This window comes from Python bivittatus, unplaced genomic scaffold (assembly GCF_059951505.1).
Source record: "Python bivittatus isolate LINGU-HERP-01145 unplaced genomic scaffold, Pbiv_v1 ctg000680_np1212, whole genome shotgun sequence".
In the NCBI taxonomy this organism is placed as follows: domain Eukaryota; kingdom Metazoa; phylum Chordata; class Lepidosauria; order Squamata; family Pythonidae; genus Python; species Python bivittatus.
In genome coordinates this window covers 6,526,331-6,598,033 of record NW_028277095.1, presented here as the reverse complement: position 1 = coordinate 6,598,033, position 71,703 = coordinate 6,526,331, and the positions used below count along the sequence as shown (strand labels likewise).

The 71,703-nt window shown below is 46.1% G+C and overlaps 2 protein-coding genes and 1 long non-coding RNA gene across 4 annotated transcripts in view; 1 reads left to right on the top strand and 2 right to left on the bottom strand.

Annotated features, from left to right (window-relative positions):
* The window catches only part of LOC148214410 (small serum protein 2-like), a 2,887-nt gene extending 991 nt beyond the window's left edge, over positions 1–1,896 (top strand). The window contains exons 3-4 of the mRNA XM_088151947.1: positions 160–289; positions 1,047–1,896. Coding sequence (XP_088008073.1) covers positions 160–289; positions 1,047–1,152 — 236 coding nt within the window. The 3' untranslated portion in view covers positions 1,153–1,896. The remainder of the gene's footprint in view (positions 1–159; positions 290–1,046) is intronic.
* A 38,450-nt stretch (positions 1,897–40,346) lies between these two features.
* On the bottom strand, positions 40,347–42,635 carry LOC148214409 (small serum protein 2-like). Its single transcript, XM_088151940.1, has 4 exons — positions 42,558–42,635; positions 41,904–41,988; positions 41,416–41,545; positions 40,347–40,671 (listed from the first exon to the last, which is right to left on the bottom strand). Exons 1-4 carry the CDS (start codon positions 42,576–42,578, stop codon positions 40,575–40,577), a joined length of 333 nt encoding a protein of 110 aa, XP_088008066.1. The 5' UTR covers positions 42,579–42,635; the 3' UTR covers positions 40,347–40,574.
* A 13,731-nt stretch (positions 42,636–56,366) lies between these two features.
* LOC148214408 (uncharacterized) lies at positions 56,367–65,847 on the bottom strand. 2 transcript variants are annotated; one of them, XR_015798117.1, is made up of 5 exons: positions 65,742–65,847; positions 61,370–61,504; positions 60,337–60,630; positions 59,410–59,591; positions 56,367–57,589 (listed from the first exon to the last, which is right to left on the bottom strand). It is a non-coding gene; the product is annotated as an uncharacterized LOC148214408 (long non-coding RNA). The 2 variants fall into 2 exon arrangements; XR_015798118.1 differs by lacking the exon at positions 56,367–57,589 and adding an exon at positions 58,400–58,414.
* Positions 65,848–71,703: the final 5,856 nt, after the last annotated feature.

Below are 71,703 nucleotides of genomic sequence, written 5' to 3'. Positions count from 1 at the left end.
AAATTAAATGGTATGCAGCCAGTGCAGATAATTTATATCCTTGTCACATTTGTCCAACAGTAGATTTCACCTAGCAGACTCCAACTGTAGGAGCTGGTTTCTCAGTATGGCTTGGTGATTTGGGTGCAGCAGCAGGTTCAGTGTAGACTTCTCTCTTAGGTAAACCGGTGAAGCCAAACACATGCGTTGATCCAAATGATGGGAGCAAACATGTCCTTGGGTCCACCTGGAATACAGCTCATTGCTTGAGATGTGATTGCACAGCAGTCGGGATGCATTGCTGCCACAGGTAGGAAACGGTTCCAGGCTGGCACTGGATATGTTAACTTGCACATAATTTCTCTTAAGTCAGGCCAGAAGTGTTTATTGAGAAAGCACATATTCATGGACCCAGACACATAAATAAACTTTCTAGGAAAGTATTTCAGTGAATGGTAATTATATTTCATGATAATCATCCATGGCTAATGTATGTCAGTATGTGATCCGTTCCTCCCTTGCTTATAATATTAACTTTTGAGACCATTGAGAAGTTCAGCCATATGTTTATCTTTCCAACACTGTGGAAGAAGTATTATGTGGAGACCCAGGATTGTTGGGTGAAATAGGGAATAGAGGATCTAAGGTTGGGAGGGAGCAGGATTTGTCCCCTGCTTTCCTTCCTTTCTCCTGCCTGCTCAGACCTGGGGAACACCCATGTTGTGGTTTTGTCCCTCCTGCTGGGCATATTTGCGTGTCTCCAACAAGCTTATTATGCTTATTCAAGGAAACACAGGGGCATCCATAATCAATTATCTGGGTGTGTCAATCTTGAGATTTCTCCATGCATAGGAGGATTTCCTAGAGCTGGTTTTTGGAATCAAGCAAAGCCTTGGGTGAATCAACCTTTGTCCCTGGATGTTTCAATAGTTCTGTTCAAGTTCCAAAGTGGCAGATGATGTTAGGGGTCTTTAGAAGATCTTTGCCAATTTAGGTGAACTTTGACTGACCACACCTTTTCTTCTTCCTCCTCCTCCTTCTCTCCCCCCCCTTTTTTTCCTTTCAAGATATGGTGGTATTGCAGTAAAAGAAGGATGCAATGGAGTGGTAAATCCAAAAACATGTAAATATGAATTCTATCGGCTTGATGACCCATCAAAGCCTTGTCCCTAAGCTTGGATCCTCATCTCTTCATGTAGAGGAACCTGGATAAATCTCTTACATGCAAAGGAACCTAAATAAATCTCACATACAAGCATCTTAGTCTTTTTCTGGTCTTTTCTTTTTATGTAATAACAACTTGATATTGGTTTCTAATGGCACCATCTGCAGAAGCTCGAAAGACATGCTCTGAACATGGCAATATTGGAGATCACACAACAAGGTTCTTCAGTCGATATGTATTCATGTTTTTATCTAGAAGGAGGGTTACTAGACAAGGATGATTGCATTTGCTAAAGAGACATCTCATGAAGAACAGCAGAGTGCAGTGGTATAAATGTTGGGCTAAGACTAGGGAAACCTTGGTTCAAAGAGAGCCATCGCTGGGGTGCTAGGTCCTTGATGTCTCTATAATATGTTCAAATGGTTTGGAATTTGTAAAGGTTTGATCTCATGGGTTCTTTTCTATATGTGGGTCATGGATGGAAGGACAAGCCTGAGGCGGGGTCTCTGGAAGGGCCATAAGAGAATCTGGTTGGGTCAGACCAAAGTCCAGCCTGTCCAGCCTTTTGGGCTCATGACAGTTAGCAAGGTTGTTCTGGGAAGGCAAACAGTGGACACGAAAGTGTTTTCTCTGTTTTGTGAATCCAGCCCTCTGTGTTCGTCTAGTGGAAGAAATGCGAGGCTCTGTATATGTGTACTTGAACATGTATGTGTATGTGTATGAGAGGGAGGGAGGGAAGGAAGGAGGGGTAACTCAACTCCTATGTCATAGAGAAAGAATGTACAACTGAAAATGTTAAATGTCAACTTTAATACATGTAACTGCTCTTTACTAAAATGGAACAATATATGTAAATAAATGTTAATTTCACTGTATCTCCAACAACATAAATGCCATGAGGTCATGTCTAAACTATTCTTTCTTGTTGACAAGAATATAATCTAGGATTTCCAGTGGGTTAGGGTTAGGGTTAGGGTAATCTTAACATATTTAAAATCGTTAAAGGCACATATTGCTTATCTACAAGAGACTCATCTAATGGAACAGGATAAATCTCTATTAATGAAAGATTGCTGGGACAGGTTTACTTCGACGAAAGCTAAAGGTGTGGCTATTCTGGTTCAAAAAGGGTTCCCAGTTGATGTACAACAAACTATCAGTGATGTAAAGGGGCATTATTTAATTTTGTGTGCGAAAATAGCAGAGACTGCAAGAGCTATGGTGAATGATTATGGAGCAAATGTAGATTCTTCAATTCATTTTATGAATCTTTTCAACACTTGAATGAGTGCATTTGTGATAACTAAGAATAGGAGGAGATTTTAATGAAATCTTGGATCCTGACCTTGAGAGAAATACACTGGCATTGAAACAAAAACAGGATTACTGAGGGAAACAATTAAGACTTATATGGAAGAATTGAATTTAGTAGACCCCGGGCGTTTGATGTATCCAACTGAAAGAGAATTTTATTCAAATGTGCATCATCCATTTTCCTGGAGGGTGTCTTTCTTCATTTTGAGTCACATATCAATGATGGTTTTTAAACTTTACTTCACACCCTTTCTGCATCATTATGATTTACCATTCCTTTTTCCAATGGTGGAATGCCTCATTGTCTCTGAAATGTTCGAGCTGGTGTTTCAGGTTTATTCTCTCTGAAATGTTGTCAGGCCAGTGTTCCTGGTTTCATTTCCTTAGGAGAATGGGCTTGCAAGTGATCCAGGCCTTTAACATGGGACTACAGCTTCTCCCTCTATCTGGCTTTGCAAACTGAGTCTAAAGCGATCTTCGATTTTTCCTTTTCAGAGTTAAGCAAATTAGAATCTTATATATGATTTATGAAAAAATTAAGATCTGCCGTGTCTCTTATTTCTAGTGCACGAACAATCATTGAATAGCTTTTTGGCAGAGAGTGTAGGAGCAAAGCATAATCCTGCCTTTCGAATTTGCTGCCAAAGAGATGTGAATGTGGCATCTGCCTTGCACTGACTTGGTTTTTTAATATCCTGGATCAATCCGCCTTTCAAAAGGTAGCACTGTTTAAATCTATTTCGTACGGCAAACACGTACTATTTATATATTTCGTCAAAGGCTTTTTCAGCATCTGATGATAAAATTACAGATAGGTCTTTGTTTTTATTCATTAAAGATTCATTAAATCTGCAACTAACCGAACGTTGTCTGCTGCTTGCCTAGTTTTTATAAAAGTTGCTTGATCATTCTTAATAACGAACAATATCGCTTGCCGTAATCTATTTGCTAACACTGCTGTTAAAATCTTTGTGTCAACATTAATCAATGAGATTAGATGATAATTAGCACACTGAGTGTCATCCTTACCTGCTTTTGGTATAACTGTAATATGCGCCTGATCAAATGCCAGTGATAAAATTCCCTTATGAAGCTTCTCGTTACAGACTTGACAAAGTTTTGGCATCAAAAGATCTATAAATGTTTTGTACTACTTGATAGGGAATCCATCTAATCGTGGTATTTTACCACTTGCTGTATTTAAAATGATTTGTTTAATCTCTAGATCAAATAGTGGAGGAAGAAGAGTTGTTTTTGTTTTTCATCTAAATGTGGTAGCTAAATTTTATTTTAGAAGTCTCTGCATCTTCATTCGATACATCATCTGGTTTACTACATAATCCTGAATAAAATTTAAAAAATGGACAATTAATATCCATTGAAGTTTGATACATTTCGTCTCTTTCACCTCTAACGATTGGAATCATTGCCCTATCTTTCTTTTGCTTTAAACGATTACCCAAGATTTTACCAGGTCTTCCTCCGTTCTCCCAGTATCTCTTTCGTAAACATGTTAGCATAAATTGTCTCTGTGGTGATATTATAGTAGTTAATTCATATTTCTTTTTCTGTATTCCCCTGTAAAAACTGTAGGTGAGCATCTAACCATCTATGCCCATAAATATTTCAATTCATCTTTCAAATTATTTTCCCTTTTATTTTTAAACTTATTTTTGTGTGATGCATAGGCAATAATTTGGCCTCGAATGTATGCTTTATATGGTCCCCATTCAAAAATTTGGGCACTTAATGTTTCTGAACTCAAGTCAAAATATAGTAAGCTCTCTACCAGCCTTTGTTGTCCTAATTCTTTATCATTCAACAGGGAAACATTGAGATACCAATTTCTCAATACGGTAATCGGTTTCTGAAACACATTTCCAGATGGTTGCGCTATGATCAGATACATAATAAACATCAGTGTTATATTCGTGAATTTGGTGATATAAAGTCGATGGTATTAAAAAATCATCAAGCCTAAAAAAATTCTGATGCACATTTGAATAAAATTCTCTTTCAGTTGGATACATCAAACACCCGGGGGCTACTAAATTCAATTCTTCCATATAAGTCTTAATTGTTTCCCTCAGTAATCCTGTTTTTGTTTCAATGCCAGTGTATTTCTCTCAAGGTCAGGATCCAAGATTTCATTAAAATCTCCTCCTATTCTTAGTTATCACAAATGCACTCATTCAAGTGTTGAAAAGATTCATAAAATGAATTGAAGAATCTACATTTGCTCCATAATCATTCACCATAGCTCTTGCAGTCTCTGCTATTTTCGCACACAAAATTAAATAATGCCCCTTTACATCACTGATAGTTTGTTGTACATCAACTGGGAACCCTTTTTGAACCAGAATAGCCACACCTTTAGCTTTCGTCGAAGTAAACCTGTCCCAGCAATCTTTCATTAATAGAGATTTATCCTGTTCCATTAGATGAGTCTCTTGTAGATAAGCAATATGTGCCTTTAACGATTTTAAATATGCTAAGATTACGTTTTGTTTCTTGGATTCTCATAACCCTTTTACAGTTAAACTAACGAACTTCATCCATACATTTTGTTTTGGCCCACTTATCAATATTCTCCCAATACCAATCCACTTTGCAACCTGTACCATTTAACAAGTATCTGATGATAAACTTTTCTATATTTAAATATTTAATATATTTTCTAGTATTGCTTACAGATATACAACCACCATAAAGACTCAATTTAACATTCAAATGCCATTCTTTTTACGTGTATATAGAAAATATACTTAAAGGAAAAAGAAAAAAGAAAAACATGATTATATGGATAAAAAACAAACAAGCAAGCAAATGACATTATAAAAACTTTAAAAAGAATGCTAAAGAAAACAATATGTAAAGAAGAAAAATAAAATCACAGAAGTTGATGACTTCCCACAGGGGATGGTATGGTGATTTCATCTCTCTTCTTACACTGAATGTTACAAAACGGTTTCAAACATTACTAACGGGGGGGGGGGGGACTATGTGTTAAAAATAAGTGATAGAGTTGGCGATATGCCCAGGCTCTCTATCCTGAAATAAGCAAAACATAAACCAATAGGAGTACAGAAAAAAATATATACTGGCATGTAGACTTTTAAACTCAGGCTTTTAATGTAGGCAAACTCCCACGGCAGATTCCATAGAATGAAACACAATCAAGCTTGTCCATCTGCTGGTATTAAACATAGGATAAAGGCCTCTGCGTTCAAGGGATTTTATAAATAGATATAAATTTGTTACCATCCATCTCATTGAAATGATTCTGGGTGGTTTACAAAACAGTTAAAATCAACTAAAATTTTAATATCCAATAATCTTAAATTTGTGAATCTCATCTTGATGATTAATGCAGAATGTAGCGGGAAAACGCATGAAATATTGAAGTTGTATTAATCTGGCAAAACTTCAAGCTTGTATAGACATCTTTCTCTTTTCTAAGACCTCTTTAGTAAAATCAGGATAAATTGATCTCTTGCTTTTGAAGAGCCCCAATTCAAAGGAGACTTTACTGATTCCTGGCGAAATATGTAAAATCTCATCTCTTGTGATAACATGGAGAAATTGCATAATAATAACCTTGGAACTAGTTCCAGTCTTCCTTCTCATTAAAGGAATTTTAATCAAGTGGTCAATCTTGACTGGAAAGTCCTTTCCTAAAGAAATGACCTTTTTGAAAAAAAAATTCCATAAATTCAGCCAGGTCTTGAATCAGTGAATCCTTGGAGGGTTTTCAATACCAATCACACATTCCTACGCCATTGTGACTCCAGATAAGTCATTCGGTTATCCAAAATATTACGACTGCCTTGAGTGATAGTCTTGTGGGCATTTAAACAATCCTCATAGAGAGCCCTCCTTTCTTGCATAAATTTTAAATCACGTTTAAGCTCTCCAGATCTTGTTGGATTGACTTCAAGAGTTGTGCCTGAACCAGGGCTCAGCAGATATTGGAGTAGTTGAAATGAAGACAGCTGTTGAACTCTTAGATCTAGTTGCCATTCCAAAATATTGTTAAAAACCAAATAGTATGTAATGAGAGGGAGTCAAGAGACATGCACTTACCACAGCTTCCCTGACAGGAAGTTTAACCCTAACATCACCCTACTATTCCAGTGTTGATGCAAAAGATAGATGCCTTTAGTAAAATAGCTGGATACTCTATTTGTCAGGTTCAGCCTGCACCGCATGCCTAGGAACTTGCCCAGCCACGCTTTAGTCAATTTCACCACTCGAGCGCTAGCGCAGAAAGAGGAAATGCGAAACCGCAAGCTAATGAATGGGCCACCTGGCGCCACTTCATTGTGCATTGTGCATTGTGTTAACGCCAGAGAGCCGAGGAGAGAGCCCTGGAATTGAGGAAGAGATCAGCGCGAGAGGGGATGCCCGGGCTGTGCGCGCAACAGAAGCCCCAATGAAGGCAACGACCATGCCACAGGCAACAACAATCAAAGAAACAAGAGAACTGGGCTGAACCTGCCATTCCAGTAGAAGGGGGGGATTACAGGGGGCAATCTGCAATCTAATTTGTAATATGTAACCTAGCAACGGGGCCCGCGGGGGGATTGAGACAACTATAAAGGAGTAATGTAAATGTACCAAGCCAGTCCTGGCTTTGCTTGTGACTGCTACGTTACGCATGAGTAAACCTCTTTTGTGAACCACACGTGTGGTTTCTCTGTCAAACGCGGCAAACCTTACACTATTAACTGGTTGAAATCAGAACTGATGCCAATAGGTGAAAATTTGGTTACCCATTCATTTAAGGAACAGTAATTCCATATTTTTGCCAAATCTATGAAATATTTAGGGATGTGTATATCAAAGGATATAACTCAGTAATATTTAACATAAATAAAATATATAAAGAGGTTTCTTCAGATCTCAATAGATGGGAATCATGAAACCTCACCCTTTGGGGAAAGGTGAATGCTCTCAAAAGGAATGTTATTCCCAGATTAATTTATATTCTGAGAAGAATCCCAGTTTTTATACCTGGAAAATATTTTCAGGAAATAAATTCTTTGTTTAAAGAGTTTCTATTGAGTTCTTCAATTCTGAGAGTATCTTTACAGAAAATGCAGTGACCAATTAATGAGGGAGGATTTAGTCTTCTGAATCTGGAGCTACATGATCATGTTTACCTGCTGTCAAGTATTAAATACTGGAAGCCAACAGTTGGTGTTAATTTTCCAATTTGGACAACTTTGGAATATACATATATAGGACTCACCTTTGAACACTACTCGGTGCGCACTGAGGAGCGCTAACCATCTTTCCTGTAGCCAGAACCGGAGGAGAACCAATTGACACCAGGAGATGGCCAGCGATGTGGAACCGCTAGCCAGCGGGGCAATGAGGAGCCCGGACCCAAAGGCGCGATGGCAGGACCGGCCCAGAGGGAGGGGCACACAGACGCAGCCGAGAGGGCACCAGAGGACAGGTGGTTGTCTAGAGTGAACCTGGGGCTCGACGAATCGACCGGATGAGGAGTCACGACAAGCCATGGCTCAGGGACCAAGACCCACGAACTGGAGGAACGACTCAGACGATCGGGGATTACCAAGAGGAGCTGAGGTCCGTGGTGGTCCCGATTGCTGATTATGTGGTGGTGCTCGGCTTGGCGTGGCTGAGGTGGCAGAACCCACTTGTCAACTGGGCGTTGCAGGCACTGAGGTTCGGAGAAACGGAGGAGCTGGAGCAAGAGTGCCAGAAGCACCAGCAGCTGATGACGAGGGGAGGTGTAGCTGCAGAGGAGGAATCGGTTGAGCCAGAGCGTCCAGTGCGGGGAAGCGAGCGAACCAGGATGGGAGCCGCAGCAGTGGCAGCGGCGGGTCCCCGACCCCGTGAGGCAGTGGTGGTGGCAGTGGAACCAAGGGGCCCTAAAACAGTGGTGGCCTACAAGACGAGTATGGCAGGAGAGCCCGTGATGGGAAAAGCAGCAGAGGCGGAGAGTGTCGGAAGCATCCCGCGGCAGTACCGGGACTTGACGGCAGCGTTTGGTGAGGAGGAGTCAGATCAACTCCCGCCCCCCACAGCCAGTGACTGCGCCATCGAGCTCAAGCCAGGATCCAAGCTACCCAAGCCGAAAATGTACTCCCTGTCGGGGAAGGAGATAGGCGCCCTCCAGGAGTTTGTAGATAAGAACCTCGTGCGGGGCTTTATTCAGCCCGCGAAGTCCCCGCTAGCGGCCCTGGTGTTGTTCCGGGAGAAGAAAGATGGCTCGCTCTGGATGTGCGTGGACTATCGGGGCCTGAACGCAATAAGTACGGAATACAATTACCCTATCCCCTTCATGAAGGACTCTTTATCCCACCTATTCAAGGGGAGGGTATTCCCAAAACTGGACTTGCACGAGGCGTATTTCAGGGTCAGGATCCACGCAGGGGATGAGTGGAAGACAACTTTCAACTCCCCGCTTGGAAGTTTCCAATTCCATGTGATGCCATTCGGGTTAAAAGGGACCCCGGGGGTATTCATGCAATTAATAAACGAAGTGCTGCATGACCTACTCCACCAGGGCGTCCTGGTATACCTGGACGACATCCTGATATATTCCGAGACCCTGACTGAACATGTGAAATTAGTACACACGGTGCTTCAGAGACTACTAAAATCACAACTATATGCCAAGCTCTCGAAGTGTGAGTTCCATCAGGAGCGGCTGGACTATCTCGACTATTGAATATCCAGCCGAGGCATCGAGATGGACCCGGCGAAGGTGAAGGATATGCTGGGCTGGGAAGCGCCATGGACCTGGAGGCAACTCCAAAGCTTCTTAGGCTTCGCGAACTTCTACAGGCAGTTCATCCCAAACTTCGCCCAAGTCGCCCTCCCGTTAACGGACTTGCTCAAGACCCGAGGCAGTGGGAAGACTCCCAAACCCAGCATGCCTCTCACGTGGACCCTGGAATGCCAAGGGCATTTGGGGATCTGAAGTGCAGGTTCACGGTGGAGCCCATCCTACGCCACCCCAACCCAGGCTGGTGGTTCGTGATACAGGTGGACGCTTCCGACGTGGTGGCGGGAGCAGTCCTGCTGCAACCCGGACCTGAGGGGCCCCTCCACCCATGTGCCTACGCCTCCCACAAGTTCACCGAGATGGAGAGGAGGTGCATGGTGTGGGAGAAGGAGGCGTTTGTAGTCAAGTGGGCCCTATCCACCTGGAGGCATCTGTTGGAGGGGGCAGCCCAGCTGTTCGAGGTGTGGACTGACCACAAGAACCTTGAAGCACTGAAAGCCCTGCGGAAGCTGTCACCCAAGCAGGCACGCTAGTCCCATTACTTCGGGAGGTTTGATTTCACCCTCAAGCACATCCCGGGGAAAAGGAATTGGATCACCCATGTCTCCGTGTTGGAGACGCAACTGGCAAAAGTCAAGCCGCATGGGACGGAGGTGAGATGGCAGCCCCCTAGCGCCTCACGGCAAACAGGGAGGAGACCAGCAAGGAAGGAGTTAACCACCTCGGCAAGGTCGCAGGCCGCGGGGAAAGCCTGCTTCATTTGTGGTGAGAAGGGGCACTTTGTGGTAGCCTGCCCCCAGAACCCAAGGCTACAAACCACGGCGGAAGAGAAAAAAGTTGACAAACCTGCAAAGCCGATAAAAGCAACACGGAAAAGTACAGCGGCGAGAGGCGAAGAAGAGAGGCTGAAAATTGCCTACCTCTCCGACAGCGAGGATGAAGGGGAGAGCGCCGGCGAGAGGGAGGAGAGCCCGAGGCGCGACCAGGCAATCCCAAGCAAATCGATCGAGGACAACCAGGTGAGTCCGATGACGTATGAGGTAGTGATCCGGTGCTGCGATCGACTCGTCGAGCCCAGCTCACAGCATTGCTGGATTCATGTTGGTCCCAGAGTTTGATCAGACCCGTGCTTGTCCCAATTTAAAAGTATACCGGCTGAAAACTCCCATAATTTTCAGGCAAGTGGATGGAACAGTGGTGGGGGGCGGTGCAGTCCGCTACTATACAGAGGCTTTTGAGATAAAAGTCAGAACGCACAGGGAGACTTTAAAATGTCTGGTTGCGCCGCTGGTTAGTTCTCCGCTCATTTTGGGAATGTCCTGGCTGGAATTGTGGAACCCTTGCATCAGCTGGCGGCAAAAGACTCTGACCTTCCCGGATGGCAAGCATGGGATTGAGAAGGTGGAGCCCAACCAACAAGGGGAGCTGGGGTTAGCAGCCCTGAATGAATAGCACCAAGGGAGGAAGCCCCACGTGGGAGGAGAGGAGGAAATCCCCTGGTAATATAGGGACTTGGCGAAGGTCTTTAGTGAAGAGGAATCTGACCAACTACCGGCACACTGCCCCACCGACTGAGAGATTGATGGTGCCAGGGGCGAAGTACCCAACCCCAAAAATGTTCTCAATGACCCAAAAGGAAATGGGGCATTGAGGGAATTCATTGACAAAAACTCGAGCCGGGGTTTCATAGTGCCCGCCAAATCCCCCCTGGCGGCGCCAGTATTGTTCAGAGAAAAAAAAGATGGGACTTTACGCTTATGCACGGACTATAGGGGGTTAAATGCAATATGCACAGAGAACAAGTACCCTCTGCCATTAAGGAAATACTTGTTCGCTCATTTGGCGAAGGGAAAGATTTTTACCAAACTAGATTTGAGAGAGGCATATTTTCGCATGCGCATAAAAGCTGGGCGTGAATGGCGCACTGCCTTTAGATGGCCTCTGGGACACTACATGTATTGAGTTCTCCCATTTGGATTAAAAGGCGCACCCGGGGTATTCATGCAACCGATTAATGAGGTGTTCCATGAGTTTCTCTACCAAGGAGTGTTGGTCTACAGCGAAACAATGGAGGAACATGTGGAATTAGTCAGGAAAGTGTTGGAGAAACTGCTAAATGTGCAGCTGTATGCAAAACTATCCAAATGTGAATTCCATAAAGATTGCATTGACAATCTGGGCTACAGAATATCTAATAAAGGAGTGGAAATGGACCCAAATAAGGTGTGGGATGTCCTAGCCTGGGAGGCCCCAAAAACCAGGAGACAACTGCAAAGTTTCCTTGGCTTTGCCAACTTTTACAGACAGTTTATTCCTAATTTTGCACAAGTAGCCCTCCCTTTGACTGATCTTTTAAAAACGAAGGACAAACCCAGGGTAGCAGCAAAAGCCCCAGGGGCCTCTTTAAAATGGACAATAGAATGTCAGGAGGCTTTTGAAAGCCTCAAGCAATTATTCACTGCTGAACCCATCCTGAAGCACCCGGACCCAGCAAGGCCTTTTGTTATTCAGGCAGATGCCTCAGATGTAGCAACTGGTGCAGTCCTCTTACAAAAGGATGGGGAAGGAGTGTTTAAACCATGTGCTTACTTATCTAGAAAGTTCTCTGAAACTGAGAGGAGGTGGCTAGTGTGGGAAAAGGAGGCTTTCATGGTGAAATGGGCTTTAATGGATTGGAAACATTTTCTGGAAGGAGCGGAAGGGATTTTTGAGGTTTGGACAGGCCATAAAAACCTGGAGGCTTTGACATCACCCAGAAAGTTGTCTCCTAAACAAATAAGATGGGCGCAATTCTTCAGCCCATTTAATTTCACTTTAAAATACATCCCAGGGGGGCGGAATTTCTTGCCAGATGCTCTTTCCAGGCTGCCTCAGCACAATAGCCAGTGGGAGAAGGTGGTATCAGCTGTAATCCCCAACCGGAGGGAGCCAGAATTGCCAGCTGCGGTCACCAGATCACAAAGTAAAGCCACCAAACCTCTCCTTAAGTCAGAGTTATTAACAGACTTAAATTGATTGCTGGAACAGGATGAATGGTTCCAGGAGAATAACAAAGAACTAACCCAGAAGGAGGGGGCATGGTGGAAAGCAGATAGACTGTACATGCCCCAGGAGGCTCACAAGCAGGTACTGCAAAGAGGCCATGATGATAAAACAGCAGGACACTTTGGCTTTGACAAAACTTTACATCTTCTATGCAGGCAATTTTGGTGGCCTTCTCTCAGAAGAGATGTAGCGGAGTATGTAAATATCTGTCCTGTATGTGGTATGGCCAAAGGCAAGGGGGAAACCACGTGGATTATTACAAATTGTGGCAAGTCCTGCAAGACCCTGGAAAGAGATCGCAATGGATTTTATTGTAGGTCTGCCAGAGAGCAGGAAAAAGACTGTAATTTGGACTGTTACTGATCTCTTCTCTAAACAAACTCACTTCATTCCTTGTAAAGCCATCTCCTCAGCGCCTGAACTAGCTGCATTGCTTATCCAACACATATACAAATTACATGGTTGTCCTGAAAGAGTGATCAGCGACAGGGGGGTCCAGTTTTCATCTAAATTCTGGAGGGCATTTTTAACCCTTTTGGGGTCCAAGCAAGCAATGAATTCTTCCTTTCATCCTCAGACGGACAGAGCGACAGAGAGGAGGCATGCGGGGTTGGAACAATATTTGAGATGTTTCATTAACTATCAACAGGATGTCAGGTTCAGTCAGCACGGGGCTTCAGGGAAGCACGGGGCTTCAGGGAAGCTCGCAGCCAGACCACGCGGAATCCACCGGCGGTAGCTAGCGGGGAAAAGAGGAACCAAAAGCGCCGCTAATTAACGGGCCACCTGCGCCCAGCCAAACAGGAAAACCGCAGCGGAAGCTTTTAACTATAAACTGATAACGGCGCGAGCCAGCAATGAACGGGGCCGCAGGCAGCGAAAAAAGATTGCAACGCAGCACAGAACCCGCGGGCTTGCACGTAACGGGGAGGAACCAACCCAGCCGGAGGGGGACTGGCAATCAAGGACAATAGACCCTGACCGATCCTGCCATCATGAACAATCAAGGGGGATAATTGGGGCCCCATAATCCGCAGCTGCAACGTGATCGCGGGGCGGGAAAAAAGCGCGGGAAGGGGGGAATATAACAAGTGATGCAATTGTACGAAGCCAGTCCTGGCTTTGCTTGTGACTACTACGTTACGCATGAGTAAACCTTCTTTGTGAACCACACGTGTCACGAGAGTTTCTCTGTCGAACGGGGCAAACCTTACATAAAGCCAGGACTCACCGTTAGCGCTACCCGGTACCACCGAGGAGCGTTTCCTTTTCCAATACAGGCATGACCAGCGACGAGGAATCCGTGGGTCAGCTGGAGCACGAGGAACCCAGGCTCGAGGAGGGACGGTCGGAGCCACCCGGGAGCGACGGGACAGCGGCCAGGACCGGGCGCCCTCCAGCCGAGCGGTGGTCGATGGGCATGAACCAAGGGCCAGACGGTTCAGGCGTCACGATGACCCGAGGTTCAGGATCCCGGAACCGCGAGTGGGACGAGAAGTTCGCCCGACTAGAGGAGAGAGTCGAGCGGCGCCTAGACGCCATGGAGGCGATGCTCCAGACCCTGCTACAGAGAGTGGGACCACCGGCGGTGAGCGAGGGGGCGAGCAACAGGGGTGGCGGTCCGGCACCTCAGCCGGCACCGCCCACGACGCCCCGGTCAGTGGACCGACGGGCGGCAGATGCCCTGAGACTTCGAGGTATCACTGGGAAGTTCTCAGGGGACCCTGAACAGCTGCCGCACTTTTTGACGCACGTTAGGGGGTTCATGCAGAGGGGTGGTCACCTATTCGCTAGGGACGAGGATAGAGTATCCTACGTGGCCGAGCTGCTAGATGGTCAAGCAGCTAGCTGGGTGATCGGACTATACGATGCCAACGCGGCGGAACTACGGAGTTTCCCGGACTTCATGCAGGCGCTCCGGGACAGATTCGAGGACACATTGAGCGCCAAGCGGGCGGAGGACGACATCCTGCAGTTCAGACAGTGGGGCAAGTCGGTATCAGAGTATGCCCTGGAGTTCCGGAGATTGGCAGAGAAGCTCACGGACTGGCTGGAGTCCCTGAGGGTGAAGTATTTTAAGAGGGGGCTCAATCCAGAGATCCTGGAGCGGGCACTGGGGCGGGACGACCCGTCCACAGTGAAAGATTGGATCTGGCTGGCCGGAACGGCGGAATCGGCGTGGCGGCAGATCCAACAGAGCGCGAGGCGACAGGACCAGACGAGGGACCAGCCGAGGGAGAGAACCCCCGAGGAAAGGCGGAGCAGTCGGTGGCAGTCCACCGGGGTGCGAGAGGCGACCAGAGCCCCGAACCTGTGCTTCCAGTGCGGAGGCAGAGGCCACCGAGCGGCGCAGTGCCCAACGGAGCGGGAAGGAGCCCCACCACGGCCTGAAGTCAAGCCCCCACGTGCGACCGGGAAAAGGTCCGGCGACCGACCGCGGAAGAGTGCAGTGGCGGCGGTGACCGAAAGAGGACAGGGAGGATAGTCGACCCCGGAGACGGCGTCCTCCGGAGAGGACAAGGAGCCAGCAGGAAACGAGGCGTGCTCGCACTGAACGGCGTCCCAGTGCGAGCAGGGGAATAGAGGCGTGCGGACCCAATCGGGGATGAGGACTGCCCCCCGTTCCGGGTGAGGATACACATCCAGGGGGTGAGATCCGGAGGGGAGGCACAGCTGCGGGCGCTACTGGACTCAGGCTGCACCCACTGCTTGATGCACCCAGGTGTGGTCTCGGGGCTCGGACTACAGCTGAGGCGCCTCCGGGAGCCCATTGCATTCAGCCAGCTAGACGGCACGCTGGCAGGGGGGGGGCCAGCTCAGTATTACACCGAGCCGGTCCAGATGACGATCGGGAGTCACCGGGAAGAACTGAGATTTGTGGTGGTCCCGGTGGCCGACTACGCGGTGGTACTCGGCTTGGCGTGGCTACGACGACGGAACCCATGGGTCGACTGGACGGCGGAGGCAGTGCGGTTCAGGGTCGACAGGCCGGCGAAGTGCGAGAGCCGAGGGGACCGGGCCGTGGTGACAGACGCGACCGCAACCACAGACGGGCAAGTGGAGGATCCGGGACACCGGGAGACGGGGCGAGAGCAGACGGGGCGAGACCCGGCCGGCAGCAGCAGCAGCAGCAGCGCTGGGACCCCGGAGACCCGCAACGATCCCGAGGCGTGGGGAGGCAGCGGCGACTGGCGAGACAACCGCAAAGAGAGAGGCCGGGCCCGGGGAACCCACGACGGGCGGCGGAATCCCGAGGCAGTATCGAGACCTGGCGGCAGCGTTTGGGGAGAAGGAGTCCGACCAGCTCCCACCACACCGGCCCAGTGATTGCGCCATCGAGTTAGAGCCAGGGGCGACCCTGCCTAAGCCGAAAATGTACTCCCTGTCAAGGAGAGAAATGGGGGCTCTGCGGGAGTTCATAGACAAGAACCTGGCGCGGGGGTTCATCCAACCCGCGAAGTCGCCATTAGCGGCCCCGGTACTATTCCGGAAGAAGAAGGATGGCTCGCTTCGAATGTGCGTGGACTACTGGGGGCTGAACGCAATCAGCACGGAGTACAAATACCCCCTCCCCCTGATGAAGGACTTGATGTCGCATCTGTCTAAGGGGAGGGTGTTCACAAAACTGGACTTGCGCGAAGCTTACTTCAGAGTCAGGATCCGCGCAAAAGATGAGTGGAAAACGGCGTTCAACACGCCGCTCGGAAGCTACCAGTTTTCCGTGATGCCGTTCGGATTAAAAGGGGCCCCGGGGGTATTTATGCAGCTAATAAATGAGGTGCTGCACGACCTACTCTATCGGGGCGTCCTGGTCTACCTGGACGACATCCTCATCTACACCGAAACCCTGGCGGAGCACGTGAGCCTGGTACGCACGGTGCTCCAGAGACTGCTGAAGGCACAGCTGTACGCGAAGCTATCGAAATGCGAGTTCCATCGAGAGCAACTAGACTACCTCGGCTACCGAATATCCAGTCGGGGAATTGAGATGGACCCGGCGAAAGTGAAGGATGTCCTGGGCTGGGAAGCGCCGCGAAACCGGAGGCAACTCCAAAGCTTCCTAGGGTTTGCGAACTTCTATAGACAGTTTATCCCGAACGTCGCCCAAATCGCCCTTCCCCTAACCGACCTGCTGAAGACCAAGGGCACTGGGAAAACCCCCAAGCCCAGCATGGCACTTGCATGGACTGCAGAATGCCAGGGGGCGTTTGAGGAGCTAAAACGGCGGTTCACAGCGGAGCCGATCCTGCGCCATCCTGACCCAGATCGGCGGTTTATAATCCAAGTAGATGCGTCAGACGTGGCAACGGGGGCAGTCCTGCTCCAGCCCAGCCCGGAGGGGGCCATCCACCCATGCGCCTACGCCTCCCGCAAATTCACCGAGACGGAGAGAAGGTGGATGGTGTGGGAGAAAGAGGCATACGCAGTCAAGTGGGCACTGGCCACGTGGAGGCATCTACTGGAGGGGGCAGCTGAACTGTTCGAGGTGTGGACGGACCATAAGGACCTCGAGGCCCTGAAGACCCCGCGTAAGCTATCCCCCAAACAGGCGCGGTGGTCCCAGTACTTCGGGAGGTTCAGGTTCACACTAAAACACATCCCCGGGAAGCGCAACTTCCTAGCAGATGGACTGTCTCGCATGCCCCAGCACGCCAGCCTACGGGAGGAGATCGTGGACTCCATCATCCCTGCCAGCAGACTGGCTGCAAAGGCGGTGACTCGAAGCCAGACCAAGGGGGAGCGACGGGACGCGGCACCTGAAGTAAGGCAAGGGTTCGCGGAGGCGGCGGAGCGGGACGCTTGGCTCAAGCAGAACCGAGAGGCGCTAACCTGCCAAGAGGGGTTGTGGTGGCACGAAGGAAAGCTGTACGTGCCCGAGGGTTGCCGACGGGAGGTCATGGAAAGAGCCCACGACAGCCGGAGCGCGGGGCATTACGGCTTCGTAAAGACGCTCCACTTAATCCGGCAGCAATTTTGGTGGTCCACGCTCCGTAAGGACGTGGAGGCGTACTCGGGGGGTTGCCCGGTGTGCGCGACGGCGAAAGGGGCCAAAGGCAAACCTAGAGGGCTACTCCAGTCGGTAGCGGAACCCGACGGCCCATGGCAAGAGGTCGCCATGGACTTCATAGTAGAGCTCCCGGAGAGTAAGGAGAAGACCGCCATTTGGGTGGTTACGGACTTATTCTCTAAACAAGCGCACTTTGTAGCATGCCGGCGAGTCCCCACGGCAGAGGGGTTGGCAAGACTGTTCGTGCAACATGTTTACCGGCTCCACGGCGCGCCCCGACGGGTCGTCAGCGATCGGGGCGGCAACTTCATCGCGGTTCTGGAGGGAGTTCCTGAAGCGGGTGGGGACGAAACAAGCCCTTTCTTCCGCGGCGCATCCGCAGACGGACGGAGCCACGGAACGCCTGAACGGGGGGCTCGAACAGTACCTGCGCTGCTACGTGGGGCACCAACAGGACGATTGGGCAGAGCTACTACCATTCGCGGAAGTGGCATACAACAACGCCGTCCACAAGAGTACCGGGTTCTCTCCGTTCAAAGTAGCCACCGGGAGAGACTTCATCCCCATGCCGGAGTTGCCTCAGCCGGAATCCCAGATCAACTCCCTGGACGCCTGGTTCGCCCAAATCGACGCGACCCGGCGAGCGGCGCACGCGGCATTGCAAAGAGCCAAAGCCGACTACAAGAAACACGCGGACCACAAGAGGCTCCCCGAGGAGCCGTGGAAAGTGGGGGACCAGGTATATCTGTCAACCAAAAACCTAAAGACGCACCAGGCATCGAAAAAACTCAGCCCGAGGTTTGTGGGGCCGTTCCCCATCGCAGAGGTCATCAATCCAGTAACCGTCAGGCTGACGCTCCCGAAAAGCCTCGGAAGGATCCACCCGGTGTTTCATTGCAGCCTGCTAAAGCTGCACCAGCCGGGGAACGCCTGGCACAAGACAGAGGGAGTGCCACCACCCATCATGGTCGGGGGGGAGCAGCATTTCGAGATCAACCAGATACTGGACGCCAGGAGGCACAAGGGGCAGACCCAGCTCCTAGTGCAATGGAAACATTTTCCCAAGTCCCACAGCGAATGGGTGAGTAAAACCCACATAAGGGCACCGGACCTAGTGCGGGACTTTTACAAGAAATACCCCGGGAAGCCGAAATAGAGCCGGGGGGGGGAATTGTCTTCAGGGGGGCGGTATGTCAGGTTCGGTCAGCACGGGGCTTCAGGGAAGCTCGCAGCCAGACCACGCGGAATCCACCGGCGGTAGCTAGCGGGGAAAAGAGGAACCGAAAGTGCCGCTAATTAACGGGCCACCTGCGCCCAGCCAAACAGGAAAACCGCAGCAGAAGCTTTTAACTATAAACTGATAACGGCGCGAGCCAGCAATGAACGGGGCCGCAGGCAGCGAAAAAAGATTGCAACGCAGCACAGAACCCGCGGGCTTGCACGTAACGGGGAGGAACCAACCCAGCCGGAGGGGGACTGGCAATCAAGGACAATAGACCCTGACCGATCCTGCCATCATGAACAATCAAGGGGGATTATTGGGGGCCCATAATCCGCAGCTGCAACGTGATCGCGGGGCGGGAAAAAAGCGCGGGAAGGGGGGAATATAACAAGTGATGCAATTGTACGAAGCCAGTCCTGGCTTTGCTTGTGACTACTACGTTACGCATGAGTAAACCTTCTTTGTGAACCACACGTGTCACGAGAGTTTCTCTGTCGAACGGGGCAAACCTTACACAGGACAATTGGGTGGAATTATTACCTTATGCTGAAGTGGCTTACAACAATGCTGTCCACGATAGTACGGGGCTGTCACCTTTCCAAATTGTATCAGGGCAAGACTTTGTACCTATACCTGAACTTCCTCATGCTCAGACAGGGGTTAAAACAGTGGATGAATGGGGTAACAGGATAAGGCAATTGTGGCCAATCACTGAACAAGCTGTTGCAAAAGCCAGAGAAAGTTACAAAGCCCAGGCAGATAAAAAGAGAGCCCCTCATGAACCGTGGAAAGTGGGGGACAAAGTGTGGTTATCTACCAAGAATCTGAAATCTTCCAGAGCATGTAGAAAACTTGATAATAAATTCATAGGACCTCTCATGGTGGATAGAGTAATTAACCCTGTTTCTGTATGATTGAAACTCCCCAAAACCCTCAGGAAGATTAATCCTGTTTTCCACAGTGAACTATTGAAACCATACAAGGAATTTGATAAGTGGAGTCCAGTAGTGGCCCCTCCTGACCCCATTATGATTGAGGGGGAGCGACACTTTGAGATCAGAGAAATATTGGACTCTAGAAAATTTAAAGGAGACATTCAGTATTTGGTGCACTGGAAACATTTCCCTAAATCATCGGCTGAATGGGTCTCCAAAAGACATGTTAAGGCTCCTGACTTAATTTTGGACTTCTATAAAAAAATATCCAAACAAACCCAGGTAAACCTGTGGGACTCTATGGAATGTATGTCTTCATAATTCCAATTCTTCTATTTGTTATTTTCTAGGTTTCCAGACCATCATGGTTAAGAATTTTATTTTATTTTTTTGCGTGGGCAGCATGTCAGAACCTGCATCATTGTTGTTTTACATTGTATTGCATTGGATGGGAGTTGGATTGATTTGTTTCTGCCAGTTGTAACTAGGGAAGGGGGGTTGCAGTTAAAGGTTGTAATAGGAGTAGTGACGGGAGGGGGGAAGGAGCTTAACCTTATATGGGTGATTTAGACTGGCCTGATTGCAAGCAAGGCAGCTGGGGGCCAAAGAGCCAGGAAGGAGCTCGGGGAGGAGCGGGAGGAAGGAAAGAGGTCACCACCAGGTGAAGAGGAGTCGAGACGCCAGGCAATAAAGGGAGGGGGATAAATAGAGGGAAGTTTACCCAAAGCTTTAGTTTTAGCAATGTTCTGTTTGCAAACTACATGTACAACATAATAAAGAAGTGTTTTTCTGAACCAAGCTGGTTGCGTGAGAATGCTTCTGAATTGGGGGTTGGACATTGTGGACTTGACACTTTCTATTACCTCTTCGATATGCGGTAATGGATATTGATCCATTTTACTTATTTTATTCCGTTTCCTGTAGTCTACACATAGTCGATATTGGACTGGGTCATCTTCATTTAACTTTTTTTTAGTAACGACAACCAGATTACTGGACCACTCCAAGGTACATGGCTCTATCATTCCCATTTGTAACATTTCCTCAATTTCAGTTCTAATTATTTCCCTCATCAGTCCTCACACCACATGAGGGCTAGACCTAACTGGTGGATGATCTTCTGTATCTATGTCATGAACAACTAGCGTAGTTCTTCCTGGGCAATTGGTAAAGAACTGCTTAAATTCCTGAAGCATCCCTCTTAACTGAATTTGCTGTTGATGTGTCAGAGCCTCATTAGTAGAAATTTCAGATATTTCACTATATCTCTAGTTTCCCTGCATTCTCAGGGTTCAGTAATAAAGCCCATTCTCCCTCTTGCAAGGTTCTAGCCGCCTGGGACCATTTAACAAGAAACGCAATGTGGATGTTTCGCATAGACACTGATTAGCCGAGAGAAAGGGCCGAGCCGTGGCTGGGGGAAGGCGATCAGCGCGCGATTGGAAAAACCCAGGTCCTGCGCGAAGTTGAAAGAAACTCGAGGAGCCATGACCACGTCGGCGGGTCAGAGAAATCAAAGAACAAAGAGAAATGGGCTGAACCTGCCATTCGAGTAAAGGGGGGGGGGGATTACTAGGACAAACTATAGTCTAGCACTGCAATTTGTAACATAGCAATGGGGCAAAAAGCGGGAAGGGGGAATTATAATCTGTATCACAAGATGTGCTAGGCATTCCTGGCTTTCTTTGTAACCATGCACGTTACACTTGAGTAAACTTCTTTATTGCACAGCCGTGTCAAGAGGGTTTCTCTAGATGAACAAGGTAAGCCTTACAGTATCAAGAAGATGCCATGCACCTTTATCTTCACATATTAATCCACTTTTGTTCATCAAGGAAGGTTAAAACATAACAGGGCAATCCAAACATGTTATTCTTCTACACCCACTCAAGCAAGGCAAATTCCCTACTTTACATCAGGTCACGTTGGCCTAGCCTCCTCAAGCAATCTCTGAGTCCAAATTGTCCCTTTCCAGAGCTGCTGAAAAAACAATTACTAAGGGGAAGAATGATAAACCTCCAAAAGGCAGAGGAATAGTCAATCAAACGCCAAACATCAACTCAGCTTCCCCCGACGATGAGCAGCTTCCAGGCGCTGCCCACTGAAGAGTTCCTTTACTGCCAGTGAGACGAAGGATTTATGGCCAGTTCTTAAAGGAGACCTGTTGGATGGAAGCTACCCTTGTTATTCCATATATGGAGCCACCGGAAATGCAGAGGGACATGTAAAACCCCGTTTTAGATTTTTCGTGATAAAGTCTTGCAAAGCCACTCATTCAGGTTCGGACAACGCATATAACCATCCTACAGGAAGTTTAGCATTTGGTATTAAGTCAATGAAACAGTCGTAAGACCTATGTGGAGGAAGTTGATCCACCTCCTTCTCACTGAATACATTACAGGAGTTAATGACTCCTTTGGACCACAGAATCTGAGGATCATGAGCCTGTCACCAATCCAAACCTAACACAATAGGGAAATGAGGAGTGGTAGCCACATAAAATTCCACCCATTCAAGGTGATTGTCTATTTGCATTAGTATCAGATCAATTGCTGAAGTCACTGGACCTGAACGCAATAGTCGCCCATCAATTGTCTCTACAATCACAGGAGGTGTCACCACATGTTGTGGAACCTCCTGCTGTACTGCAACAGGTTTGTCCATAAAGTTTGCCGTGGCTCCAGAGTCAATCATAGCGCAAACCGAAATAGCAGGTCTATCCACCCATTGTATCATTACGGTTATAACAAAGTGTCTAAGGGGGGGAGCACAAGGGTATGGAACATCGTTAGCTGCCAGCTTAGCCCAATCTAACCCCTCTTTTAGACTGAGCCCAGTTCGTTTCCTGCCTACTGAAACAGACTTTTTGGAGGGACAAGTGGTAGCCATGTGACCTGGTCCCCCACAGTACAGAGTCCTTCCTTCCTTCTCCTGTCTTTTTCAACTTGTGATAATCAAGTCCGAGCCCCTCCCACCTGCATAGGTTCCTCCCCACGTATCTCCCGGGGTTGCGGCATGAACATCGATACCAGAGTAATAAAGGAATGTTTTCGAGTTTTCCTCTGCTGGAGACGTCCCTCAATCCATAGGCAATATTGCATGAGTGATTGTAGGGACTGGGGAGTCTCCGTTTGAGCCAGTTCATCTAATATTTCGGAAGACAACCCCCCCTGAAATCGATCCATTAGCGCGGCATCGTTCCAATTTAAATCCTGAGCCAGCAACCGGAAATCACTAATGTATTCGGCTACTGCATGCCCCTTTTGTTTAACTCCCAAATACATCTATTAGCGGTTTGTGCTTTCGCTGGATCTGAATACATCAGTTGCAACTGTTGACTAAATTCATTGAAATTGTCTAATAAGGGGCTCTGCTGAATGAGGAGTGGAGCAGCCCACCTGGCTGCTGCACTGGTGAGTAGACTAATAATAAACCCAACCTTAAATCGATCGGTAGGGAAATCTTCTGGACGAAGACTCATATATAACTGGCATTGAGCAAAAAATGCCAGAAACTGAGACAAAGTTCCACTGAATCTGTCAGGTACCTGGACTGGGCATTTTCGATGAGTAGGCACTGCAACTGGAGCAGTTGCTTGTCCTGCCTGTACTTGGTTCAACTGAGCAGTAAGGAGAGCAACTTGTTGCATCAGCTGAGCGTTTTCTGCCACAAGCTGCTCCCTCCTTACAACTTTCTGGAGCGTCCAACCAGGTGATGTGGGTTTGTATTGGGGGACAACAAACTCTCGTGATCCTGTTGCAGTCACACACACACACACAGAGGAGTCTATACTCTGGTACAGCAGTATCTTGCCTGACAACAGCTTTCTTGGGTCTGGTCCAGCAGTGCACAAGCGCAACGTAGCATGAGACAGGATACCCGGCAGCGGATATGCGAGCGAGACACCAGTGAGACACAACGAGACACGAGTAATTACAAAGGAGGCATGAGGGGGTATTAGACGGTTGTCGCCCCCAAACCTCCCCTTCCATTGCCCTATTTTATAACGACATCTGGAGTTCCTCCTTTTGGAGGGCGAGGCTCCCTTCTCACGAGTAGCCTCGCTGAATGCCTCTGCAACATTCTTTTCTCCGCATGCCTCATTCTCACATCAGGTGGTTCAATATCTCCCACCTCATTATTGGATATTAACTCTGGCTGCATGCTGTCCAAACCCACCTCTGACTGCTCAGCCTGCTGTTCATCCGGTGCAGCCTTCGACTCTCTCTGAATTGGACTCAGAGCCGCCCATGACACCTGGCTTCTTTCAAGAACTCCTTTCCAGGCTCTGATAGAACATACAGTCTATCCCCCCTCCACCATGCTCCTTCCCGTTCCTCTAAGTTCGCTTTATTTTGTAAGAACCATTCATCTTTGTCTATATGGTAGTTAATTTCCTTTAGCAGTCCCCGGGGTAGTTCTTTCATTTTGCTCTGTGCTCTGGTTATAGCAGCTAATGCTTCTTGATAGTCCAGAATAATTGTTGACACCACCTTTTCCCTCTGACTATTGTGTCATGGTAGGCGCGAGAGAGCATCCGCTAAGAAATTCTTCCCCCCTGGAATGTATTTCAAATTGAATCGGAATTGGCTGAAAAACTGTGCCAGCGAACTTGTTTAGGAGACAACTTCCTAGGGGATCTTAAAGCCTCTAGGATTTTATGGACAGTCCACAGCTCAAACAGCAGATCAGCCCCCTCCAGCAAGTGTCTCCAGTTCATCGAATCCCACTTTACTGCAAACGCCTCCTTTTCCCACACTAGCCAATGCCTCTCCACTTCAGTGAATTTCCAGGACAGACAAGCACATGTTTGCAACAGCCCCCTTCCATCTCTTTGCAATAGGACTGCTCCTATTGCCACATCAGAGGCATCTGCCTGAATTACAAAAAGTTTCTTTGGATCCGGGTGGCTCAGAATAGGTTCTGTCAGAGTCTGCACACTCATTCCCAAAGTTCAGTAAATCCTCTGGAGTCTAAATAGTTCCATTAAAGATTTCTTTATTAGGAGAAATGTACAACATCTATAGTTTGTTGAGTCTAAGCTTACAAAGCAAAACCTTCCCTTTTTAAGCCCATCCCCCCCCTTCTCTTTTTTTATCCCGCTTGAAATTCCTCGTGCCTTTCTCCTGGTCTCACGGTTGCTTGACCTTGTTGGCGCCTCTGTAGAGATAACAGCAGCACCTGGCTTGGCATCTTCCTCCAAGACTCCCCCCTTCTCCTAACTTCAATGGCAGGAACAAGCAAGTGGGCCTGCAATTAACACTTTAACCATTTAATTGTTTAGTATGCATTACTAGTCTAAATTAAATGAAACTATGGTTTGTAGCTTGCGTAGATCCTGACAAGTTCTGCTGTGAACAATCTCTTTAATTGCTCAAATGCTTCCTGGCATTCCTCAGACCAGTTTAATGGGGAGCTTAGTTTCTGTCCTTTTTCCTTGTCCTTACCCTTGGTTTTTAACAAGTCTATCAAGGGCAAGGCAACCTGCACAAAGTTGGGGATGAATTGGTGGTAAAAATATGCAAAGCCTGAGAAGCTCTGCAGCTGACACCTGGTTTTTGGCGCCTCCCATGCGACTACATCACGGACTTAGCTCGGATCCATTTCTACCCCCCGACTGGAGATTTGGTAACCCAGGTAGTCTATTTGCTCTTGGTGAAATTCACATTTTGAGAGCTTAGCATACAATTGCGCTTCCAGTAGCTTCTGCAACACCTACCTCACGAGTTGTACATGTTTCTCCCATGTTTTAGTGTAAATTACTATATCATCCAGATACAACAGCACCCCCTTGTATAAATGTTCATGTAACACCTCATTAATTAACTGCTTAAAGACCCTGGGTGCCCCCGGAGGCCCGAACGGCATCACACGGTATTGGAAACAACCTGGGGGACAGTAGAACGCTGTTTTCCATTTGTCTCCCTCCTTGATTCACACCCTGAAATAAGTCTCCCGTAAATCCAACTTTAAATATTTTCCCCTTGGCTAGATGAGCTAACAAGTCTTTCATCAAAGGTAGAGGGTATTTGTTTTCTTTGCAGATAGCGTTCAGCCCTCTATAATCAGGACATCATCCTAACGATCCATCTTTCTTCTCTCTGAACAGTACCGGGGCCGCTGGGGGGATTTGACGGGTTCTATGAATCCCCGGTTGAGGTTTTTGTCAATGAACTCTCGGAGCACCCCCATTTCTTTCTGAGTCATTGAGGACATTTTCAGGGTCAGATATTTCACACCCGGCTCTAATTCAATTGTGCAATCCGTCGGGCGGTATGGTGGTAATCGATCAGACTCGGTTTTGCTAAATACTTTCACCAAGTCCTTATATTGTTCAGGGATTGAGATGTCCCCTTCTCAGGATCCTGGGTCCTGGAGCCGAGTTCCAATGGCTGCCGGTCCCAGTTCTACCGAGGATGGGGTGTTCACTCATTCCACTTTGTGCACACCATCCGGGAACGTTAAAGTTCTGGTGCACCAGTCCACTGTGGGGTTCCACAACTCTAGCCAGGACATCCCAACAATTAAGGGGTAACTTGCCAGTGGTGCCACTAGGCATTTTAAAGTTTCCCGGTGCAAACCAACTCTTGTCAGGCCTAGCTCAAAGAACTCCTGGAGACCATGCAGGTTCAATCAGCGAGGTTTATTAGCCAGCGCCTGTTTACAGGAATCTTCTCAGACTGACCACCAGTTCCCAGGCACAGCTATCCACTATCTTCTAGAATGTTTAGGGATGCGCCAGCTTTCTCCGCTTATCTCCAGAGCGTTGCTCTGGAGACGAGAACACCATTTTCACCCCCTTTCCTCCATTCCATTCCAGTCCATCACAACTCTCAACTCAAAAGCTTCCGTGTAATAGTGCACGGCACCTATCCCCGCCAGGGTCCCATCCACTTGCCTAAATGCAATGGGGTCCTTCAGCCTGCACACTTTTAGTCCCAGTCTGTTTACCAGCACTGGACTGATTAAACACCGGGTACACCTCAAGTCTATTAAGGCTGAGAATTTTGCCTTCTGGGTTGTCTTCAGTGCCCTGATTTTCACCTCAGTTGACACAGGACTCACCCAGATATCGTCAATTGACTCGCTCAGCTTTCACTGGTCACACCTCGGGTCTCCCACCTGCTCTTGGGCATGATCTAGAGCAGGCAGCTTGAGTTTTCCGCAGGCTGCTTCTCCTCCTCTTCATCATTCTCCATCAGCATTTGGATCAGGAACTGCTCCTCCTCACCTGCGGCCGCCATCCCTTTCCACTCAGGCTTCTCCATCTTCACAGACTTGCCCATGGGTTTGAGCTTCATAGTCGGCTTCTGGGTTGGCTTCTTTGGGAGACAGATGTGAAGTGCCCTTCCTCCCCACAGTGGAAACACGACTTCCCCACTGCGCATGCACTCGCCCCCGCTCGTATGACTTGGGTGGTCTGCTTCGCCGCCGGAGGACGGGGAGAGCTTGCCGCCTTCAGTGCTGCTGTAGCGGCCATTCCTCGGAGAATAGACAGTTGCAACTCCAGCACTGAAACATGAGCGATCCATCCCGCTAGCATGTTCGGGCAGCCTTGCACTACAGCCATTTCACACAGCTTCAGGTTCAGCCCTTTTTGGAATTGCTTAACTAGAAATACCTTGGGCCAGTCATGAAGTTTAGCTACTAGCCTCTTGAATTCCAGAGCATATTCAGTCACCAAGCAGGTGCCTTGCTTTGGATCAGTGATAGCATCCTCTGCCTGGGCATGGGCACATGGTGTCAAAACCTGCATCAACCAACAATTGTTAATTTACAAAGCATAGCAGTCGATGGGAGTTTGATTGATTTGCTTCTGCCAATTGTGACTAGGGAGGGGGCCTAGTAGTTAATGGTTGTAATTGGAGTAGTACTGGGAGATGGTGAGGAGCTTAACCTGATATGGGCAATGAGGCTGGACCTGATTACAGGCAAGGCCAGTGGGGGCCTGATGGCCAGGAAGGAGATATGTATCCATGGGAGGAAGGAAAGAGGTCACCAGCAGGTGAAAAGGAATTGAAGCGCCAGGGCAACAAGGGGAGGGGGGATAAATAGAGGGAAGTTTACCCAGGCTTTAGTTTTAGCAATGTTTTGTTTCAAGCTGCATGTACCACATAATAAAGGAGCATTTATCTGAACCAGGCCTGGGTTCATGAGAATTCTTCTGAATTGGGGTTTGGACTTTGCGGACTTGACACACGGGTCCTCAAACTGATTTCTCAGAGCTGTGATGAATCCTTGGAAATCCTCTAACTCTGGTGCTTCCTCCTCTTGCAGGTCGACCACCCACTCAGCCGCATGACCCACTAGGTACTGGGATACATACAGGACCCGCCACTCGTCATTTCGGAACAGTCAGCCACAAGTTCCCATACAGATCCAGTCTTGATTCAGGAAACTGGCCAACTCTGCTGGGTCCCCATTGTATCCTTTCCATAGCCCCATCTCTTCAATGGGTCACCCTCTTCCAGGTTGAAGTACAGCACCCATCCTCTGAAGCCCAAGTTCCCTGGGTGCCCTTCTCTGGTGGTCTCTCCATTCCCCTTCTCTCTCCAAGAGCCGCTCCATGCCCCGTGCTTGGTCGGGCCCCTGTCAGCATGTTGAACCAGGGCCCGGGCAGCATCACTTCTCCCCCCCACCAGTTTGTTGATCGCTCCCCGCTGTGGGGACCCCAGCTCGCCCACCTTCGGTCTGGCATGTGCCCCCTCCCAGGATAGGAGGTGCATCTCATCCTTAAGGGCTCGCACCTCAACTTCTAGCACCTGTACCCTGAGGTCTTGGTCCTGTGGCTCAGTGAATCCCTTTACCCCTCCAATGGTTCTTGACTATCTGGGGCGATCCAGCTTCGGGGGTGGTGGTTCTTCGGATACCTCCCAAAACTCCCACTCATCCTGTGGCTCCCATTTCTGAACATCGTTCAGAATGTTCGTTCTGCTCTTTTGCTTGACCACCAACTGTGCTTCTATCGGTTGGAATGGGATGTAGGTTTCCTTGACCTCTGTGGGAGGGGATGGCTCCTTCCTGATTCTGCCGACTTTCCCGGGCTCAAGCTCTCCGCTGTCGGCTTCAAGCTGTAGCAATCTATTCTCCTCTGCAGTCATGTTGCCTTGGGTGATTTTCCTTGGTAAGATGCCTTCTAGGGAAAAATCCGAGAATTCAGCAAAATGTCAGGTTTCAAATGTTCAAATCCCAACGAAGAAAAATCTCGTGCAACCCAGGTTAGGTTAAAAAAAGATTTCATTTATTGGAACAGTACGTGCAACACTAAGCAAAGCATTGCTGAAACTAAAGCCCACTTTTTTCCCTCTTTGCTTTTTACCCCAAATTCTCACCCCCCTCCTCCTAGGCGCCAGTTCTCTTTCCCACCGAGGTGCGACCTTGCACATTCCTATCTCCCGATAACAGTCCATCCTCCTGGCCTTTGAAATCACACCAATTCCTTCTACTTTCCTTTTCCCCCCTCCCTGCTTCTAACAAATGGCAGAAATGAAGCAAGGAACTACTAAGCTAATATTGTGATTTCTGAAGGTTCTGACACGTTGCCACTGGGGTCCTCTTCCTTTCTTTCTTCCACATTTCCAAGTGTTAGAGTCTTCTCTAAAGAACTGGATCTTCACATGATGCATGGTAAACTAGTAGAGGTTAGGTTGAAAGGTTTTTCAAATCTATCATCTAGCTATTTTCTTTCTTTCTTTCTTTCTTTCTTTCTTTCTTTCTTTCTTTCTTTCTTTCTTTCTTTCTTTCTTTCTTTCTTTTGCTTGTATGCTTTACTTAACAATAAAAAAGAAGTTTTAATAGAGTTTTAGATTATGTTCTTGTCAACAAGAAACAATAGTTTAGAAATGACCTCATGGCAATTTTGTTGTTGGAGATGCAGGGAAATTAACACTTTATTTAAATATATTGTTCCATTTTGGTAAAAAGCAGTTATATGTATTAATGTTGACATTTAATATTTTCAGATGTACATTCGTTCTCTATGACATAGGAGTTGAGTTAGCCCTCCTTCCCTCCCTCCCTTCCCCCTCCCTCTCATACACATACACACACACACAGACATACATATACACAGAGCCTCCCATTTCTTCTACATTTTGTGGCTTTTGTGCCCTAAACGAACAAAGAGGGCTGGATTCACAAAACAGAGAAAACACTTTCGTGTCCACTGTTTGCCTTCCCAGAACAACCTTGCTAACTGTCATGAGCACAAACGGTTGGACAGGCTGGACTTTGGTCTGACTCAACCAGGTTGTCTTATGGCCCTTCCAGAGAACCCGCCTCAGGCTTTTGCTTCCATCCAGGACCCACATATAGAAAAGAACCCATGAGACCAAACCTTTACAAATTCCAAACCATTTGAACATCTTATAGAGACACCAAGGACCTAGCAAACCAGCAATGGCTCCCTCTGAACCTGGGCCTCCCTAGTCTTAGCCGAACATTTATACCACTGCACTCTGCTGTTCTTCATGAGATGTCTCTAGCAAATGCAATCATCCTTTTCTAGTAACCCTCCTTCTAGATAAAAACATGAATAAATATGAATTGAATTGGTTGTTGTGTGATCACCAGTATTACCATGTTCAGAGCATCTCTTTTGAGTTTCTGAAGATGGTGCCATAAAAAACCAATATCAAGATGTTATTTCATAAAAAGAAAAGACCAGAAAAAGACTAACATGCTTATGTGAGAGATTTATTCAGGTTCCTCTATGTGAAGAGATGAGAATCCAAGCTTAGGGACAACACTTTGATGGGTCAGCAGAATTCATATTGACATGTTTTTCGATTTACCAGTCTTTGGCATCCTTCTTTTATTTCAATACCACCATAACTTTAAAGGGAAAAAAAGGAGGGGGAGAGGAGGAGGAGGAGGAAGAAGAGGAGGTTGTGGTGAGTCAAAATCAAGATGCTAATCTTGGTTGCTCTCCTCTTCATGATCTCCTGGTTACCCTTGTGGACTCTAATGCTTCTGGTGGATTACGTGGATTTGGCTGACAATCATCTGAACTTGCTAACTAGTTACTTCTTCCCTTTTGCTCACTGGCTGGCTTTTTCTAACAGTAGCATCAACCCTGTCATTTATGGCTACTATAATGAAAACTTCAGAAGGGGCTTTCAGGCTGCTTTTAAGTTCCAGTTCTGCTCCCAGGAGATGAGCCATCAGGAACCTTATTCTGAGCACCCCCTGGGTCCCATCAGCTTTGGTACGTCCAACAAAGTCTTCACACGAGCAAACTCACCATCCACCCGCCTGTCCTCAAGAAAAACTCAACCCAAGTGCCCAAGTCTTATCATAGAAGACATTGATGAAATTATGACTTACCATGTGCTTAACCAGGCTTGGGAGAAACCCAAACCTAAGAACTGCTAAAGCAATGAAGAACAGGGATGGTGTCAATGAAAAAAAACACCTTTTCCCATCCTTCCCATTCCCCCAAATCTCAGCCAGTCATTGTTGTATTATGCAGAAGAGGGTTTCTCAACTGTGTTGACTTTAAGGTGTGTGTGGACTCAACTCCCAGAATTCCCCAGCCAGCATGCTGGAAGTTGAAGTCCACACCTCTTAGAGTTGCCAAGTTTGAGAAACACTGCCTGAAATGTTGCCATGAAGTGGGACCTAGGCAGTGTGCCTGTTCAGTAATGGCCCCTGCCCTTTGGCACCCCTTCCCCGAAAGATCCACCAAGTGTTGTTGCAACGGTTTTTATGTTTTTGCTGTTTTGATTGCTGCTTGCCAGCCACTCAGGATTAGGAGGCTTAAGATGGGCAGTTATGTAAGTCTTATGAATGAATAAATAAGCAGGGGACAAAAGGAGTTATGGGGGAAAAAAATCAGGGAGGAAAAAAAGGACCTGATCTGTGCATTTTGAACGACAGAGTAGAGGAAGCATTAAATTGGCATATTATTAAAATTAAGACCAGTCTGCCCGCAACACAAAAGTCCAATTGTGCCAAAGGCAATTGGAAGAAAGATGACGTGGTTAAAATTTCAGTTTTGATTGTCTCTGTTAGGATCCATAAAAGGACAAATGCAAACTCTACTGGCCTATTTTCCAACAAAGTCTTGCATGTTCTTTCAGAATGATGTCCTCACTTAAACACTGCCCCCTTTCAGTCGACTGGACTTTGAATTTCATTTCACATTGCTTAGCCATGGAGTATATGTAGCAATTCCTCACCTACCTTTAGCCCAACGTCTTTTTAAAAAATATAATTAAAAAGGTTAAAAATAGAACAAACCCAGAAATGTCGGAATGCAAAATGCAACTGGCGCGCGTCTCTTGTCTGGGAAGCTTAAACTGATAAGAAGAAGCAGAGCGTGCACGAACTGGATGCCCTGTCCTGAAAGAGGAATTCAGTGGCTATGCCGCAAAAGTAGCATGAGTACAACTATTTGAGAAACGTATTTCCTTGTTGGTAAAAGCAGTTTTCTAGTCCACATGAGTACAGAAAGGCCAAAATGCTGCAAGGGAAACCGTAGAACGGATAGCTTCTTTCACAGGAGATTCACTAAGGATTATTCAGGTAGACAGAAAAAGAGAAGAACGCCACCAATGATTGTGTAAGATTGTATAACACAATGCTTGGTTTTACGGCTTCCCATTGTCATGATTTCACTGGGTGGAATGGATTATTTGAACGAATAAAGCCTACAAGCAAAATGAGCAGACTGCAAAGAATAGAAACAACTAACTCAAGCCGCCAACCAGCCTCAACAAATGGTCACGACCACATACAGAGGAAGCAGAATAAGAATGCTTACTCTGGGCACCAAAATGGGTACCAAAAAGCAGCTAAAATTGCCAGGAATATGTGGAAAGATCTCCCACTGATGCTGTAAAGACAGCCAACTGGGTGCTGGGTGAGCTCCCTGGAAGAGGCCCTCCCGGGGACAGGAAACTTCAGGAGTGTTTGCAAGGAAGGTCATATAAGTCCAGATAGTGATGCCATCATGGATACAATCTTGACTTTTCGACCTCCCCCTGGGAGACTTGATACAAAATCCCATAACTCACCTGAGATAAAGAGGACTCACCTTAACCAAACCAGCCATTTCTCACTTTAAAAAGGAGGTACGGTAAGCATAAGAAAGCCAGGTTTTTCCCACATTGATTAAACAGTTTCATTGTCCTCTGCACCACATCTACAAAGTTTGTACTGAATGTGACGTTCACTATACCATGATAACTGAATTAATCCCGTACTGGTTTCTTTTACTGTGGTTTCCTGAACGTTTTGTAGGGCCTCTTACAAAGGGATCCAATCCATATCAAATGCATTTTGAGATGAAATTGATCAGAACCATAGCAAAAGCTTTTTCCGCCTCTAACGCCCCTCATGTCAGGTTCGGTCAGCACGGGGCTTCGGGGAAGCTCACAGCCAGACCACGCGAACTCCACCGGCGGCAGCTAGTGAGGAAAAGAGGAACTGAAAGTGCCGCTAATTAATGGGCCACCTACGCCCAGCCAAACAGGAAAACCGCAGCGGAAGCTTTAACTATACACTGATAACGGCGCGAGCCAACAATGAACGGAGCCGCAGGCAGCGAAACAAGATCGCCGCGCAGCACAGAACCCTCGGGCTTGCACGTAACGGGGGGGGGGGGGGGGCAACCCAAGCCGGAGGGGACTGCCAATCAAGGACAATGGACCCTGACCGAACCTGCCATCACGGACAATCAAGAGGGATTATTGGGGGGCCGATAATCCGCAGCGGTAACGCGATCGCGGGGCGGAAAAAAGCGCGGGAAGGGAGGAATATAATGAGTGATGCAATTGTACCAAGCCAGTCCTGGCTTTGCTTGTGACTGCTACGTTATGCATGAGTAAACCTCTTTTGTGAGCCACACGTGTCACGAGAGTTTCTCTGTCGAACGGGGCAAAACTTACATAAAGCCAGGACTCACCGTTAGCGCTACCCGGTGCCACCGAGCAGCGTTTCCCTTTCTAATACAGGCATGACCAGCGACGAGGAATCCGTGGGTCAGCTGGAGCACGAGGAACCCGGACTCGAGGAGGGACGGTCAGAGCCATCCGGGAGCGACGGGACAGTGGTCAGGGCTGCGGACCCTCCAACGGAGCGGTGGTCGATGTACGTGAACCAAGGGCCAGACAGCTCAGGCGTCACAATGACCCGGGGTTCGGGGGCCCAGAACCGCGAGCGGGACGAAAAGCTCGCCCGACTAGAGGAGAGGATCGAGCGGCGCCTAGACGCCGTGGAGGCAATGCTCCAGACCTTGCTACAGAGAGCGGGACCATCGGCGGTGAGTGATGGCATGAGCAACAGTGGTGGCAGCCCGGCACCCCAGCCGGCACCGCCCACGATGCCCCGGTCGGTGGACTGACGGGCGGCGGACGCCCTGAGACTTCGAGGCATCACTGGGAAGTTCTCAGGGGACCCTGACCAGCTGCCGCACTTTTTGACGCACATCAGGGGTTTTATGCAGAGGGGTGGTCACCTATTCGCTAGGGACGAGGATAGAGTATCCTACGTGGCCGAGCTGTTAGACAGCCAAGCGGCCAGCTGGGTGATCGGACTATACAATGCCAACGCGGCGGAACTGCGGAGTTTCCCGGACTTCATGCAGGCGCTCCGGGACAGATTCGAGGACACATTGAGCGCCAAGCGGGCTGAGGATGACATCCTGCAGTTCAGACAGCGGGACAAGTCGGTATCGGAGTACGCCCTGGAGTTCCGGAGGTTGGTAGAGAAGCTCACGGACTGGCCGGAGTCCCTGAGGGTGAAGTACTTTAAGAGGGGGCTCAATCCAGAGATCCTGGAGCGGGCACTGGGACGGGATGACCCGTCCACAGTGAAACATTGGATCTGGCTGGCCGGAACGGCAGAATCGGCGTGGCGGCAGATTCAACAAAGCGCGAGGCGACGGGACCAGACGAGCGACCGGCCGAGGGAGAGACCCCCAGAGGAAAGGGGAAGCAGTCGGCGGCAGTCCACCGGGGGGCGAGAGGCAACCAGAACCCCGAACCTGTGCTTCCGGTGCGGAGGCAGAGGCCACCGAGTGGCGCAGTGCCCGACGGAGCGGGAAGGAGCCTCACCACGGCCCGAAGTCAAGGCCCCGCGTCCTACCAGGAAAAGGTCCGGCGACCGACCGCGGAAGAGTGCAGTGGCGGCGGTGACCGAAAGAGGACAGGGAGGATAGTCGACCCCGGAGACGGCGTCCTCCGGAGAGGACAAGGAGCCAGCAGGAAACGAGGCGTGCTCGCACTGAACGGCGTCCCAGTGCGAGCAGGGGAATAGAGGCGTGCGGACCCAATCGGGGATGAGGACTGCCCCCCGTTCCGGGTGAGGATACACATCCAGGGGGTGAGATCCGGAGGGGAGGCACAGCTGTGGGCGCTGCTGGATTCAGGCTGCACCCACTGCTTGATGCACCCAGCTGTGGTCTCGGGACTCGGACTACAGCTGAGGCGCCTCCGGGAGCCAATTGCATTCAGGCAGCTAGACGGCTTGCTGGCGGGGGGGCCAGCTCAGTATTACACCGAGCCGGTCCAGATGACGATCGGGAGCCACCGGGAAGTACTAAGATTTGTGGTGGTCCCGGTGGCCGACTACGCGGTGGTGCTCGGCTTGGGGTGGCTACAGCGACGGAACCCATGGGTCGACTGGACGGCGGAGGCAGTGCGATTCGGGGTCGACAGGCCGGTGGAGTGCGAGAGCAGAGGGGACCGGGCCGTGGCGACAGACGCGACCGCAACCACAGACGGGCAAGTGGAGAATCCGAGGCACAGGGAGGCGAGGCGAGAGCAGACGGAGCTCAAGACCCGGGCAGCAAGAGCAGCAACAGCAGCGCCAGAACCCCGGAGACTCGCAACGATCCCGAGGTGTGGGGAGGCAGCGGCGACTGGCGGAACAACTGCAGAATGAGAGACAGATTCCGGGGAACCCACGACGAGCGGCGGAATCCCGAGGCAATATCGAGACCTGGTGGCAGCGTTCGGGGAGAAGGAGTCCGACCAGCTCCCTCCACACCAACCCAGTGATTGCGCCATCGAGTTAGAGCCAGGGGCAACGCTTCCGAAACCGAAAATGTACTCTCTGTCAATGAGGGAGATGGGGGCTCTGCGGGAGTTCATAGACAAGAACCTAGCGCAGGGATTCATCCAACCCGTGAAGTCACCATTAGCGGCCCTGGTACTATTCTGGGAGAAGAAGCATGGCTCGCTCCGGATGTGCGTGGACTACCGGGGGCTGAACGCAATCAGCACCGAGTACAAATACCCCCTCCCCCTGATGAAGGACTTTATGTCGCACCTATCTAAGGGGAGGGTGTTCACAAAACTGGACTTGCGCGAAGCTTACTTTAGGGTCAGGATCCACGCAAAAGATGAGTGGAAAACGGCATTCAACACGCCGCTCGGAAGCTACCAGTTTTCCGTGATGCCGTTCGGATTAAAAGGGGCCCCGGGGGTGTTTATGCAGCTAATAAACGAGGTGCTGCACGACCTACTCTACCGGGGCGTCCTGGTCTACCTGGACGACATCCTCATCTACACCGAAACCCTGGCGGAGCACGTGAGCCTGGTGCGCACGGTGCTCCAGAGACTGCTGAAGGCGCAGCTGTATGTGAAGCTATCAAAATGTGAGTTTTATCGGGAGCAGCTGGACTACCTCGGCTACCAGATATCCAGTCGGGGAATTGAGATGGACCCGGCGAAAGTAAAGGATGTTCTGGGCTGGGAAGCGCCGCGAACCCGGAGGCAACTTCAAAGCTTCTTGGGGTTTGCGAACTTCTACAGACAGTTTATCCCGAACTTCGCCCAAATCGCCCTTCCCCTAACAGACTTGCTAAAATTCAAGGGCACTGGAAAACCCCCCAAGCCCAGCATGACACTTGGGTGGACTGCAGAATGCCAGGGGGCATTTGAGGAGCTAAAACAGTGGTTCACAGCGGAGCCGATCCTGCGCCATCCTGACCCAGATCGGCGGTTTATCACACAAGTAGATGCATCAGACGTGGCAACGGGGGCAGTCCTGCTCCAGCCCAGCCCGGAAGGGGCCATCCACCCATGTGCCTACGCCTCCCGCAAATTCACAGAGACAGAGAGAAGGTGGATGGTGTGGAAGAAAGAGGCGTACGCCGTCAAGTGGGCGCTAGCCACCTGGAGGCATCTATTGGAGGGGGCAGCTGAACCATTCGAGGTGTGGACAGACCACAAGAACCTCGAGGCCCTGAAGGCCCCGCGTAAGCTATCCCCCAAACAGGCGCAGTGGTCCCAATACTTCAGGAGGTTCGGGTTCACCCTAAAACACATCCCTGGGAAGCACAACTTCCTAGCAGACGGGTTGTCTCACATGCCCCAGCACGCCAGCCTACGAGAGGAGATCGTGGACTCCATCATCCCTGCCAGCAAGCTGGCTGCAAAGGCGGTGACCCGGAGCCAAACCAAGGGGGAGCGACAGGGCGTGGCGCCTGAGGTAAAGCAAGTGTTTGCGGAGGAGGTGGAGCGGGATGCTTGGCTCAAGCAAAACCAAGAACCGCTAACCAGCCAAGAGGGTTTGTGGTGGTACGAAGGGAAGTTGTATGTGCCCGAGGGGTGCCGACGGGAGGTCATAGAAAGAGCCCACGACAGCCGGAACGCAGGGCATTACGGCTTCGTGAAGACGCTCCACTTAATTCGGCAGCAGTTCTGGTGGCCAACGCTCCGGAAGGACGTGGAGGCATACTCGGGGGGCAAGCCTAGGGGGTTACTCCAGTCGGTAGCGGAACCCGACGGCCCATGGCAAGAGATCGCCATGGACTTCATAGTAGAGCTCCCGGAGAGTAAGGGGAAGACCGCCATTTGGGTGGTTACGGACTTATTCTCCAAACAAGCGCACTTTGTAGCGTGACGGCGAGTCCCCACGGCAGAGAGGTTGGCGAGGCTGTTCGTGCAACATATTTACCGGCTGCACGGCGCGCCCCGATGGGTCGTCAGCGATCGGGGTGGCAACTTCATCGCGCGGTTCTGGAGGGAGTTCCTGAAGTGGGTGGGGACGAAGCAAGCCCTTTCCTCCGCGGCGCATCCGCAGACGGACGGAGCCACGGAACGCCTGAACGGGGGGCTCGAACAGTACCTGCGCTGCTACGTGGGACACCAACAGGACGATTGGGCGGAGCTACTGCCATTCGCGGAAGTAGCATACAATAACGCCGTCCACAAGAGTACCGGCTTCTCTCCATTCAAAGTAGCCACCGGGAGAGACTTCGTCCCCATGCCGGAGTTGCCTCAGCCGGAATCCCAGATCAACTCCCTGGACGCCTGGTTCGCCCAAATCGACGCCACCTGGCGAGCGGCGCACGCGGCATTGCAAAGAGCCAAAGCCGATTACAAAAAACACGCGGACCACAAGAGACTCCCCGAGGGGCAGTGGAAAGTGGGGGACCAGGTGTATTTGTCAACCAAAAACCTAAAGACGCACCAGTCATCGAAAAAACTCAGCCCGAGGTTTGTGGGGCCGTTCCCCATCGCAGAGGTCATCAATCCAGTAACCGTCAGGCTGACGCTCCCGAAAAGCCTCGGGAAGATCCACCCGGTGTTCCACTGCAGCCTGCTAAAGCTGCACCAGCCGGGGAACGCCTGGCACAAGGCAGAGGGGGTGCCACCACCCATCATGGTCGGGGGGGAGCAGCATTTCGAGATCAACCAGATAGTGGATGCCAGGAGGCACAAGGGGCAGGTCCAGCTCCTAGTGCAATGGAAACATTTTCCCAAGTCCCACAGCGAATGGATAAGTAAAACCCACATAAGAGCGCCGGACCTAGTGCGGGACTTTTACAATAAATACCCCAGGAAACCGAAATAAAGTCGGGGGGAGAGTTGTCTTCAGGGTGGCGGTATGTCAGGTTCGGTCAGCACGGGGCTTCGGGGAAGCTCGCAGCCAGACCACGCGAACTCCACCGGCGGTAGCTAGCGAGGAAAAGAGGAACTGAAAGCGCCGTTAACGGGCCACCTGCGCCCAGCCAAACAGGAAAACCGCAGCGGAAGCTTTAACTATACACTGATAACGGCACGAGCCAACAATGAACGGGGCCGCAGGCAGCGAAACAAGATCGCCGCGCAGCACAGAACCCTCGGGCTTGCACGTAACAGGGGGGGACCAACCCAAGCCGGAGGGGACTGCCAATCAAGGACAATGGACCCTGACCGAACCTGCCATCATGGACAATCAAGAGGGATTATTGGGGGGCCAATAATCCGCAGTGGTAACGCGATCGCGGGGCGGAAAAAAGCGCGGGAAGGGGAGAATATAATGAGTGATGCAATTGTACCAAGCCAGTCCTGGCTTTGCTTGTGACTGCTACGTTACGCATGAGTAAACCTCTTTTGTGAGCCACACGTGTCACGAGAGTTTCTCTGTCGAACGGGGCAAACCTTACACCTCATACTACAGAGGTCAATCGTATTAAAGTCCAAAATATTGAGACTACTAACAAACCTAAATGATCCGATGCTGGTCTATTTTTAACAACTCCAGACTGAGAAAGATGAATTATACGTGGTAAAAAGCCTCTGAGGTTTACAAATCACAACCTCTGGTTCCACACAGTTTGTGTAGCCAAAACAAAATGAGCTGCACTGGGACTTCAAATCATGAGAAAATGTTGCCACTGCATTGGCGTTCTGGCCCTGTGCAAAAGGCATTTTGTCCTGTGTTCAATAAATCTCAGCTGAAATAGGAAAGGGTGAGCACTCACCTTCCAGATGTGCTTCAAAGGTACTATATTTTCCATCTATAAGATGACCCCATGTATAAGATGACCCCACTTTTCCAACCCAAAATTTAGAAATCCATATTTTAAAGGTGAAGCAGAACACATTTTCATTTCGTAATTAGGTAACATTTACATGATACTCTCAGTGGGAGGAGGTCCAAACTGTCTCTCTGCAGCTCTATTTCCAGGCTCTTTTGCATAACTGATTACATTCAATCACGAGTGAAACTGCTGATAGCTTGTCTCTGCAAACAGACTTCCTCCAATTGGTTCGTTCAGCATCAGCTGATGTCAGTTACATAAGGCTCGTGATTGGAGGAAGTCTGTTTGCAGAGACAAGCTATTTCACTCGTGATTGGAGGCTCGTGGTAGGAGGAAGCCTCTTTGAAGAGTCAAAATATGGGCGGTTTTGCAATCGCGCGGTTCTCTCCTCGGCTTACTTCCCTGCATAAGACGCCCTTCAATTTTAGCGGAACGATTTTAGAAAAAAGTATCGTCTTATAGACGGAAAAATACGGTATATTTATATATTTCCTTTGCAATGTGTCAGGGCTTCCCCAGAAAGGATCTTTGCAGGGATCCAACCATTTTCTCCCAAAGAGATTCCCCATCGCCTAAATTCCCCGCAAGATGGTCAAATTCAACAAAGCTTATCTGCACAGAACAGATAAAACCCAGAAGGAGCTCTATGACTTCTTGTTGCAAACATGGAGAATGATTTTGAATATTTTGGGAACTGTGAAAACTGGCAAGAAGGATTATCTGGATTTGCTAATTTTTTCCTTGCAGCGGATTTAAGTGAAAGATAAATCGGTAAAACAGCATTCATACAAACCATTTTCTCATTTGTTGTGCAAGGGGCACAATGTATTCTTCCACTACAGAATTTTGGGGAGGGGAATGGGGAGGGGGGATTTTAAAAAAAAATCAAGATGGTGGGGATCAAAGGCCAAGTCCCTTTTTACACAGCTAAAGAGAGATGGGCCTTCAATTGGGCAGTTCTGGCCACCATCTTAAGTTTTTTAAACCCTCCTAAGGACACGCTCACGCTTCATTTTACCACTTGCCAAGCCTGATTCAACACTTTCTGAAATGCCCAAAACTTGCAGGTGAAGCTTTTTCTGGCACGGAAGTCAAGGAACGGGGAAAGCTTTCTGAAGTACACTGTCACCCCTTTGAGGCAGGCCAGACTAGGAAACCAAAGTTATGAATGCTAATACTATTTTAATGATAGGGTTACAGTCACGGAAACTTGCAAGTCTGAATGCGCTCCCCCCTCCCTTTATCTTCATGAGAAATAGGGAGGGTCTTGTCCGAGTCGCTTTCTCAAGTTATATTTTCATTCCTTTGGCTTTAGCTTAAGTTTAAGACTAAGATGCTTGTGTGAGAGATTTATTCAGGTTCCTCTATGTGAAGAGATGAGAATCCAAGTTTAGGGACAACGCTTTGATGGGTCATCGGGCTGATATGCATATTCACATGTTTTGAGATTTAGCACTGCGGTGCATCCGGGAACTTCTACAACAGGACTGTATCGTTAAAGGGGAAAAAAAGGGAGGGGGAGGAGGAGGAAGCCGAAGAGGTTGTGGTTAGTCAAAGTTGACTTTAATTGGCAACGATCTTCTAAAGACCCCTCAGATCATCTGCACCTTAGAACTGGCACAGAACTTTTGAAACTTCCTGGGAAAAGGTTAATTCACCCAAGGCTTTGCTGGATTCCAAAAACCCAGTTCTTGGAAATCCTCCTATGCATGGAGAAATCTCAAGATTGACACACCCAGGGAATTGATTTTGGATGCCCCGGTGTTTTCTTGTAGAAGCATAATGAGCTTGTTGCAGACATGCAACTATGCCCAGCAGCAGGGACAAAATAACAGCATGGGTGTTCCCCAGGACTGAGCAGGCAGGAGAAAGGAAGGAAAGCAGGAGACAAATCCTGCTTCCTCCCAATCCCAATCCCAGTTCCTCTATTCCCTATTTCACCCAACAATCCTGGGTCTCCACAGAATGCTTCTTCCTCAGCGTTGGAAAGATAAACATATGGCTGAACTTCTCAAGAGTTCCTCAGCCAGAGAGAATCAGATCACATGCTGACATACATTAGCCATGGATGATTATCATGAAATACCATCTCCTGAAAAACCTTCATAGAAGGTTTATCTGTGTGTCTGGGTCCATGAATATGTGCTTTTTCAATAAACATGTCTGGCTTAATTTAAGAGAAAACATGTGCAAATTAACACAACCAGTGTCTGCCTGGAACCTTTTCCTACCTGTTGCAGCAATCACCCCCGCCTTTGTAGCACCCGCATCTGTAACAATCATCTGCAAACCAGATGGACCCACGGAGATGCTTTCTCATATCAAAGGGATCAACGCATGCTTTTGGCATGATCACTTTACCTAAGAGAAAAGACTCCAGTTGAACCTGCAGCTGCACCCAAATCACCAAACTGTACTGAGAAACCACTTCCTAATTTGGAAGCTGCTGTGAGAAATTTACTGTTGGACAAGGATATAAATTATCTGCACTTGCTGCATACAGTACAATTTTAATTTTGTTAATTATTAGATTAGTAAGGACCCCTGATTATCCAAGGACTTCCGAATTAATACAGAAGGTCTTTTCTGGCCTAGATAGGAGACTTTTGATGGAAACCTGGCTTGTAGAAATTAAGCAAGCAACTTTTCTCCTGACATTTCTAGACCTGTGCAAGCCATAAAATAATTATTTGCTCAGATGAATAAGGAGCTTGGTTACCACCGTTAACCTCGGCCACTTGGTAGCAGTCTTCTTGACATGTAGCCAGCGTGAAAGAGAAGATGATCAGACTGAAGAAGACTCTCTGAAAAAGGAAGATAAGAAAAAATCAGCCACCAGAGAACTTACTAGTTGTCTGAGAAATTGGCTGTTCAAAGTCTTTCTAATGTTCTCTTTGATAATGTGCTGGTCTTGCTCATGAACTTTGGAAAAAGCCCTCGAGGTTCAGTTTACTATCTTGTGAGTATTCGGATCTCCTACTAAATAGCTACAAAATAAACAATATCCGCTTGAGCCCTTGCCCAAAAGTCACACCAACAAAGTCGGGATTTTGCACTCATCCCACACCCCCCAACATGCTATTCATTGCTTTTGCTACTAGTTCCTTTTGTACTATCCCCCTTCTGGGGTTCCAAAGAACCTCCGATGGCATTTGATCTTCACGTATTTATGTATTTCTACCTTTATTTTATCTAAACAATGTACAGAATGATGCCCCTATTATTTTCCCCACAGCCACAACCCTATAAGGTGGTTCAGTTGAGAGAGAGAGATTGTCTCAAAGTGTCCATCTCATTCCTCCAGCCATCCCCTTGTTCGGTCCAAGTCTCATCAAGCTCTTGTTGCAAAGGGAGAGCAACAAATTGTACTTACCATCTTGGCTTTGGGGAACATCCAGGAAACTCTTGGTAGGGAGGAATGACCAGGAGTCGCACTTCTCTCTGAGGTCAGCATGAAATCTGCCTTCCGATCTATGCAATTTATACAAAAGATGGCAATGTAAAAACCGAGACCGCCCCTTGTGCACTTTTTTTCATTTCTGGCAGAAAGTTGTGCCAAAATAGCCGTTGCCAAAAGGAAAACATTTCCATCATAGATAGCTGGTGCTTCTTTTGTAGATGCAATAAACAGGAAGTATTTCATCAGTTCCAGAACAACACGGTAAGGATACAAAATCTCCAGCAGAACGTGAGAGGTTCATGCAGCCAGACATCCAGGCTCCTCCTCGATGGATGCCGCCTGCCCATCTGGAGTCCTCAAGATGGTAGACCCCAGGCAATTGGCTGTCCTACTCTTAGAAACCACGGCTCAATTAATGCATCGAGTTCCTGCCTGGAACCTTTCCTACATTGCCTGCACTGCATCCTATCTTGACGGCACTCGCATCTCAAGCAACGAGCTGTATTCCAGGCGGATCCAACGAGATGACTTCTCCCATCCTATCGATCAATGCAGTGTTTGGCCTCAGCACGTCACCTAAGAGAAAAGACTCCAGTTGAACCCAAATCACCAAACCGTACCAAGAAACCAACTCCTACAGTTGCAGGCTGTTCTGAGAAATCTGCTGTTGCACAAGTGTGACAAGGATATCACTTCTCTGCATTTGTTACTTATTTCCGAGATTTGTAAGGAGCCCTGATTATCAAAGGACTTCTGTATTAATCCAGGAGGTATTTTGTGGCCCAGTTAGGAGACTACAAGCCTGGGTTGTAGAAATTATGCAAGCAGCCTTTCTCCTGGCATCCCTAGACCTTTGCAAGCGGTACGGTAATGATTTGCTCAGATGAATAAGGAGCTTGGTTGCCACCTTTAAGCTGGAAGTCAAAGAGATGCAGCGTGCACGCTCCTTGGCACGTAGCCAGCATGAAGGAGAAGTCGGTCCAGCCGAACTTTGGAAAAAGCCCGCTAGGTTAAGTTTGCCATCTCCAGAGGGTGTGCTGTCGGATCTCCTTTGCACAACGAGGTCAGCCCAGAGCATCGCCTCCCCTTTCTGTGCAAGCCGCACACGAGAAGATAATCTACTGCGAGAAGGAAAATATTTCCTTCATAAACACCTGGTGTTCGTTTTGTAGATGAAGTAAAGGGGAAGCATTTCATCGGCTTCTGAGCAACGTGGTAAGAAAAAAATGAAACTATGGCTGGATGGAAACTCTCCTGCAGAACGTGAGAGGTTCAAGCAGCCAGACATCCAGCCTCCTCCTCACCTTCCCCCAAGATACCCCCTGCCTATTTGGAGTCCTCAAGATTGTAGACCCCCTGGCAATTGGCTGTCCTACCCTTGGAGGTGGGACTTCCTCACACTATTTCCTACCATCTCACAAGCCAGAATCATCCTTGGGTGCCTTCGTCCTGCGTTGGCCCTGCATGCTGGCTCTCTGCCCTCTGGCACTGCTTGAGGGGAGCTGCGTCCTCTCCCGTCGATCTCCTGTAAGAGACCTTCTGTTAAAAGTGCAAAGAGCTGCTTTGTCCAACTCTTAGTCCTTGTTGAGATAAGATCCCCACTTTCCAGGAACACTGAGATGGCTTCTTCCAGGTGGTTATTGGCCCAGAACAGCAAGAAGATTCCATGAAAGAGAGAAAAGAAATGTGAGTCTTCTGGAGTGAAAGTCTGGAAAAGAAAGTTCACAGCTTTCAGAATGCGGAGAGGAAATCTGAGTCTGTCACATGGCAGAAGGGGCAGAAAATCTCTTTAAATGTTTTTTCTCCTGAAGTCTGAAGGGACAGCTTGAAAGAAAGGCCCGCAGATGGAGGTCAGGACGGAAGGTCCTGGGAGGCTGCAAGTGACAGAGCCTCTGGGATCACCTGCCTTGAGCTGAGGGACACTGTCCCTGTTCATCTATGAGCTCTAGATCAAGGCAAAGATACCTGGAGAATTCTTTCAAGCTTTCATAATGATTAAAAGATTCATGATTTCCAAAATGCATCTTTATAGAGATCTGTGAACAAATTACTTGAGGGAACGCGAGGATCTGAAACGGGGGTGGGATGGGGGGTGGAATATCAAAATCTGCAAGGTGGCATCCCTGACACTGCACCCGCCGTTTTGCTGATTTTGACCCACCCCTCTGGGATACCCATGATGTAAACTCCCCATTCTGAAGCACTGGCGGCATCATCATATTCTTCTGCTCTGCGACGTAGAGTTGCGCTGTGCTAACAATCTGCTAATGTCAAATCCATTGGCCAATATCAAATCCACAGGCGGCTCTAATTTTATTTTGTTTTTTCTGTATCAGGAAAGTGAATATCTTTGGTGATTTCTCTCATCAGTGCATATATTTCTATGTATTTGTCAATGTACAAGCTGCCTCTATTGTCCATGCAGGTCTAGACCATATGCAATTAAGAGAATGAGAAGCAAATGGGGTCGTGGTGGGGATTGTGTTGCTTTGCCTATGGGTGACGTGATTGTTTTATTGCTGTTTTCACTGGTTTTCTTGTGAGCCACCTAGAATTACTGTATATAAGCTAGATGACCATAGAAATCAGTCAATCAGTCAATCAATCATTCAATCAACATCCAAGAAGAGAAACCTGTACAAACTGCTTTTAGTACAGTGGGGACAAAAATACGGAGAACGCCAAGGGCAGTATCTAAGAAATTAGACATTCTAATAAAATCTATTCTAAGAAACTAAGATGAAACAATGCAGGTAACGGCATTAATTACATTATGATTTAGAGTTCCTTTTTCTGATGGTGGAATGCCTCATTGTCTCTGAAATGTTCAGGCTGGTGTTTCAGGTTTATTCTCTCTGAAATGTTGTCAGGCCAGAGTTCCTGGTTTCGTTTCCTTAGGAGAATGGGCTTGCAAGTGATCCAGGCCTTTAACATGGGACTACGGCTTCTCCCTCTATCTGGCTTTGCAAACTGAGTCTAAAGCGATGTTGATTTTTCCTTTTGAGAGTTAAGCAAATTAAAATCTTGTATATGATTTATGACAAAATTAAGATCTGCCATGTCTCTTATTTCTAGTGCATGAACAGTAATTGAATAGTTTTTTGGCAGAGAATGTAGGAGCAAACCATAATCCTGCCTTTTGAATTTGCTGCCAAAGAGATGTGAATGTGGCCTGTGCCTTGCAGTGGCCTGGTTTTTTAATATCCTGGATCAATCCGCCTTTCAAAAGGCAGCACTGTTTAAATCTATTTCGTACGGCAAACATGTACTGTTTATGTATTTCATCAAAGGCTTTTTCAGCATCTGATGATAAAATTACAAATTGATCTTTGTTTCTATTCATTAAAGATTCATTAAATCTGCAATTAACCTAACATTGTCTGCTGCTTGCCTAGTTTTTATAAACCCTGCTTGATCATTCTTAATAACAAACAATATTGCTTACTGTAATCTGTTTGCTAACACTGCTGTTAAAATCTTTGTATCAACATTAATCAATGATGATAATTAGCACCCTCAGTGTAATATTTACCTGCTTTTGGTATAACTGTAATATAAGCCTGATCAAATGCCAGTAATAAAATTCCCTTACGAAACATCTCGTTACAGACTTGGCAAAGTTTTGGCATCCAAAGATCTAAAAATGTTTTCTACCACTCAATAGGGAAGCCATCTAATCCTGGTGTTTTACCACTTGCCATATTTAAAATTACTTGTTTAATCTCTACCTCAGATAGTGGAGCAAATAAGAGATGTTTTTGTGTGTCATGTAAATGTGGTAGGTTAATTTTGTTTTAAAAACTTTCTGTATCTTCATTCAGAGATATTGGTATTAATAAAATTAATATGCATTGAGGTTTTATACATTTCATCTCTTTCACCTCTAATGACTGGAATCATTGCCCTATTTTTCTTTTGCTTTAAGCAATTAGGCAAAATTTAACCAAGCTTTTACCAGGTCTTTCTCTGTTTTCCCGGTATCTCTGTCGTAAATATAAATTGTCTCTGCGGTGATATTATACTAGTTAATTCATATTTCCTTTTCTGTATTCCTCTGTACAAACTGTAGATGGGCATCTAACCCTCTATGCCCATAAATATTTCAATTCATCTTTCTAATTATTTTCCCTTTTACTTTTGAACTTATTGTTGTGTGGTGCATAAGCAATAATTCAACCTCGAATGTATGCTTTATATGCTTCCCATTCAAACATTTGGGCACTTGATGTTTCTGAATTCAAATGAAAATATTGTAAGGTCTCTACCGGCCTTTGTTGTACAAATTCTTTATCATTCAATAGGGAAACATTGAGATACCAGTTTCTCAATACGGTAACCAGTTTCTGAAGCACACATTTCAAGGTGATTGCACTATGATCAGATACAACAAACATCAATGTTATATTCTTGAATTTGATGATAGAAAGTCAATGATATTAAAAAAGCATTAAGCCTAAAAAAATTCTGATGTACGTTTGAATAAAATTCTCTTTCAGTTGGATACATCAAACGCCCAGGGTCTACTAATTCAATTCTTCCATATAAGTCTTAATTGTTCCCCTCAGGAATCATGGTTTTTTTTCAATCCCAATGTTGATTAATGTTGATTCATTAACAGAGGTTTATCCTGTTCCATTAGATGAGTCTCTTGTAGATAAGCAATATGTGCCTTTAAATATGCTAAGATTACGTTTTGTTTCTTGGATTCTCGTAACCCTTTTACATTGGGTCAAGACTGGGTCACGATTCCTTCTATGTGCTGCTTTATCAATCTGTTTCTACCAGTGACACTTTGCCGGGTAATTAATAGGCATGTCCTCCATGAATATGTTTATTGCTTTTGAAAAGCTCTCCAGGTCAGTGGCTTGCCTCCAATGATAAAGCACGGCTCGATTTATAAATTCTTTTCTTAAAGAATTCATTAATTTTAAAAATTAATGTATATTCTTATTAAATTAATTAATTGTAATAAATTAATTGATCTTTGGTACATTTATAAAGTTGTCTTAATTTGGGCTACGCATATTTTGGGAATGATTTGGATGTGATGCTTTGGAACATGTGGCACCTCTCTAAAGGAGATGCATCTAACCCTAACATTCTCAGGTTCAGCCCGGTTCAGCGCATGCCAGACAAGCTAGCCGCCATTCTGCCCAGCTAGGATTCTATTATCTTGTAACAAGCGGGAGTTCCCCAGGCGCCGCAGGCATGCCGCCAACAACAGCAACAAAGAGCTCCACAGTTCAAGCCGCGATCAGCCGCCCATCAAGCGCAATCGTGAGTCAGCCGCACGGGACCTGCCTCGCGAGCAAGACGGCCAAGAAACAAAGGACTCTGACTGAACCTGCCATCGAACGGAGGGGGGGAGAGCCAGGGGCGAAAGGCGGGGCTGGCAAAGCGTGGGAACGGGTTGCCTATAAAACGATATGTAATCTGTGCCAAGCCAACCCTGGCTTCGTTTGTATCTATCCGCATTACACCGGAGTAAACCTGTTTGACTGCACCTATGTTTCGTGAAAGTTTCATTCGGCGCTGAATGTGGCAACTCTTACAAACATAACTCACACCCTGAAAAAAGGACCAGCTCTTTTAATGCATCATCTCCTTAAACCAGCCACATCTTCAATGAGACTCATCAAACCAGCTCTCTCTTTTTGTCAGGCACAAAAGCCTGAAAAAGGGTACAGCTGCTTTAAGCAGGTGCTGCACTCTGGCATGTTCTAAAGCATCTCCTCTAAAGAATGTCTGAAGTGTTAGTATCCTAATGTTTATATGATATTTTATATATTTAAATTGATTGAATATGTGCCATCAAGTTATTGTCGACTCCTAGTGACCACATAGATAGATTTTCTCCCTGACGATCTATCCCTAACCTGGTTCTTCAGGTCTTCCAATGGTTCACAGGTCACCTCTTCACCTTGCTACTGGGGTCCTCTTTCTTTCTTTCTTTCTTTCTTTCTTTCTTTCTTTCTTTCTTTCTTTCTTTCTTTCTTTCTTTCCTTCCACCTTTCCAAGCATTAGAGCCTTCTCCAGAGAACTGGGCCTTCACATGATGTGTCCAAAGAAGGACAATTTGAGCCCGGTCATGTGTGCCTTGAGTGAGAACGCTGGGTAATTTTGTTCAATAATTCATTTCGTTTGTTTTTTTGGCTGTCCAAGGAGTATTCTCCAACAACAGAGTTCAAAAGCATCCATACTCTCCCTATCCTGCTTCTTCAAAGTCCAACTTCCACTTCCGTAGAATATCACAGGAAACACCATGATCTTTGTAGGTATCAACCCATCATGGCGTCTGAACATCATTTCCAAGGCCTTCTTGCCTGACCTACTGAGTGCTGGTCTGCAGCGTATTTCTTGACTGCTTGTTCCTTCACTGTTGATGGTTGATCCTAAAAGGCAGAACTACCCACCGCTTTGATATCTTCATTGTCAGTTCTAAGGCCGGTTGTTCTACCTGTTGTCATTAGTTGGGTCTTCTCGATATGTAATTTTAGTCCCATTTTTTCACTGTGCTTCCTGTGGGCGACATTGCGGTAGCAAGGAGACGTTCAGTGAGGCTTGTGGTGTGTTTTGTGGCGTTTGGAAGGTTTTTGTGGCATTTGGAAGGTTTTGGAGGTTTAAAAATAAAATGCACATGTTTCAGAACTGTTTAGCCATATTTACATTGAACCTTATGGGGGAAATTTACCTCGTGGTACAACCAAATTCAGAGGGTGGAACGGATTAACCGTATTTACATTGAACCTTATGGGAAACTTTACCTCGACTTGAGACCAACTCGAGTTGCAACCAGGGTCATGGAACGGATTAAGTTCCTAACTAGAGGTACCACTGTATCTTTGGTTTCAGCCCTTAGAAAACTGCCTTATGCTGTGTTAATCCAGTGATTTCTCTCAAGCAGCATTATGAGCATTGACACTGATCACCAACAGTGATCATATATATAATGAATAATGTATTTTTCTGTTCAGTGTATGAGTTGCTGCCTCCATTGTCCCAGCAACTTTAGGCAATAAGTAACATATTAAAATAATAAAATGAGTAGCAGATGGGGTCATGGTGGGGACTGTGTTGCTTTGCCTGTAGGTGACGTGATTGGGTTTTTTTTAATTTGTATTAAACAAGTAAAATATCCAATTTACATAAAACAATACAAAACATAAAAATCAGACAGACATCTAAAAGCCTTTTACAAAAGACATACCTTAAACAAAACAAAACAAATAAACAGAAAAAAGAAAAGAAAAAGAAAAAACCACGTAAGCAAACAAAGAAACTTCCTACTTTCCTTTTGAGGAAATTATTACTAATGATATAAACATTTTCTGTATTTAATTTCATTCTTATTATTTCAATATTATAATATATCCATTTGTATATTTTGTGTTTTCTCAATATAGTCCAGGAAGGGTTTCCAATTATTTTGAGATTTGTCCATATTATTGTCCTTTATTATTGTTCTGTAAGTTTTGCCATCTGGACCAAATCAAGAACTTTTATCGTCCATTCTTCTATTGTGGGTATATAATCTTCTTTCCAATGTTGTGCATATACAATTCTAGCTGCGATAATTAGATGTAATCATATTTTCCCATGTTTCTGTTGGAGTTGATTGTCCATAAATCCTAATAGATAAAATTCCGGCTTTTTCTCAATATTTATCTTTAACATAATACCAATAATCTTATGAATTCCATCCCAATATTTTTTTGCTCTTCTACAGGTCCACCAGATATGGAAAAATGTTCCTGTTTCCGTTTTACATTTCCAACAAACATTTGTTATATTCTATTCATTTTACATAATTTTTCTGGGGTAATATACCACCTAAACATCATTTTATAGAAGTTTTCTTTTAAGTTATAACTAAGTGTAGTTTTTAAGTCTTTTGTCCACATCTTTACCCATTCCTCATATTTAATTTCATAACCAAAATTTTCTTCTCACTTAATCATACAATCCTTAATTTTGAATTTGTCTGTTTTAATTTGTAACAATTTTTTATAGATTTTTGATATAAGATGGTCTTCCTCCTTCAGTAATGTTTTATCCCATTTATCGAATTTTTTGGAAAATGTAAAACTTTTTGTATCTTTTTTAAATTGTACTACTAGCTGGGCATATGTAAACCAATTACAATCGTGTCCCTCCTTCGTTAATTCTTCCCTTGATTTCATTGAGTATTTTAATTCTTTGAATTTTAATAAATCTTCATCTTTAAGCCAATTCATATTTTCCCCGTTATCATTTCATGAGGTAGCCTCTTGAGGAGAGGTCCATAGCGGTAAACTAGGTAACAAAATTTGTTTATATTTGTCCCAAATTTTAAGTAGTGATTTTCTTCTGACATGGTTTGTGAATAATTTATTAGCTTCCATCTTGTTATACCATAAATAACCATGCCATCCAAATGTATTATTATGACCCTCCAAATTTAATAATTTACTATTCTTTAAGGTAATCCAATCTTTTAACCATACTAGTCCACACGCTTCGTAGTACAATTTTAAATCTGGTAGACCTAAACCTCCTCTTTCTTTTGAATCTTGTAATATCATAAATCTTATCCTTGGTTTTTTTCCTTTCCATATGAATTTTGATATATCTTTTTGCCATTGTCTAAATATTTTGTCGGTTATAACTATTGGGATAGTTTGAAAAAGAAACAAAATTCTAGGCAAGATATTCATCTTAATCGTAGATATTCTACCCATCAAAGATAATTGCATACATTCCCATCTGGCTAAATCTTGTTTTATTTCCTTCCAAACTTTTACATAGTTATTTTGGAATAGATCAACATTCTTTGATGCTATTTCAATACCTGGATATTTTATTTTCTTAACATTTTGAAAGCCAGATTTAATTTCAAGAGTTTTCTGATCCCTTGTAGACATATTCAGATTCATCATTTTGCTCTTTTGTTCCTTTATTTTAAAACCAGCCAATTCTCCGTATTCTTGCAATGTCTTTAGCAATTTATCTATTGACTTTATGGGATCTTGGAGAGTAATAACCAGGTCATCTGCAAAGGCTCTTAGTTTATAAATTTCCTTTTTAATCTTTATACCTTGTATATCTTTATCCCCTCTTATCTTATCTGTAAGTACCTCCAAAACTAGAATAAATAATAATGGGGATGATGGACATCCTTGCCTTGTGCCTTTTTCTATAGTGCAATCATCTGTTGCATCCTGGTTAACTATAATCTTAGCCTTTTGTATTGTATATATAGCTTTTATTGCTTTTATAAAATTTTCTCCAAAATCTCTAATCTCTAATATTTTAAATAAAAATTCCCAATTCAGATTATCAAATGCCTTCTCTGCATCGAGGAATAATAACATAATTTGCTTTTCATTGTGAATATGAGCATATTCAATTACATTTACTACCGTTCTTATGTTATCTTTAATATTTCTTTGAGGTAAAAATCCATTTTGGTCTTTATTTATTATTTCTTGGAGAATTTTCTTTAATCTATCTGATAAAGTTGTAGTGAAAATTTTATAATCACTATTTAATAGTGAGATGGGTCTATAATTTTTGCATAAAGTTGGGTCCTGATTTTCTTTTGGAATTAAAGCAATATTTGCTTCTGTCCAAGATGTAGGGATTTTTTTACCCATTAATATCGAATTTACTAGGTCCCTAAAGGGTTCAATCAACATTTCCTGAAATTGTTTATAGTATATTGCCGAAAAGCCATCTGGTCCTGGGGTTTTCCCCGTCTTCAATTTTTTGATTGCATCTTTGATTTCTTGTATTGTGATAGGATTGTTAACCATTTCTTTATGATCCTGCGTTATTTTCTTTAAGTTGCGCTTTTTAAAATATATTTCTATTTTGTCCTCTGATATATTTTGTTGTTTATACAAATTTGAGTAAAAATTGTGAAATGCTTTTTTAATATTTTTATTATCTAATAACTCCCTTTCATTTTCATAATATTTCTTTTCTCTCTGTCTTTCCTTAATTTAAATGCTAGCCATCTTCCCACCTTATTCGCATGTTCCAAGTTTTTTTGTTTACTAAATCTTATTTTCTCCTCTATATCTTCGGTCATAAATATATTTGTTTGTTGTTGTAATATTTTAAGTTGTTGTTTTAAATTCTCATCATTCGCTTGAGTTTGCAGATCCTTTTCTTTATTCTTAATTTGGTCCATTAAACGTTGAAATTTTTGTTGGTTAGCCTTTTTTAGATTGCTATTTAGAGATATAAAAAGACCTCTCATATATGCTTTACTTGCATCCCATACTGTATCAATATTTACCTCATTATTTAAATTTGTTTCACAAAATTCTTTTAATTTTTTTGCAACCTTCTACTTTTTTTTCATTTCTCAACAGAGCTTCATTTAATCTCCATCTATAAGCTCTGGTATGAATATTTAATATTAAGTGCACGGGATTATGGTCTGAGAAAAACTTGGGAAGGATAGATGTGTCTTTAATTTTGTTTGTTAAGCTAGTAGAGACCCATGTCATGTCAATTCTTGAAAATGACTTAAATCTATTTTGCGTTGTGTTTTTTTGTAAAATCTTCCAACATTGTCCTTAACCATTCCCCCTCCCCAATTTCCGATCCCCTTCTCTGCTGCTTTCTTTTTTTCATTTTATATTCTTATAATATTATTGATAATATCTTATTTCTTATTTCTATAACTGTAACACAATTCTATATCTTATTTCTATACCCCTAAATAACTATCCCCTAACCTCTTATATACTTAACTTCATCTATACCTTAGTCTATAGCTTGGTTAGATATTTGTTCTTTAAGTCTCAATATCAGTCTGCATATCAGTTTCACTTTTCCTTGAAGAAGATGGCGTCCGGAAATAATTAATTAAATGATTTTCAATATCTATTCTTAATCCCAAACGGAAAAGTTTTCATTCAGAATCTTACGACATATTCCTCTTCTGGAAAGTTTTCTTTAAGTTCTTTCTTTGTTCAATTAAATATTTATAAGTAGAAGAGCTGGCGATGCTGTCTCAGCGGTTAGGCTGCTTACACGCAGCTCGTAGTTTTCCTCCCTTCAGTCTCTTGGCTTCCCTGCTCGTTCTTAATACAGCAGAGTCAAAAGGCAAATACTCTGCTGTTTTTGCCGTCCCGAAGCCGCAGGAGGTCTCTATCAGAAGCGCTCTTCCCCGGCGCTCCTGCCGTCTTTCGCTCGTTCTCCGTACTCCGCGAAGACTGGTACTTTTCCGCAATGTAGTTCTTCTCCCTGTGCGAGATCTTCTATTCTCGCCCAGTCGCCCCACTCGTCCTGGTGACATGACTGTTTTATTGCTGTTTTCCCATTGTTTTTATTGTAAGCCTCCTAGACTTATTGTATAAAAGCTAGGTGACCATAAAAATCAACCAACCAACCAACCAATCAATCAATCAATCAATCAGCAGTCAAGAAGAAAAACCTATACAAACTACTTTTACTATAGTGGGGACGAAAATGCCAAGAACACCACGGGTAATATCTAAGAAATTAGACATTCTAATAATATCTATTCTAAGAAACTAAGATGAAACAATGCAGGTAACGGAGCTAACCAGGTAGGCCAATCAGAAACAGGGACATAAACAACTCTGATCAAGAGAGGTCAGGCAGGCTGCCCCACGTGGAAAGCTGGCAAACCCATTCTCTGGGGTCAGATTCTTGATGATGTTACCTAGTTTGGTAATGAAACGTTTGCAAGAAGAAAACCAAACTCAGGCACGCCAAGATCCCAGTATTTCAACCCTGAGCTGCATATGTACTCAATGGTTTTCCCCGTGACACTCTCTGGAAGTGAAAGTTGGACTTTAAAGAAGCGCGGGCATTGCCATTTTTGAACTTTGGTATTGGAGAAAAGTCCTGAGAATACCATAAAGAGCTAAGAAAACAAACAAATGGATCATCGAGCAAATCAACCCAGAGTTTTTTCTCGAGCCAAAATGATCAGGCTGAAATTATCCTACTATGGACACATGATGCGAAGACCCAGCTCTCTGGGGAAGGCTCTAAGGCTACATGGTCACTAAGCCACTGACTTGTTGGGACACAATCATGATCAACAATTCAGTCATTGGGCCTCCTGAAAAAATAAATCAGAGACATTTTGGCACTTTTCTAAACAAGAACAGGGTTGGGAGCATTAGATAGGGATTAAGGTGTTGGACTTGTACAGGGGAGACCCAGCTTCTAACATGAAATCAGGACACCGTCATCCAGCATGTAGTAGGTAACACATGCAGGATAGAGATTGATAGTGGGACAGCAAACATTATGCTGGTCAAGTTTTCTGCCCAAAAAGGAAAGTAGGGAGGACTAGAGAAAGTCTGCTTGATTGCTAGCTGCCACAATCTACTAATGTGAATAGCTTGACTCTGTTGCAGTCACACAACATCCTTGACCTGGGTAGTGAATGAATCCTTTTCGTGTTTTGTTCAGCATCCTATGAGCAAAACGTTATGGTTAATACTAATCAAGCCAAAAAGAGAGATGAATGTGGCATCAGGTTTGCACTGAGCTGATTTTTTAATATCTGCTTTTGGAAAGGGAGCAGTGTTTATTTTGGGCGGTATCTGTTATTACCCTTTGTTCAAAAGCCATTCTTTGACTTAAAACAATATTTTTTTTATGGCTAAAAAATAAAATGCAAGCACCTAGATTTACAACAGAGATGGTCACTATTACAAAATAGATCTACCAGGGTTACGTTTGCAAGAGCCTCCTCCTACTCCTTGTGCCTCAACTCACTTGATTAAGTACTTCTTATCAATACTCCTTCATGTTCAGTTCTTTATAGGGAAGGAATGCGTACAGGGAGATCTGTTTAGTTTCTTCTTCCTTTCCATTGTTTGTTAACTTGTTAGTAAACAGCAAAACTGTAGCACACGTGGCACAAGATTGCTGAATTGATTTAAAACCAGAATCAATTAAATGTACTGGACATGTTATCAAAAAGGCCATGGTGTCAAATTGAAAGTACACCAAGAAGCTGCATCATTCTTGAGGTTCTTCCTCAATTGCACACCCTGTGGAATGGGTTTTGTCTAAAGTCCTTATAGCTTTGCAGCCTGCTTCTGCTCCAGTTGTCAGGCCTGCATTCTGATCGGCCTTTTCTGCATGGATGCTCTTGCGGGCTTGGTCCCTGCCGTTCAGTCATCACGGATTCTCCTCCTCTCCCACTTCCACTGAGGCACAGACTATGAAAGACATTTGAATATTGACAGAGCATTGTAAAAGCACAAAGCTACCCTGGATGTCATAGCACATGTGATTAGGTCAAGATTCCTTCCATGTGCTGCTTTATCAATGTGTTTCTACCAGTGACGCTTTGCCGGGTAATTAATAGGCATGTCCTCCATGAATATGTTTATTGCTTTTGAAAAGCTCTCCAGGTCAGTGGCTTGCCTCCAATGATAAAGCACGGCTCGATTTATAAATTCTTTTGTTAAAGAATTCATTAATTTTTAAAATTAATTTATATTTTTATTAAATTAATTAGTTTTTTGTAAATTTATAAAGTTGTATTAATGTGGGCTGTGCATATTTTGGGAATGATTTGGATGCGATGCTTTGGAACATGTGGCACCTCTCTAAAGGAGATGCATGTAACCCTAACATAACTCACACCCTGAAAAACGACGGGCTCTTTTAATGCGTCGGCTCCTTAAACCAGCCACATCTTCAATGAGACCCATCAAACCAGCTCTCTCTTTTTCAGGCACAAAAGCCTGAAAAAGGTCACAGTTGCTTTAAGCAGGTGGTGCACTCTGGCATGGTCTAAAGCACCTCCTCTGAAGAATGTCTGAAGTGTTAGTAGCCTAATGTTTATATGATATTTTATATATTTAAATTGATTGATTATGTGCCATCAAGTTATTGGGCCTTCACATGATGTGTTCGAAGAAGGACAATTTGAGCCTGGTCATGTGTGCCTTGAGTGAGAATGCTGGGTTGTTTTATTCAATAATTTATTTGGTTTTTTTTTTTGGCTGTCCAAGAAGTGTTCTCCAACAACAGAGTTCAAAAGCATCCATACTCTCCCTATCCTGCTTCTTCAAGTCCAACTTTTACTTCCATAGAATATCACAGGAAACACCATGATCTTTGTAGGTATCAACCCATCATGGCGTCTGAATATCATTTCCAAGCCTTCATGCCTGATCTACTGAGTCTTAGTCTGCGGCATATTTCTTGACTGCTTGTTGATGGTTGATCCTAAAGGGCAGAACTAGCTACCGCTTTGATATCTTCATTGTCAATTCTAAGGCTGGTTGTTGTACCTGTTGTCGTTAGTTGGGTCTTCTCGATATTTAATTTTAGTCCCATTTTTTCACTGTGCTCTTTGACTTTTACTACTAAGGCTTGCAGATCCCTTGCATTTTCTGCTATCAGGGTAGCGTCATCAGCATAGCACCAGTTATTGAAGTTTATTCCTTTCGTTTTAAAATCCCACTCGTCTTTTTCCAATCCAGCTTCCCTTAATATATATTCAGCATGTCGGTTGAGTGAATAAGGGGAGAGTAGGCAGCCTTGTCTGTCTCCTTTGCCAACCTGGAAGCCATCCGACTGCATTTCAACTAGAATCGCATAGATGTATCGATTCCAAGTCCCAATACAATTATCCTTTTAGTTCACATCATAGTCCCAGTACAACTGCCCAGAAGTATCCACCATCAATCACACGGCTTTCTCAGTGGGATGAACTGGGAGGTACCTGTATCCTGAGGAATGCCTCTTCCAGTCCTCCTGTTTTAGTGCAGTTGTTCGTTAACTTGTTAGTAAGCAGCAAAACTGTAGCACATGTGGCACAAGATTGCTGAACTGATTTAAATCCAGAACCAATTAAATGCACTGGACGTGTTATCCAAAAGGCCGTGGCGTCAAACTGAAAGTACACCAAGAAGCTGCAGCATTCTTGAGGTTCTTCCTCAACTGCACATCCTGTGGAATGGGTTTTGTCTAAAGTCCTTATAGCTTTACAGCCCTCTTCTCGTTCATGTTGAGTTCTTTATAGGGAAGGAATGCGTATAGAGAAACCTATTTAGTTTCTTCTTTCTTTCCATTGTTTGTTATCTTGTTAGTAAACAGCAAAATTGTAGCACACGTAGCACAAGATTGCTGAACTGATTTGAAAACACAATCAATTAAATGTGTTGGAAATGCATTTCCAGTACAATTGCTGAAAAATACCCACAGTCAATCATACTGCTTTCTCAGTGGAAGGAACACCTTTGGCCTAAGGAATGCCCCTTCTGGTCCTCCTGTTTTAGTGCAGATGTATGCTTAACTAGTATAGGTTAGGTGGAAAGGTTTCTCACATCTATCTATCATCTATCTATCTACCATCTATCTATTTTCTTATTTTCTTATGTTTACTTAACAATAAAAAAGACGTTTTAATAGATTTTTAGATTATATGTTTGTCTTTCCTGCGCATCTAAAAGAGAAAAATCTCCAAAATACTCTTCTGCTTTATGGTCTGGATATTGTTGAAAAAGATTTCTGTTGTAAATGTGGGCTTTATAGAGAACTCATGATCTCCAGGCTCAAAATAAACTAAATCATCCCGCTGTCCATCCAAAGCCACGTCTCTCATTCCAGTTTCCAGTTCTGAAGATGGCCTTACTTCACACCGCGTAACATTGTCAATATTCTTATTTTCAATATCCAATTTTGTTTCCAAATCAATATCACTATCAAATCTGTCTAATTTTTTCTCAAAGGCTTCAAATTTAGTTTTTATCAATTGTAAAATTCTAGTAGTGAAATCTTCCAGTAAATGTGTAAGTGTCTCTTTCAATTCCGTTTGCTGAACTGCGGCCATAACAAGCCTTGGAGACAAGGGGGAAAAAATGGGTAAAAAGCAAGGTCTCAGAGTACCCTTGTTTACAAAGCTCCTCCAATCAACATCATAGCAAAGTTTTTTAAAAAAGCAGCTTTCCCACAGAAATCTTGAACCAGCAATCTCAAGCTTCAATCTCACTAGTACAGATTCAACAAGATTAACTTTTTAAAGTCCAAAAAGAGAATTCACTTGTTTCATAAAAACACCCAATAATTCAGCCCTTTGAATCTTTGCTCAATATATACTGTATTTTTCCGACAATAAGACGCCCCCATGTACAAGACGACCCCCACTTTTCCAGCCCAAAATTAAAAAATCAATATTTTAAAGATAGTGCAGAACACATTTTTATTTAGTAATTAGTTAACATTGAGCTGATACACTTGGTGGGAAGAGGTCCAAACCGTCTCTCTGCAGCTCTATTTCCAGGCTCTTTTGCTTAACTGATTACATTCAAGCACGAGTGAAACTGCAGATAGCTTGTCTCTGCAATCAGCCTACCTCTAATCGGTTTGTTCAGCATCAGCTGACATCAGTTACGCCAGGCTTGTGATTGGAGGAAGTCTGTTTGGGAGACAAGCTATTTCACTCGTGATTGGAGGCTAGCAATAGGAGGAAGCCTCTCTGCAGAAACAAAGTTTGGCAGTTTGGAACTGCGCGATTCTCGGCTGACTTCCTTGAATAAGACGCCCTTCAGTTTTTAGGGTAAGGATTTTAGAAAAAAGTATCATCTTATAGTCGGAAAAATACGGTAGATCCCAAAGTCCAAACCAGGTTTTTTTATTAAGTAAGCGTTGAAAATATGAAAAGCACCTAGAAGATACTCTTATCTGTTGCTGAAAAAAACCTCTCTTCATCTGAAAGAGTAATAGAACGTTTCAAATGTGTTTTAGAAACGGGGAGGTCGGCTTTAGTGTCCTAAATTTCGGCTACGCCACAGCCTCGACCAAGGTGGAGAAAGCCCGTCTCCCAGCCACTCACCGCAAGTCGATCACAAAGACGTCTGCTCCGGGGTCTCCTCGCAAGAAACGGCTGTCCGGAGAGCATCTGGGTTGATTTCATGGATACTCCTGTACATCCGGAGAATTCTGCAGGCTACAGGGATCCTGCCCTAAGCCCCACAGCTACTGCGTCGAATCCCAACCAGACGAATCGGTTATATTCTTGTCAACAAGAAACAATCATTTAGACATGCCCTCACGGCATTTATGTTGTTGGAGATGCAGTGAAATTAACACTTTATTTACATATATTGTTCCATTTCGGTAAAAAGCAGTTAAATGTATTAATGCTGACATTTAATATTTTCAGATGTACATTCTTTCTCTATGACATAGGAGTTGAGTTAGCCCTCCTTCCCTCCCTCCCTCCCTCCCTCCCTCCCTCCCTCTCATACACATAAACTTTCACATACACATATACAGAGCCTCGCATTTCTTCCACATTTTGTGGCTTTTGTGCCCTAGACGAACACAGAGGGCTGGATTCACAAAACAGAGAAAACACTTTCGTGTCCACTGTTTGCCTTCCCAGAACAACCTTGCTAACTGTCATGAGCCCAAAAGGCTGGACAGGCTGGACTTTGGTCTGACCCAACCAGATTCTCTTATGGCCCTTCCAGAGACCCCGCCTCAGGCTTGTCCTTCCATCCATGACCCACATATAGAAAAGAACCCATGAGATCAAACCTTTACAAATTCCAAACCATTTGAACATATTATAGAGACATCAAGGACCTAGCACCCCAGCGATGGCTCTCTTTGAACCAAGGTTTCCCTAGTCTTAGCCCAACATTTATACCACTGCACTCTGCTGTTCTTCATGAGATGTCTCTTTAGCAAACGCAATCATCCTTGTCTAGTAACCCTCCTTCTAGATAAAAACGTGAATAAATATGAATTGAAGAACCTTGTTGTGTGATCTCCAGTTCCAGTATTACCATGTTCAGAGCATGTCTTTTGAATTTCTGAAGATAGTGCCATTAAAAACCAATATCAAGTTGTTATTTCATAAGAAGAAAAGTCCAGAAAAAGACTAAGATGCTTATGTGAGAGATTTATTCAGGTTCTTCTATGTGAAGAGATGAGAATCCAAGCTTAGGGACAAGGCTTTGATGGGTCATCAAGCTGATAGAATTCATATTCACATGTTTCTGGATTTACCACTCCTTTGCATCCTGCTCTTCGTTCAATACCAGTGGGTCTTTAAAGGAAAAAAAGGGGGGGAGGGGGAGAAGGAGGAAGAAGAAGAGGTTGTGGTCAAAGTTCACCTTAATTGGACTTGAGATCTTCTAAAGACCCCTAACATCATCTGCCACTCTGGAACGTCAACAGAACTCTTGAAACATCCTGGGAGAAAAGTTGATTCACCCAAGGCTTTGCTTGATTCCAAAAACCAGTTCTTGGAAATCCTCCTATGCATGGAGAAATCTCAAGATTGACACACCCAGGGAATTGATTTTGGATGCCCCGGTGTTTTCTTGTACAAGCATAATGAGCTTGTTGCAGACACACAAATATGCCCAGCAAGAGGGACAAAACCACAACACATGTGTTCCCCAGTGCTTAGCAGGCAGGAAAAAGGAAGGAAAGCAGGGGACAAATCCTGCTCCCTCCCAACCCCAGTTGCTCTATTCCCTATTTCACCCAACATTCCTGGGTCTCCACATAATGCTTCTTCCTCAGAGTTGGGAAGATAAACATATGGCTGAACGTCTCAAGAGTTCCCACGCCAGAGAGAAATAGATCACATACTGACATAGATTAGCCATGGATGATTATCATGAAATATAATTACCATCTACTGAAAAACCTTCATAGAAGGTTTATCTAGGTATCTGGGTCCATGAATATGTGCTTTCTCAACAAACATGTCTGGCTTAACTTAAGAGAAAACATGTACGAATTAACATAACCAGTGCCTGCCTGGAACCTTTTCCTACCTGGTGCAGCACGACATCCTGTGTCTGAGGCACTTGCATCTCAAACAATGAGCTGTATTCCAGGTGGACCCAAGGAGATGCCTTCTCCCATCATATCGATCAACGCAGGTGTTTGGCCTCACTGCTTTACTGTACCTAAGAGAAAAGACTCCAGTTGAACCTGCAGCTGCACCCAAATACCAAACCATACTGAGAAACCAGCTCCTACAGTTGGACGTTGCTAGGAGAAATCTACTGTTGGACAAATGTGACAAGGATATAAATTATCTGCACTGGCTGCATACCATTTAATTTTACTTATTTATTAGATTAGTAAGGACCTGTGATTATCCAAGGACTTCCGTATTAATGCAGAAGGTATTTTCTCGCCCAGTTAGGACACTTTTGATGGAATCCTGAAATTAAGCAAGCAACATTTCTCCTGGCATTTCTAGACCTTTGCAAGCCATAAAATAATTATTTGCTCAGATGAATAAGGAGCTTGGTTACCATTTTTATCCTCAGGCAGATTGAAGCAGTCTCCTTGACATGTAGCCAGCGTGAAAGAGAAGATGATCAGGCTGAAGAAGACTCTCTGAGAAAGGACCACAAGAAAAGATCAGCCACCAGAGAACTTACTAGTTGTCTGAGGAACTGGCTGTTCAAAGTCTTTCTAATGTTCTCTTTCATAATGTGCTGGTCTTGTTCACGAACTTTGGAAAAAGCCCTTGAGGTTAAGTTTACCATCTTGTGAGTATTTGGATCTCCTACTAAATAGCTATAAAATAAACAATATCCGCTTGAGCTCTTGCCCAAAAGTCACACCAACAAAGTCGGGATTTTGCACTCATCCCACACACCCCAAAATGCTATTCATTGCTTTTGCTACTAGTTCCTTTTGTACTATCCCCCTTCTGGGGTTCCAAAGAACCTCTGATGGCATTTGATCTTCACGTATTTATGTATTTCTTTCTTGTTGTTCAGTCGTTAAGTCGTGTCCGACTCTTCGTGACCCCATGAACCACATCGCGCCAGGCCTTCCTGTCCTTCACTGCCTCCCTGAGTTTGCTCAGTTTCATGCTCATTGCTTCAGGGATGCTATCTAACCATCTCATCCTCTGCCGTCCTCTTCTCCTTTTGCCTTCAATCTTTCCCAGCATCAGGGTCTTTTCCAAAGAGTCCTCTCTTCACATTAGGTGACCAAAGTATCTGAGCTTGAGCTTCATTATCAATCCTTCCAATGAGCAATCAGGGTTGATTTCCTTTAAAATTGACTGGTTTGACCTCCTAGCAGTCCAGGGGACTCTCAAGAGTCTTCTCCAGCACCACAGTTCAAAGGCATCAATTCTTGGGCGCTCAGCCTTCTTTATGGTCCAGCTCTCACAGCCATACATTACTACTGGAAAAACCATAGCTTTGACTATGTGGATCTTTGTTGGCAAGGTGACGTCTCTGCTTTTTAATATGCTATCTAGGTTTGCAATAGCTTTCCTCCCAAGGAGCAAGCGTCTTTTAATTTCATGGCTGCAGTCTCCGTCTGTGGTGATCTTGGAGCCCAAATAAATGAAGTCTGTTACTGCTTCCATTTCTACCCCTTCAATTTGCCAGGAATTGATGGGTCCAGATGCCATGACCTTAGTTTTTTTAATGTTGAGTTTCAAGCCAGCTTTCGCACTCTCCTCTTTCACGCTCATCAAGAGGCTCTTTAGTTCTTCTTCACTTTCTGCCATTAGGGTGGTATCGTCTGCATAACTGAGGTTATTGATGTTTCTCCCTGCAATCTTAATTCCGGCTTGTGATTCTTCCAGCCTGACATTTCTCATGATGTACTCTGCATATAGGTTAAATAAGCAGGGTGACAGTATACAGCCTTGTCGTACTCCTTTCCCTATTTTGAACCAATCGGTTGTTCCGTGACCGGTTCTAACTGTTGCTTCTTGGCCCGCATACAGATTTCTCAGGAGACAGGTAAGATGGTCTGGTACCCCCATCTCTTTAAGAATTTGCCACAGTTTGTTGTGAACCACACAATCAAAGGCTTTTGCATAGTCAATGAAGCAGAAGTAGATGTTTTTCTGGAACTCTCGTGCTTTCTCCATGATCCAGCAAATGTTGGCAATTTGATCTCTAGTTCCTCTGCCTCTTCGAAACCCAGCTTGTACATCTGGTAGTTCTCGGTTCACGTACTGCTGAAGCCTAGCTTGTAGGATTTTGAGCATGACCTTGCTAGCATGTGAAATGAGTGCAATTGTGCAATAGTTTGAGCATTCTTTGGCATTGCCCTTCTTTGGAATTGGAACGTAAACTGACCTTTTCCAATCCCGTGGCCACTGTTGCGTTTTCCAAACTTGCTGGCATATTGAGTGCAGCACTTTAACACCATCATCTTTTAGTATTTTAAATAACTCAGCTGGAATACTGTCATCTCCACTAGCTTTGTTGTTAGCAATGCTTCCTAAGGCCCACTTGACTTCACTCTCTAGGATGTCTGGCTCAAGGTCAGTGACCACACCAGCATGGACATCAGGGACATTAAGATCTTTCTTGTATAGTTCTTCTGTGTATTCTTGCCACCTCTTCTTAATCTCTTCTGCTTCTGTTAGGTCCCTGCCTTTTTTGTCCTTTATCATGCCCATCTTTGCACTAAACGTTCCTTTGATATCTCCAATTTTCTTGAAGAGATCTCTAGTCTTCCCCATTCTATTGTTTTCCTCAATTTCTTTGCATTGTTCATTTAAGAAGGCCTTCTTATCTCTCCTTGCTATTCTCTGGAAATCTGCATTCAGTTGCTTATATCTTTCCCTTTCACCCTTGCTTTTCACATTCCTTCTTTCCACAGCTATTTGTAAAGCCTCATCAGACAGCCATTTTGCTTTCTTGCATTTCTTTTTCCTTGGGATGGTTTTAGTTGCTGCCTCCTGTACAATGTTACGGACCTCCGTCCATAGTTCTTCAGGCACTCTGTCTACCAAATCTAATCCTCTAAATCTATTCATCACCTTCACGGTGTACTCACAAGGAATATGATCTAAGTCATACCTAAGTGGTCTAGTGGTTTTCCCTACATTCTTCAATTTAAGCCTAAATTTTGCAGTAAGAAGCTCATGATCTGAGCCACAGTCAGCTCCTGGTCTTGTTTTTGTTGTCTGTATAGAGCTTCTCCATCTTTGGCTGCAAAGTATGTAATCAATCTGGTTTCGGTATTGACCATCTGGTGATGTCCATGTGTAGAGTCGTCTCTTGTGTTGTTGGAAAAGAGTGTTTGCTATGACTAGCTTGTTCTCTTGACAGAACTCTATTAGCCTTTGCCCTGCTTCATTTTGTGCTCCAAGGCCAAACTTGCCTGTTATTCCGATTACTCCTTAACTTCCTAATTTAGCATTCCAATCCCCTATGATGAAAAGGACATCTTTTTTTGGTGCTAGTTCTAGAAGGTGTTGTAGGTCTTCATAGAAGCGGTCAACTTCAGCTTCTTCGGCATCAGTGGTTGGGGCATAGACTTGGATTACTGTGATGTTGAATGGTTTGCCTCGGATACGCACTGAGATCATTCTGTCGTTTTTCAGGTTGTACCCCATTACTGCCTTTCCCACTCTCTTATTGACTGTGAGTGCAACTCCATTTCTTCTAAGGGTTTCTTGGCCACAGTAGTAGATATAATGGTCACCTGAATTAAATTCACCCATTCCCGTCCATTTCAATTCACTGATTCCCAAGATGTCGACGTTCAATCTTGTCATCTCATGTTTGACCACATCCAGCTTGCCTTGGTTCATAGATCTTACGTTCCAGATACCTATACAATATTGTTCTTTACAGCATCGGACCTTCTTTTCGCTTCCAGATACATCCACAGCTGAACGTCCTTTCGGCTTTGGCCCAGCCGCTTCACTCTTTCTGGAGTTACTTGGAATTGCCCTCCGCTCTTCCCCAGTAGCATATTGGATACCTTCCGACCTGAGGGGCTCATCTTCCGGCGTCATATCTTTTAGCCTTTTAACATTGTCCATGGGGTTTTCTTGGCAAGGATCCTGGAGTGGGTTGCCATTTCCTTCTCCAGTGGACCACATTTTGTCAGAACTCTCTGTCATGACCTGTCTGTCTTGAGTGGCCCTGCACGGTATAGCTCATGGCTTCACTGAGTTACGCAAGCCCCTTCGCCACGACAAGGCAGTGATCCATGAAGGGGTATGTATTTCTACCTTTATTTTATCTAAACAATGTACAGAATGATCCCCCTATTATTTTCCCCCTGGCCACGACCCTGTAAGTGGTTCAGTTGAGAGAGAGAGACTGTCCGAAAGCATCCATCTCATTCCTCCAGCCATCCCCTTGTTAGGTCCAAGTCTGATCAAGCTCTTGTTGCAAAGGGGGAGCAAACAATTGTACTTACCATGCTGGCTTTGGGGAATATCCAGGAAACTCTTGTAGGGAAGAACAGCAAGGAGTCGCACTTCTCTCTGAGGTCAGCAAGAAATGCTGTCTGATTTATACCATTTATACAAAAGATGGCCATGTACAAACACAGACCGCCTCTTGTGTGCTTTTTTCCAAATCTGGGTGAAGGTTGTGCCAGAATAGCCACTGCCCGAGGCAAAATATTTGCTTGATAAATAGCTGGTGGGTGTTTTGTAGATGTGATAAAGTATTTCATCAACTTCAAAGCAACATGGTAAGAAGAAACCCAAACTATGCCCAGATCGAAAATCTCCAGCAGAACGTGAGAGGTTCAAGCAGTCAGAATTGCAGCCTTCTCCCCACCTTCACCCAGATTGCCCCTGCCCATCTGGAGTCCTCAAGATCGTAGACCCCAAGATGGCAATTGGCTATCCTACTCTTGGAAGGGGGACTTCCTCATACTATTTCCCAGGATCTCACAAGCCAGAATCATCCTTGGGTGCCTTCAGCCTGTGTTGGCCCTGCACGCTGGCTCTCTGCGCTCTGGCGCTGCTTGAGGGGGGCTGCGTCCTCTCCTATCTGTCTCTGGTAAGAGACCTTTCTGTTAAGGGTGCAAACAGCTGCTTTGCTACCACTCTTGGTCTTTTCTGAGACAAGATACCCCCATTCCAGGAATACCGAGATGGCTTCCTCCAGGTGGTTATTGGCCCAGAGCAGCAAGAAGATTCCATAATTATCTGTTTCCAGACATTGTGCAGATGTTTGCATTGGCCACAGATGTTGCTGTGAACCAGTCCTAGAGAGTAGGATCTTTCTTCCTTCTCAAGAACTCTGGCTTGGATGTCTTTTGCTCTTGAACGGCAGGAGCACCACTTGACTGAGCCCTGCAGGGCTTTGCAGGATTCTTCAAGCCTTTGGCTAAATTCTTGAGTCTTATGCCCCTTCTTTTGTGTCGGAAGCTTAAATCCCCTTTTTGACTGTCTTGTTTTGCTATTCTGCCTTTTTCCTGCACAATGTGATTCAAACAGTCCATTTTCCTGGGGGGTGTCATTCATAAGTAATGCTTCATTTTGGGTCACATCTCAGTGATGGTTTTTAAACTTGACTTCACGCCCTTTCTGTATCACACAGTTTACCTAAAGCAGCCTGGATTGCAAATCTGACACATTCAATGCATCCTTAACTGTTAAGTTGATTTCCTATACTTTACTTCCAACACAAGAGATCTTTCCTAGTGAAGTAAGGCTTGGAGACCTTCTCTGTAACTTTTATTACTTACATTATGATTTAGAGTTCCTTTTTCTGATGGTGGAATGCCTCATTGTCTCTGAAATGTTTAGGCTGGTGTTTCAGGTTTATTCTCTCTCTGAAGTGTTGTCAGGCCAGTGTTCCTGGTTTTGTTTCCTTAGGAGAATAGGTTAGCAAGTGATCCAGGGCTTTAAAGTGGGACTGCAGTTTCTCCTTCTATCTGGCTTTGCAAATTTGCAAGTCTAAAGCAATGTTTGGTTTTTCCTTTTCAGAGTTCAACAAATTAAAATCTTGTCTATGATTTATTACAAAATTAAGATCTGCTGTATCTCTTATTTCTAGGGCATGAATGATGCTTTATTAGCTTTTTGGCAGAGAGTATAGGAACAAAGCAAATAACACTTCTAGCCATATAATCCTGCCTTTCAAATTTGCTGCCATCACTTGCTTTTAATGGTTGTGCTCATTATTCTTATTCTTCTTCCCTCGGGTAATTTGTTACACAGAGGTCTGTAAAAATCATTTTTTGAAACTATTAATTTTTTATGATACAGGTTTGAAAGAATTCTCCAGATAACATTGCCTTGATGTAGGGTTCATGAGAGCAAGTTTTGTGTCATGGTTAAGGCATCAAACTAGAGACCCGGAGACAGTGATTACTAGTCCTGCTTTAGACACAAAGGCAGCTGGGTGACTTTGGCCCAGTCATGCTCTGTCAGCCCTAGGAAGCAAGGTCTTGACAAGAAAACAGCATAGACTTGTCCAGGTAGTCCCCAGGAGTTTGTAAGGAATGCCCCGTTCGTCAAGAGAAACTCCCATGACACGTGTGGTTCACAAAAGAGGTTTACTCAAGCGTTACAAACAAAGCCAGGACTGGCTTGGCACATTTACATCGGTCATTTTATACCTCTCCCCTTCCCGCATTTTCACCCCGCGATCACGTTACAGGCTGCGGATTATCAGCGCCCCAATAATCCCCCTTTATCGTCCAGATGGCAGGTTCAGCCCGAGTCCCATTGTTCCTTGATCGACCGCCCCTCTGGCGTGGGCTGGTTCCCTTGGGGTCCTTTCAGTTCGGTGCAAAACCGGGGTCTCTGGATTGCGCGGTGATCTTAGCTTCGTGGCTCGCGGCTCCGTTCATTGTTTACTCGTACCGCTTATCAGTGTAAATTAAATGCTTCCACTCTGCAGTTTCCCGTTGACTAGGCGCAGGTGGCCATTAATCAGCCGCAGCTTTCAGTTCCTCTTTTCCCCAGCTTGCAAGCAGGCAGTGGAATTGGCTCAGCACGGCGAGCTGGCTTTCCTCGGAGCACCGTGCTGGCTGAACCTGACATAGTGCCCCCCTGAAAATAGACCCCCCTCCTTTTTTACTTCGGCTTCCTGGGGTACCTGTCGTAAAACTCCCGCACTAGGTCCGGCACCTTTACATGGGCTTTGCTTACCCATTCACTGTGGGACTTGGGGAAATGTTTCCACTGCACCAGCAGCTGGATCTGTCCCTTTTGCCTCCTCGCGTCCAGTATTTGTCTTGCCTCAAAATGCTCCTCCCCACCAATCATTATGGGTGCCGGTGCCGCCCCTGCCTTGTGCCAGTTGTTCCCTGGCTGGTGCAGCTTCAATAAGCTGCAATGAAATACCGGGTGGATTTTTCCGAGGCTTTTGGGGAGCGTCAGCCTGACAGTTACCAGGTTGATTATTTCCGCGATGGGAAACGGTCCCACGAACCTAGGGCTGAGTTTCTTCGAAGCCTGGTGCATCTTCAGGTTCTTTGTCGACAGGTACACCTGGTCCCCCACTTTCCACTGCCACTCGGGGAGCCTCTTGCAGTTGGCGTATTTCTTATATTCTGCTTTGGCTCCTTGCAGTGCCGTGCACGCTGCCTGCCTCATGGCGTCTATCTGGGTGAACCAGGAGTCCAGAGAGTCTATCAGAGATGCTGGTTGAGTCAATTCTGGCATGGGGATGAAATCTCACCCGGTGGCCACTTTGAACGGGGAGAAACCAGTGCTTTTGTGGATGGCATTCTTGTAGGCTACCTCCGTGAATGGCAGTAGCTCTGCCCAGTCGTCCTGCTGGTGCCCCACGTAGCATCGCAGGTACTGCTCGAACCCCCCGTTCAGGGTTTCAATGGCTCCGTCCATCTGCGGGTGCGCCGTGGAGGAAAGGGCTTGCTGTGTTCCTACCCACTTCAGGAACTCTCTCCAGAACCGTGCAATGAAGTTGCCGCCTCAATCGCTGACGATCTGTCGGGGTGCGCCGTGCAGCTGGTAGATGTGCTGCACGAACAGCCTCACCAACCTTTCTGCCGTGGGGACTTGCTGGCAAGCCACAAAGTGCGCTTGTTTGGAGAACAAGTCTTGACCACCCAAATGGCGGTCTTGCCCTTGCTCTCCGGTAGCTCCACTATGAAATCCATGGCGATCTCCTGGCATGGGCCATTGGGGTTTGCCACCGGTTGGAATAACCGGTGCTTGCCCTTGCTCCCCTTCATCGTTGCGCACACCGGGCAACCTCCCAAGTATGCTTCCACGTCCTTGCGGAGTGTTGGCCACCACAACTGCCACCGGATTAAATGGAGCGTTTTCACGAAGCCTTAGTGCCCTGCACTCTGGCTGTCGTGGGTTCTTTCCATCATGGGGCTAGGGCCCACTTGACCACATATGCCTCTTTCTTCCACACCATCCACCGGGTCCACAGCGCTTCCCAGCCCAGGACATCCCTCATTTTTGCCGGGTCCATTTTGACCCCTCGGCTAGATATACGGTAGCCGAGGTAGTCCAGCTGCTCCTGATGAAACTCAGATTTTGAGAGTTTTACGTACAGCTGGACCTTGAACAGTCTCTGAAGCACCGTGTGCACCAGTTTCACATGCTCCGCCATGGTTTCAGTGTAGATTAGGATGTCGTCCAGGTAGACCAAGATGCCCCGGTAGAGTAGGTCATGCAGCATCTCATTTATCAGCTGTATAAACGCCCCCAGGGCCCCTTTTAATCCGAACGGCATAACGCAAAATTGGTAAACACCAAGTGGGGTATTAAACAGTTTTCCATTCATCTCCTGTGTGGATCCTAACCCTGAAATACGCCTCGCGCAAGTCCAATTTTGTGAATACCCTCCCCTTAGATAGGTGTGATAGCAGGTCCTTCATCAAGGGGAGGGGGTAGTTATACTCGGTGCTGATTGCATTCAACCCCTGGTAGTCCACACACATCCGGAGTGAGCCATCCTTCTCCTGGAACAACACCGGGGCCGCCAGCGGTGACTTTGCGAGCTGGATAAAACCTCTCGCAAGGTTTTTGTCTATGAACTCCCAAAGGGCGCCCATCTCCTTCATTGATTAGGAGTACATTTTTGGCTTGGGCAATTTTACCCCTGGCTCCAGTTCAATGGCGCAGTCACTGGGTCTGTGGGGCGGGAGCTGGTCGGATTCCTCTTCCCTGAATGCCACCGCTAGGCTCCGGTACTGATACGGGATGCCTCTGGCTGCCGTGGCTTCCTCTGGTCCCGGACCGCTCTCTGCCTTGGCCCCGCTTGCCGCCGTCGCCTGCACACGCCTTGGCATCACCGCCGCTTCTCGGGACTCCGGAACCGCCGCCGCCTCTGCCGCCACCTGAGTTCCCGCCTCGGTCTGCTCCTACTCCGCCTCCAGGCGCCTTGGACCCTCCGTCAGCCTGGCCACGGCCGCGCCCCCGATCATCACCACCTGCCGGTGCCTCCTGCTGTCATGCTTCCCTGGCTCTTCGTCCTCGAACCTCAATGCTTCTGACGCCCAGTCAACACGCGGGTTCCGCTGTCGCACCCACGCCAATCCGAGTACCACCGCGTAGTCGGCGATCGGGACCACCACGAACCTCAGCTCTTCCCGGTGATCCCCGATCGTCATTTGGACCGGCTCGGTGTAGTACAGAGCCGGCCCCCCTGCTAGTGAGCCATCTAGCTGGCTGAATGAGATGGGCTCTCTGAGGTGTCGCAGCTGCAGTTCAAGTCCTGAGACTATGGCTGGGTGCATCAGGCAGTGTGTGCAGCCCGAGTCCAGCAGCGCCTACAGCTGCACCTCCCCGGATCTCACCCCCCAGATGTGTACTCTCACCTAAAGGGGGTGCAGTCCTCATCGGCTTTTGGTCCGCGCGTCTCGGTTCCTCTGCTCGTACTGGGACGCCGTTCAGTGCAAGCGCACCTCGTTTCCCGCTGGCTCCGATTCCTCCCCGGAGGATGCCGTCTCGGGGGTCGACCATCCCATCAGGCCTCGTTCAGTCACCGCCACCACTGCACTCTTCCATGGCCGATCGCCCGTTTGCTTCCCGGCTGGACGCGGTGGCTTGACCTCTGCGTGGGGTGGGGCTCCTTCCCGCTCCGTCGGGCATCATGCCACCCGGTGGCCTTGTCCTCCGCACCTCAAACATAGGTTCAGGGCCTTGGCCGCCTCTCGCCCCCCCACGGGCTGTCGCTGGCTGCTTCGCCTCTCTTCTGCGGGTCTCTCCCTCAGCCTGTCTCTCACCTGGTCCCGTCTCCTCGCACTCTGCTGGATCTGCTGCCACGCTGACTCTGCTGTCCCGGCCAGCCAGATCCAGTCCTTCATGGTGGTAGGGTCATCCCGGCCCAGCGCCCGTTCCAGGATATCCGGGTTGAGACCCCTCTTGAAATACTTTACCCTGAGAGACTTTGGCCAGTCTGTGAGTTTTTCCATCAGCCTCCGGAACTCCAATGCA

Excerpts from the sequence above, each read along its gene's own strand:
- LOC148214409 (XM_088151940.1), bottom strand. The coding sequence starts at position 42,578 with ATGTTCCCCAAAGCCAAGATG. Across the intron at positions 41,989-42,557 it reads TGTTCCCCAAAGCCAAGATG|AGAGTCTTCTTCAGTCTGAT; the intron begins GTAAGTACAATT and ends TTCCTTTTTCAG. Across the intron at positions 40,672-41,415 it reads GGGGGTGATTGCTGCAACAG|TCCTGTTGTAGAAGTTCCCG; the intron begins GTAGGAAAAGGT and ends TTAACGATACAG.